General features: G+C 46.1%; 2 protein-coding genes across 2 annotated transcripts; one reads left to right on the forward strand and one right to left on the reverse strand.

Moving 5' to 3' along the window:
- Positions 1–9,457: 9,457 nt before the first annotated feature.
- Positions 9,458–11,437, forward strand: LOC149340286 (uncharacterized). Its single transcript, XM_089551097.1, has one exon. It carries the CDS (start codon positions 9,458–9,460, stop codon positions 11,435–11,437), a length of 1,980 nt encoding a protein of 659 aa, XP_089407223.1.
- A 4,299-nt stretch (positions 11,438–15,736) lies between these two features.
- LOC149340287 (nose resistant to fluoxetine protein 6-like) lies at positions 15,737–47,499 on the reverse strand. The gene is made up of 15 exons (XM_089549033.1): positions 46,515–47,499; positions 38,513–38,724; positions 28,319–28,430; positions 27,635–27,719; positions 26,057–26,139; positions 25,508–25,687; positions 24,894–24,987; positions 24,509–24,595; positions 23,655–23,820; positions 22,992–23,074; positions 21,935–22,057; positions 21,367–21,487; positions 20,363–20,552; positions 19,336–19,478; positions 15,737–18,554 (listed from the first exon to the last, which is right to left on the reverse strand). The coding sequence occupies exons 1-15, from the start codon at positions 46,915–46,917 to the stop codon at positions 18,243–18,245; spliced, it is 2,394 nt and encodes a 797-aa protein (XP_089405159.1). The 5' UTR covers positions 46,918–47,499; the 3' UTR covers positions 15,737–18,242.
- Positions 47,500–72,089: the final 24,590 nt, after the last annotated feature.

The following is a 72,089-nucleotide window of genomic DNA, read 5'->3' on the forward strand; positions in this document are numbered from 1 at the left end:
TCTAACCGCGCTGCGGTTGCCCCCGTTCCTCGCCGCTTCGCTACCTTAGCACGGGCGGGGCAGAGATTGTCGCGTCGTACTTTCTGCGGCTTGAGGGAGTGTGTTCTCGTTCGCACTGCCCCTAACTTTAAGAATCCGCAAAAATCGTGGGTGCATACATGCCCTCACAAATGACAACTGGCAATCTCAAAAGTGAATATTTCACTGCACTCGCACTCACAAACATGAATGGCAACTGATGCCAAATTAAGCGCCTGTGTAGAATCGTAGTCGCAAACTTGACACATGACGGCGTCAGGGTACACTCAAGAACATTCTGCAACACGGCGACACATTAACATGTAGGGCGTAAGCTGCTCGCCAGATGCGGGGGCGCGCGGGGTGCGGTCTGGTTCCTTTGAAGGGACACCGCAGACTTCGACCGCAACGGTGTTCACCTCACGTTGCCGGAGGCGTAGAAAAGAAGCACGCTTAAGTTGTGCCGGCGAGTGCTGACGCCATGGCTGGCGCACTACAAACACGTTTGGAAGCGAGAATCCAATGAATACAAGACGCATTTTCCCCTATAGTCCCGTGTTCGCCTCACGCAACTTGTGTCTGAACGCACGCTTCGCGCCTGTGTAATTCCGATCTCCCAATGGTACAGTACCCAACTTCCGGTTTCACCTCTCAGCACCTGTTGCAGCATTTTGAACGGCGATTTCGGCCCTTTTGCATCTGAAATGCAACCAAAACGGTAACAGACATCCAAGGGCAGATAGTATATTATTTACGAGCTTTTAATTTTATGTAATTTCATTGTGTAAACGGTTAAGTATCCTACGGCTTCCGGCTCATCTCACAGGTTTGTAAACCGCGAATTCCACTACAAAGCATCAAGGAATGTAACCTGAAAGGTAACACAGAGCCACGACAGATGGTAAATCGTTTTCGTGTTCCTAATTTAAAAGAAAAATTCCAGAATAATTTTGAATAAGTGATTCGAACAGAGTCTTGCGCATTCCAAAATGCAGCTGAAATCCGTTGCGTCACAGAACGGATGAGAAAGCGCTTTTAAATGAACTCTTCTCTCTTCTCATCATATCTCTTCTGTTTGCCCCTAGCTGGCGCTGCTTATCCGAAAGATGTGGGTCTTCATCGTTCAGAGAACAGAAGCATGCTTCGCACCAACCGGGTTTTCCGTTACCGTCAAGGTTTTCTTGCTTACGCGACTGTTCTCTTTTGATTCGGACTTCTGCCACTCCCTTTTGGGATATTCTGGAACAATATTCCCACTCACACAAAAATTGTGCACTTAGGCTCACGCGTACAGACGTGACTGCTGACGGATACCGAGGTACATGCGTCAGATGACACAGATGCACAACAAATACCAGTGCGAAAACACTCATTTCAACATACCGTAATCCTGTGGTATGACAGCCAAATGTCTCGGGTAATACGGACTCCAGCGTGAGGGACATTTTCACAAACTGCGCTTACGGGGCACAGTAGACATTCTTGACACGTTGTCCTCTTGTGTTCTTCCCTTTTCTGTACTACTTTCAATCCATCTGTTTCATTATGATGAGAGCATGGTCTTTGATTTGGCTTCTCAAGGCTCTCTGCCTAAGGATCGCGCCTTTTTGAAACAAACGTCTTAACTTCGGCGGAGCGTTCATCCGCAGGAACTTCCCGTCCTCCCATCGTAGTCCTCTCCTCAGTTGTTTCTTTCCCTGGAGCTATCAAACTCGCACTCCCGGTCGGTCTCTTTCACGATATACAATGAATGATTCTTCGGCGTACAGAGATATCTGAGATATATGGGAAGTACAAGTCGCCCACATTTTAGGCTGTTGTTAGGACCAGGGTAATATGATGTCATCGAGAAACCAGATATGCGCTGTTGCATGGAAAGGAGAGGTGTAATGGGAAAAGTTAACAGGTTGCTCATTTAGGACGAGAGAGAAAGAGAGCAGAACAGGGGCACCCTGTGTGAACAAGTGTTCCGCCGGTCCCCGCATTGTCCTTAGGCTCGTCACGTGATATAGCCGCGAAACGGAGCGAAGACATCTAGGCGCGAGGTTTGTTTGCGTTATCCGTGTGTAAGAGAGAGCCAAAAATCTTCATTTGTAACGGCGCTCCTCGGAAATGGCATTTGAGCCCCTTGATGCAGGACGCAGCGCAACACGCATTCCTTTCTCGAGTAGCCAGGAATAGGACGCCGGAGTCTAGGCTGCGGATTTAGCGGGGAAAAAACAGAAGAGGTGTTTTCTAGTCGACGCTCAGTACGTGGTTCACTGCCTGCAGTACACTAACCCTATTGCACAAGAGGCTTTCTCCTTGGCAAAAGGTAGTGTTGCAACCGCTATCCATCGCCCAAGTGAGAGTCTTGCTAGTTGTTTGAATTCAGCGCATTAACTTTATTCCATATTTGGTAGAAAATTAACAAAAAAAACTGCTGCACACTTCAGAACATTCGAGCTGACGGTCAACTGTGTTGGATGTCGTTGGCCGCCCTGAGTGCAACCGAACGTGTGTAAAAGGCCAAACGCAACCGTACCACCTACGGCAACTCCAGGGCTCAGATCCCGAGCTCTGAAAACAACTCGGTCCCTCGGCTCCTCTCGGCACACAACCCTGCGCTTGCAATGCACCTCAATCGCCAAAGTGCGAGCCCCTGATGACCCCTTTTCCGGTGTTATACCCTCGGTCAGGTTCATTTCGCAGGCCGCTTGGACCGATGAAATGCACAGAGTTCCCAAGAGGCACCATGCGCCAGTCAGAACACACAAATGGGGAGCGCTTGCGCTCGCCAGCTGCGCCGCGATGTCCCAACAGGAAACTAAGTGGGCTAGACTTTCTGTCGAAATCGCCGCCCAGGAACAACACTGATGATGATGATGATGTCCTCAGGCTGAATGGCACATACCCACGGCGGGGGATTGTCCAGGGTGCATAGAGTGATCACCTCTTTCTTGCTTTCATTTTCAGATAGCACTCTTTTTTGGTAGTTTGTTGCAACCCAATCTGTGGCGTTTCTGCATATTTTAAAGCACCCTTCTCTTGGTTTACCTGTATTTTCACCCAAGAAGCAGTATCAAGGTCAGTTCAACCATTTCTGCAGCTTTAGCTAACTTAGCCCCGTTGGCTTGGTTGATGATGATGATGATGTCATCAGGCTTAGTGGCACATACCCACCGCGGGGGATTGGCCATAGTGCATAGCGGATACAAAGGCACTCATGTACAAGGAGTGGAGTTTTTCTATAATTTTGTGTCTTTACCCGCCGCGGTGGCTCAGTGGTTATGACTCTCGGCTGATGACCTGAAAGTCGTGGGTTCGATCCCGGCTGCGGTGGTTGAATTTCTATGGAGGCGAAATTCTAGAGGCCCGTGTACTGTGCGATGTCAGTGTACGTTAAAGAACCCCAGGTGGTCGAAATTTCCGGAGCCCTTCACTATGGCGTCCCTCATAGCCTGAGTTGCTTTGGGACGTTAAAGCCCATAAACCATAAACCAGTTTTGTGTCTTAGACCAGAATTTGTAGAAAAAATGAAAAAAAAAAATATGCAGAGAAACGGGAAAAAAAGCAGTGAATTCTCATTCTAGCGGAATAACCTACGTGATGTGGTTATATAGTCGAGAACGTAATCGCACACTGGTACATCTCTTGGCGCTTGCCCCGAAGGAGACTGGTTTCACTAAGTCATCGTCATCGTCGTCGTCTTATCCACATGCCCTCCTCTCTTCTTTCTCTGTCCAGGAAGGGGAGGAGGAGAGGCGGCCGTACCCACAAACATGCAGCAGGTCGAGCAAAGGACGAACGATCTCGGGACGCTGCCCGAAAACCTGCTGAACGACAAAATCATCCAATCCAGGGTCAAATATTTCTGACACCATACTGCACTTATTACGACCCTCCCATAAGAAAACCCAGTAGCTGTAGCGTTGTGCGTGGAGTCTTGATTGGATTAATGACATCACGCACCAGTTATCGCTGGTGCGTCGTCTACCTTTCGAGTAGTTTCTGCGCTTTTGTTTTTGTTGCTTTGTATTTCCTCTCTTTCCGTCCCCCACAAAGAGTAGAGATAACCCGCGCTGGGCTACACTGCTGGCATGCGCGTGCAAGGAACATGGGAAGAAGCAGAAGAAGAAAATGGATCACACGTCCCAGACCTACGGCTCCGATCCGCAAGGCCAGAATATCAATGAAAACATTTCCGAAGGTCAAGAGCGCTCAAAGAGCCGGTTGAAGTCGGCGTCGAAGTCCAAGGGAAAGTCCAAGCGTCGCACCGGCTCCAAGAGTCGCGGGTCGCGCAGACGCCTTTCCAACGTCTCCGGGGAAGAGAATGCCCGGCCGTTGGAGCTCATGGCGGCGCCGGCAGAGGGCCGATCTTCCACGCAGACCCAGTCGTCGACGCAGACCCATTCATCTACGCAGTCCGGCGAAGAGCAGGCGCAACTCACGCAGACTACCGGCGAACAACACGCATCCACTAAGCTGCCCGGCGTTGCTTCAGTTGACAGCGTTGACAGCATTGCAGGTATACTTACGCTCGAGGAGCTCTAAATCGAAGCATATCATCGCTGTATTGGTCTTTTCTATCGCGGCCAATATGCACGACCTTTGCCGTCGCAAATACTCGGCACCTTAACATAGATAGATCGTATTGGCATTGCCTTTAAATCCGATTGGTGGCAAGCGCCACTTTGCGAGTGAAGTAAAGTGAGTGTTTTATTTATTTCTCATTTGTTATCAAATTGAAAATTGGTTTTTGACGAAAGGGAATGGCGCAGTAACTGTCTCATGTATCTCGGTGGACACCCACACCGCGTCTTAAGGGACGCATAAAGGAAGAAGGGAAAAAGAAAGGGAGGAAGAGGTGCTGTAGTGGAGGCTCCGGAATAATTTCGATCAACTGGGGATCTTTAATGTGCACTTACGTCACACAGCGCATTAAAGATCCCCAGGTGGTCAAAATTATTCCGGAGACCTCCACGTCTCCATAAAAACGCGGCTGCCGCAGTCGGGTTCGAATCCGGGTACTCCGGCTCAGTAGCCGGGTGCCTTAACCACTGAGCCACCACGGTGGGTCCATTTCTTTTCGTACTTCTTTTCTATTCTAACATTTTTTTTTATGTTCCGAGCTATATCCCTTTGACTACTCTGTTAATTCCTGCAGTCTTTGCATTCTGGTTTTGCGCCACCAGTAATATATTCGTTTGTAGCTCGTCTCTGTTGCTCATGTGATGGGAGTCACAAATCCGACTCTCTCCTGCTTAAAAATGATTTGGGTTCCACGATACTGCTTGGAAGTGCCTTTGAAAGGGGCGCCATTTTCACTCCGTCATCACACCCAGAGGTCCACAATTGGGCGATATTTCAAGGCAGTGCTGCCATTTCTGTAAATATTTGCCCGCTTGGTGAATCGGTGCTTTTAATGGGCTCTGTTAGAGGGCTAACTAGAACTGGCGCGCGGAATGCGCAAGCCATGAGATTGTTCCAGCTAGCAATAAAGCCCCTAGAAAGCTTGACGATTCAGCGCTCCTGTGGCATTAGGGAAAGCATCGAATCATCGGGCGACAGTCAAGATTCAAGGCATGTCGTCGTTGGAAACGAATCCTCGTGCCTGCCGTTCGTGGCTGGCTGCTCGGATGGTACCGAAAGCTATGTCCAAGCTGATAGTATTTAACCAATTTCATACCGACTCAAGCCCTGTAAATTTGGACAAACGCTTCTAGTTGGCACGGCTCCCACCACGTGACACGAGGCGCTGAACATGAAAATCAACGCGGGAATTTCGAATGTTCGGTACATCCCGTTGATTTTTCTTTGACCGTCGGAAATAAATGGTGCGAGGGCAGGAAACATATGTCAGACTTCGTAGCGAGGACTCGTCCGCGATTATAATAAACATGTTCAAGCAGAATCGCTCGGGACACTCTAGTTTTCTAAAATTAGAAGCTCAAAATATCCCCTTTCACTTACGCGGAATTCGCTATTGGCGTCCAACAGATCGCGGTAGTTGTTGAATTTTAAGGAAACCTAGATACAGTTGTCGTACCTGTCGATATGGCTCAGTGGTTATGGCGTGCCGCTGCTGACCAATAGTTTGCATGTTCGATCTCAGTTACTGCGGCTACATTTGGATAAAGGTGTATACTGATAAAATTGCACTGTGTTGAGATTTTTGCGAACTGAATATGGTCAAAATTATACTTCCTTCCCATAGCCCATAGAGTGATGCCACGATCGCATTTATTTGCATTCAGGCATGATGCACGGCCCCTTTTCCCTACAACAATAGGCCCTCGTCCAACATGGATGGTGATTCCGGCCTTAAACATCACTCTGAACAAAATTTATCACGGGCGAACCGCAATCTTATTCGCACACACACAAAAAAAAATCTTCCTGAACGATTACGATCCTACGTACTGCGTTATTAGTGCGCAGCAATTACGGCTGATTACCACATATTAATCATCTACTTCAATCTTATTGAATACTTCAAGAAGCTTTATTCAGATACTGCACAAAACTTCCGCTAATATTTTCGATATCTTTTCAAAACTTTTACAGAAATAGAATCGACATCTGAGCTAGTTGGCATAGCATCATGGAAAAATATATAGCGCACTCAGGACAACGAACAAGGAAGACCAAACAACACAAGTTACGAAGGCTGCCGTGTGGTCTCTGAAATGAACGCTTATGCACCCTATGTAACCATAACTTTAGTTTTCAACCGGAAGTCTATGCAGCTCGAGATGTTTCGTCGTAGGGATTGCATTTTAAGGCAGGTACCTTCTGTAAGCCTTTAGAGGCAATGGCGAAGGCCGTCTTGTTTACCGTTGGTGACGGCGTCAAGAATTCCGGTACACAATCAGAATCTTCAGAGGGGTCACAAGAGTGATGATGTCATGATTCTCAGAGCCTGTGAGCAACTTAGTGTAAAACACATGACCTGTGCACATGGTTTGCTGGAGATGACGTCAAGAATTCTGAGACCCAGTCATATTCGGAGTGGCCTCGGGGTGATGTCATGATTCTTAAAACCAGTGAGGAGCGTAGTAAGAGTAACATGACAGATCCGTGCTCGTGTGATCTGCTACACCTCGCAAACCACTGTGCTGTAAAAAGAAATTAAGATAGCAAAAAAAAAATTCATAACTGTGGCGAGATTGTAACCCGAATGATCTAGCAATAGTTCGCCTAAAATCGCGAGAAATGGAGACATAGTACAGTTGACAGAAAATCGCTCTTGTTTTAGGGAGGACGGGGATCGTATGTCAGAGGTGCATTTTTAAGCGTCGATGCCCGCGTGAAGAAAGAGCTAAGAAAAGCCAACGCCGTAAAATAAGCTCGCTTCCTTTGTTTCCGCCAGGTGCCTTGGTACAGCAGACCATTACTTCAGCGCCCGACCTTGAGCCCCCAAAGATGCCTACTTTGTTGCCGGAAACAGCACTGCCTGGGAAAGACGTTGCCCATGAGCTCGAGCAGACCTCGACGCCTTTAACACCTCCGCACGTGCATGAGTGTCGAGCTCTGTTTTCCCAACACAAAGACAGAACCGACTCCGTTCAGCTACCGGAGTCAGCCGCAACATTTCCCGAATGCATAGTTTCCGTGTCACTCGGCACCATCACCGAAGCCCAAGTCCTGGACCACATACAAGTTCATCCCAGCACTGCCGAAGTAAGCACGCCGTTCTCGTCCGAATTTTCTCCACTATTGTCGCGAAAATGATATCATGCAGAAGAACTCTCAGATTCCTCGCTCCCGTTCATAGCGTAAAATCATAAGAATAAGAAAATAATTCTGGCCTCTAGAGAGAGAGACACACACACATACAGAACGGAAGGCAAGTGCCTTCTAACCTGCACACATGGTTCCTTTGGCTGGCGCAAGGCCTTTGCTGACGCAGAATACGATTAATATTAGGCGGAAAGAACAGAATTGCCTTGAGGAGTAGAGCTAACGCAGAATGGTCGACCCTATACATATTAAATATACCTCACAAGGATTAGCTTCTTGGAAAAGAGAACAGGAGTGTGCGTCGTCTTTCCCACAAGAAATTGATTGATTGATTGATTGATTGATTGATTGATTGATTGATTGATTGATTGATTGATTGATTGATTGATTGATTGATTGATTGATTGATTGATTGATTGATTGATTGATTGATTGATTGATTGATTGATTGATTGATTGATTGATTGATTGATTGATTGATTGATTGATTGATTGATTGATTGATTGATTGATTGAATTTTTCTAGGCATGATCCAACCTTCCCGGCTGCAATTAAATCCTTGACAGAGGTTACTGCCATAGCTTTAGCACCCACCTGTAAAGGCGACGTCCACTCCAAGGTCAAAAAGACCCAAGTTAAATTAGATCATGCAGCCACACAAGATCGAGAGCACCCGCTGCCAAGTTCGCCTGGACAGCGTCACTGTCCACAAAGTAAATGCGAGATCACTCAGTTACACCAGCCACAGTAACAACAAATAGGCACCGAGGCGTTGCTTTGAAGTGTGGACATTTAAGGCTACGTCGAAGACTCAAAGAGGCCGTAGACCACTTTGTTTTTCTTTTCCGCCCGTATAGCCCTGAGCTTCGCATATTTTCCATCTATGGCTTCATGGTGCACGTTCTCTTTATTAAACAGTATTGGTTCCGCCATTGGCGTGGTAAAAGCTAGGGCAGTATAGCAGGTGTAATGCTTTCCTCCTACCCATGTGCAGATCGCTTCTGTGCAGATCGCTTTTTATTCACGACGTACCTTAGCGCAGGAATAGAGAGCTCTAAGAGATATGCAGTCTGTGCACTCGTAATCCGAATAGGTCTGGAAGTGGGAGCGCTTTTTTTTTCGGGGGAGGGGGGGGGGGGGGAGTGAGAGATTGCTTGACAGGTGCCACTACCACCCCTCATTGTCAGCGACAGACACTCGAAAGGCTTCTTTTTTTTCTTCATCTTATAGTGCGCGCGTATATGCCGACGGCTTACTGCGTATGGTTGTATACCTTCTGAGAAATCTACTTCCATAGTGTACCCGCACCTGAATATTATACGTCATGTCTCTCTATACGCATAGAATCATTATTCTTAGCATCGTCGTCGAAACCATATCTAGAAAGGTCCTTTCTCTTCCTCGGCTCCCACAGCCAACCGCTAACATTTCGAGTAGCCGAAATACCAGTTTTTGTAGTGACACTGAAACAACATAGATGATTCCCCCAACCATTGGAGGCACTTCTTCAATCTTAATGTTAAAACAGAGTGATCAGTCCGCTTCTGTTAAACCTGCCGACAGCATTTGTCTTCCATCGCTGTAAAACTTCACATAAAAAGTTGATTGTGATGGTGCTTTATGTGGTTTCTGCACATTTCCATAGCATATGATGCCCACAAAAAAAAAAAAGAGGTGACGGTGCACTGAGGATCTTCTCCAATGCAGGTCACCGACATGAAGACTGGATTATTAAGACCTCTGGCCATGGCATTCATCGCAACTGTCCCCATCGCTATCGTCCTTCTATCCCTTATTCTGGCTAAGGTAGCGTTGCCAGACCCCAGTGGTGTTCCATGCCAGACGCACGAGTGTCGTGAGTACGGCCGCCGCCTGGCGTCCTCACTGAACACGTCCGTGAATCCGTGCCACAGCTTCACCCACTTTGTCTGCGATGGCTGGCAGCGAGACAATGTGCTCTCGGTGCAACACGACCTTATATGGCAGACACTGGACCGAGTCGGGCGCCTAGTACGTCATATCGATATTCCCAGGACCGAGCAGAACGACGTTCAAAGAGCCGCTGCCGTTTACAAGAGTTGCGACGACGTCCTCCAGGGCAGACGGGACGAACTTCCCGCAGTGAAAAGAGCCTTGGCAGAAGCTGGCGTCATGTGGCCGCACCGTCCCGTAAACATCGACGTATTGCACGTGCTATTGTACTCAAGCCTTAGACTAGGCTGGGACGTCTTCTTGCGCGTAGTTTTGTCACGGGCTGAAGGTCGCGATATGGTTATTGTCGATGAAGGCGCATCGTTCCCGCAGCTATCAGCGCGGTACATGATGCAGAAATCTGCTCGAGAGAAAGAAGACTACTTCAACGTGTTCAAAAAGGCCTTCGCAAATGCAGACAACGAGAACGCAGGTGAAGGAGTCAGCTTCAAGCAAACTAAGTCCCTGGAGGCACACGGTATAAGTAGCTTGTTAAAGAGCTATGGTTTTGAGAAGACACCCGCGGACCAATCTCTGAGTTGGCTCGATAAACTTAGGATTCCTAGTCTTGCTGAAAGCTCCTGGCTTCGCGTTTTCGACGAACTTGGATTCAACGTAACCGGCAACTTTTCCTTGCGTGTGCTAACGTCGGAATACCTGAAAGCCTTCGTCGAACTTTGGCACTTGCTCGGCGAGGTGAACCTCTACTGGCTGGTCTCCTGGGGCATGGTGCAGGTGGCAGCACTGTACTCGAACCGAGATCTGATCCTCAAGCTATACGGAGGACCTCCAGTTCAGGTATCTGTTCGCCACGGTGCTTTCTGTTTGAGCAGGGCCTACAAGTTCTCAAGGCACGCACTCTTCACCAAGTACGCGAGTGATCTACTGCCCGAATACACTATACACGGTGCTGAGCAGCTCACTCTGAAGATCCGCGAGAGCGTGCGCCAACTTCTATCGTCGTGGATTCATTACAGCAACAGTATCGCCGTCGTCGCGAATTGGAGCTCGCTTGAGAGAAACTTTGGCGCGTTTCGTGGCAGCAATGAACACAGCAGGAGCCACAATGCCAACGCTTCAGAGCCGTTTACTTCCCTTCACATGACCGAATCGTTAGTGGAGAATTGGCGCAAGTCGGTCCTGGTATCCGAATGGGACGACTGGGATGCGGACATCATAAGCGCCATGGTGTCGCTACAGTTCGCTGCGCTTCGGCTGAGGGAGGACTTCCAAGTGGTTCCTTACTCGATGTCCTTCCTGCACTACGACGCTGACCTCGCCAACATGCTCAACTTCGGTGGCCTCGGTTTCCTTGTTGCACTGGCTCTGGGTCGGCTTTTCCTCGGAGCCTACCAGCAGGACGAGTCCAAGAGCAAGTACGTTAAGGCCCTGCTCGACTGCGTCAAGGCAGGAGCCTTCTCACGTGGCCCTAATCACGATAATTCCATGGCTGAAATAATCACCGGAAGAGCTGTGATTAGCAGTTACGTGAAAGGAGCAAAACAGGTTTACGACCGGCTCGAGGAACTGAAAGGATATGAAGGCACACAGCTCCTCTTTATCGCGTCCTGCTACTTGAAATGCGAAGGCAGCTACGTTGGAAACTCAGATGGACTGTGCGACATGAGCTTCCAGTACTTACCCGAGTTCGCAGAAGCCTTTGAGTGTTCTCCGGGAACACCGATGAACCCCATGAAGCTCTGTTCTTTACCGGAATTCAAGTGATGCCGGCTTTCTTTGAAACTGTAATTTTCTTTTTACTTTCTTTAAAATTTTTTACGTATTTTTTTGGTAACTTAATCACGTCGTAGTTACATGGTCTAACTCTTAAGGATAGCACGGAGATAGTGTTCATATTGTGTTTAGAAGATTGCCTAGCATGTCAAAATAAGAAATGATTCAGCTATAGACTAGATCGTGTAGTTTCACAAATTTCATTTGGTTAAGTAACGGATGAGAATTGGCCGAACAGCCCCCCTGGCCAGAGGCTTTAACCTTGAAGTTGAGAGGCTGACACTTACGCGCGTCTTACGCTTTATAAGTATGCCTTAAGCTTTGCTAGTTGACAGTCGCTCTCGCCAGTTGAACGTTGTACCCTAGTTTAATTCTTTCTCGGCGCGGATCGCGCCTACATGTATATTTCAACGTTGCCGACTGACTTTCACAACGCAGCCGTTCCCGTCATCCTGTAATGTCTAACGCTTTGAAAGTTGTCAGCTAAGTCTTTACTGCGATTGTTTTCACCTTTATTCAGTGAACGCTCATCGCACATGTGTATGTTGAGTGCACAGCCAATTTCCTCACGAAATGTTTGTGGACCGAACTTTTAGATACGCAACGCAAGTTGTATATAAAATCTGCCTAGTTTTAATTCCTTTTCTCTGCAGGGAACTGTAACCCTTTTCGTCTCTCAACAGTGCGGCTAATTCTCATACTGCGAAAATATCTTTACCGTTTTCAAGTTCTAAAGGCTGTGAGAAACGTAGAGCATATTTCAGGATGTTACTGGCGAAGCTGGTTGCTGTGTGTCTGAAAGGAAAGGAAATCAGTGAAGTAGAGTGCAATAATGTCGTCACTAGGTTAGTGCAGGGGTGCGGTCCGCACTGGGTGCTGAGCTCAAGGGGGTGCTGCTGCCTCAGAGTAGAGGGGAGGAGGGTGGGAGGCGCAGTGACCGTCATGCGGACTCCGCGCTTGGTTAAGAGTCTTACGAATGAGCTCAATGTTTCGGTGGCGAAGCTCACAGCCTCATATGACTCTCTCAGAGCGCACTTTCAGTACGTCGACATTGCACATCGTCACATTTATCACTCAGTAGGCGTTCATTTTCACGCATAACCTTTTCACCCAACCTGCGAATATTTCTGAGGACGCCTCGGTCTGTGGCGTCTTGAAAAGGGTGGGAGCTACTTTGAAACCTGTCAAGAACTGCTTAGTATCTAGAATTGGATTGGGACGTCTACGTTATCAGACCTTGCAGAGTTATCTTTGAAAACGAACTGACAAAACTCATCGACATAAAATAAATGATCTTTTAACATAGATATAAAAGAAACGATCAGACTCGGAAAATCAAAAAAATATGATTTCCTTTTTTTTTCTTGCTCAGTGCACACTCCGATTCAGTTAATGCGTTCACCAAATGCCTCCACCGCTTGTACATCTGGTAGTTGCTAATTTGGTTGAAATGAGAGCTGTTCAGTTGTCGACCTCAGTACCAAAAAAAAATTTTAGCAGCAAATTGAACTTGCTGCATATCAGTGACATCGATACACTAATTCCGCTATGCTTCCTGTGGTTTCCTTCGCAACTGACGGAGACTTCTTGCTACTGCAGGACGCTTGTTGCCGCCGCTTTAATGAAGTTTCATCGGTAAATTTTTTCGCGTGCAAAAATGTTGTTCAGGTTATGAAAAAAAGTCATCCTCGGGACCCAGGTCTGAACTGCAGGTTGAATAGTTAAGCTCCATGGAGTTGCATTCTCAAACTGCAGATCGTGATTTGCGAGAGTGATGAGTTTGCTCGTTTTCCTGCAGCAACAACACGCTTGTCAACTATTTTCTACGGCATTTCGCTTTGATTGCTCACGTAATGACTCTGTTATTGATCTCCTGTCATCTCCTAGTGTGGCGTGAATTCTTGTATTGAAACGCCGTCTGTGTCCTAAAGACTTGTTCCCATAATCTATCCAGCTGACATTTGCACACGAAGTTCAGTTCAGTTCAGTTAATGGTCTTTCTGTTTACATTTATGGACTTTTGTTTAGACTGCGGATCGTGGTAGTGGACTCATTTTTGTCACTCATAAAATTTCGGGAACAGAAGTCTCCTGGATTTTTTATAAGCATGTCTAAATTATCCTGGCTATATTGCAGGCGACATGATGCTTTCTAATCAGGCATTAACATTCGTGGCAGACCCCGGGTGCAGACCTTTGATATCAACACATGATGAATGATTCTGGAAGCCGCACCTGCTGAAATACCTAATTCATGAGCTGTAGCACAAACGATCTTCCAAAATCATGGCTTCCACATGACGACGATCGTCATCAATTAACTGCCACATTAAACTTGTTGACCGAAAACTTTACCTGGTGGTAGGAAAGTGTATTACGACCATGTACAGCATTTATCCTTTCTTGTATCTATCTGTATCTATTTAGGTTTCAGAATTTCTTTGAAGGAGAAATTCTAGAGGTCCGTGTACTGTGCGATGTCAGTGCACGTTAAAGAACCCCAGGTGGTCGAAATTTCCGGAGCCCTCCACTACGGCGTCTCTCATAGCCTTAGTCGCTTTGGGACGTTAAACCCCATAAACCAAACCTATTTAGGTTTCTTTTTTTCCTTTTTGGGAAATTTAATAACGGAGCAATTTTCCAAACCTCTCGTTTTTTTCTAGCCCACACTATACTGCACTTGCATACCGTAACTTCCAATCTTTTCATCGAACTGGCCTCCTTGCTTGCTTCTGGAACTGTCCGGACTTGCCTCAATCTGATAAACAAGCTCAGCTTCCGATCTGGCGGAACGTTCGGGGGTGAACAACTTACCCAATGCCCCCTCATTTATCTATAAAGTTACGTTCCCAAAGTGTTTTTTTTTTTGCATTATTAAATATTTGTACCTTGTCATTCTTTCAAATTTAGTTTAGCTGTTTTGCGATAACTGTGCAATCTGTTCTCATCGGGTGCTTATTTCTTCTTGGTTCAGTTGTTTTAGGTATGTTTGAGTGGGGCTTGCGCCCGATCAATACACGCGCTTTCGCATGCTGGGACACTGTATCTACTGATTACTGGTATGTTTCTAGTCATATCTACAGACATCTTATAAGTTATATATATTTTCATTTCAAATAGTTCTTTGCTGGGCTGGTCGCAGTTTTAACGGTTCCTAATTATCCCTTGTGGTACAAACTTCTTAAATGCCGAAATAATATTTACTCATCTTGAATATTCATTTACTTATTCTCGGCTCTTCTAATTGTCACGGTCACTTGCTGCATCCATCTTTGTCAAAAAAGTACTTTGCATTTATCTCTTCATTAGTCCTCTTTTGTTCACAAAGCAAATTTCATGTGTTTGTTTTTCTGCTTATTTTCATAGGAGCATGTAAACAAGTCCACTCAGCAGATTTTTATGTGGCTGCTTAGTGATTTATCGGCGTTGTGGCATGTAGAGAGCTCCATAGTCATGTGGAGTACGAAGGTTGGGCAATGCACTGGAAGGGTAAGAGCAAGAGGGAGGAGGGGTGACGTGCTAGTCCCCGCAAAGGGTACAGATGGAATGTCGGCGTAGAAGAGCTACTGAATGAAAGGTTTTATGGGCGGTGAAATAATAGCGCTGCACGTGCGGCTGCTTAGCGGCGCCTGAAGATAATATCGAGGATGCAGCGCTTGCATGCATCCCCAATATCACGTTCAGCCTTCGCTGAGTAGAAGTAGCGTGTGTCGTCTCGAGGAGTTTAACCGCTTGCTAGCATAGGCACCTAATATCAGTCGATGCCGAAAGTGATCTTCGGTTGATAAGGCGGTTTTACTAACATGCTATGGTCCCTTCATGCAATGTTGTGCTTCTCAGACTACCTTTAGGTGATTTCAAAATGTAAAGGTAAAGAGGCAGTTGTTAATGTTTGAATGAATACATAACTGATTCGCAAGCTTTATTCTGCTTGAAAAAAACTGTCTTCCGAGCTGGCTGATCGTAGGGATTATTATGCGACGGTGAAAGCAATGTCAGTGATTGTATGGAGCATCCAAGGTGCTCTGACCATGTACAGCCGGCCAAATCTTTAGCTGGCGTGCGTGATGACCGTGTTTTCTGTACTTCTGCAGCTTACGATGGCGCATACTTGTTAAGATATCAAATTTAAGCACAGGCTCACTAAACCCCTACTTAATATTGAGCTTTTCCCAAGTTTGCTTCGTCACAAAGCGCAGGAGCGCCGAAAAAGCGACCGTCGCGCACGCCAGCTAAAGATTTGGTGGGCTGTACTTGCACTTTGTCCAGGGTGGTAGTGACAAAAATAAAGATCAGTAATATATACAAGTTTATTTCACTGAGAAGTTGGAGCAAAAGCTATGTACAAAGCTGAAGAAAAAAACTCATGTGCAGCATGTTGGCGTAGATGTTGGAAACCAAAAATTTGTTTCTAATTTTGCATCCTAAAAAAAGGTGACCGCGACAAGCACAACACCTCTTATAAAAGCGACGATGTATCGCTTCGCACTTGAAATAATACATACGTTTTCAACAAACGATATGGAATGAAATTCCACGAAGTGGGGTGTTTCGATATGCATTGTTTTCATTCTGGGACTAGTAAATATTCGGAACACATTCAGAACTTGAGTGTCAGTCACCACCCATATGCAAAGTTATTATCAGAAGTACGCTCACTGAGGGTGATAGATGTTAACTGCAAATGGTAACTAAGCTTGCTGTGAATACCCTGTACGCATTTCGCATTTGACTTACATTCCGTCTCCCTCCTTTCTATATACTTTAAAAAAATGTGTTCATTTTACATCACTTTCGCCTCTGAACAAGTCAAATGCCAGCATTTTAATTGATTTTTTTTCTGATTTAAGTACATCAAAATCCGACAAGCAAACGAAGAGCAGCCTGATACACAGAAGAAGGAGAGTGACACGCGAGGAGCGATCCAAGTGTTCTCTTGCTTATGAAGGCTTCTTGGATATGGCCGCTTTGTCACTTACATGACATCTTAGATGTAATTCAGCGGTAAAAGTTATTGTGCAAGACAAGTAACGACAAACGACAGAACAGTAACAAGGTTGCTGTATTCGTCCTCAACAACACGCTTCGAAGCCATACGATGTTACGTGTGGACGTTATATCAGCTGCAAAATTTCATACAAATTACTGGAAATACTTCAATCTTAAATTAGATTCTGGCCACTATGCCTGGTCACAATCGATTAAAGTATCTAGTCTTGGTTCCTACTGTTTCAAGATTGCTGACAGTCAACAGATATCACCAAGCGAATGAGTCCGACGTGTAAAAAGCTTTCTAATATCCTTTTCCGGTTTACTACTAGGGTAAGCACAGAAAATAGACAAAATTACAGCATACCAGTCCTTTGTAATGACGTATTTTATCATTCACAGGTCTGTTTTCCAAGCTTACGTAGACAAATTTGTATTCTCTGTAGTCCTGAACGTATCACCATTTTGCAGGTGGTCGCGATTTACGCTTCCAGCTTAACACGCACCTTCCATACTGAAAGTGTAATCGTTACGAACTGCAGTTATAAAACAAACAGCCACTACTTGCCAGCTGCGTAGGATTTAAGTTTAAGAAATTTTTGCAGTTTGTTACACCAGTAAATTTAGCGGCAACTATATATTTCATATAATGAAAACATCTTACATGCACATGAAGAGCACTCAGTTACATGAACTGGTGTCCATAAAAACAAAAATCTGTGAACATAATTGCAGGAATTGCACGCATGTGTCTGCTCTTAATTGCTTTAGAATGCAAGCTAGTATGTGAAGTTCTTTCTTAAATTATATAAAAGTATAAAAATTCATTTCCAGCGGCTGTTGCTTCGTATTACTTTCATTAGTTGAAACATCATTTAGCAAGAATAGCTTCACACGCTATACTAGTAATGAATAGTCTGAATAAGAAAAATGCGGATCGGCTCGAAGTTAACAATATTGAAGACAAGCATCACATGGCACCCGAATGCACTTTCGCTCCGGGGGTATTATTACCCGCTTTCGTACCGACTGGTAAAGACCGACATAAATACCTTAAATATTATACACACCAAACAACTCTGCATTGTCTTCTGCGTCCCGATGGCAAAACCCATCCTCGCGCAACAAACCGAGGCATAAATGTGCCACTACATGAATCGGCATCGCATGCATTCTTCCTCACGTTCTTGAAATCCGTTCTCCATTCACACAAAAATTTCACAGACACGCACAATACATAGCCGGCCGCGAAAAACGCATTTTCCGCAGTACGTCGACCACAATGGGCTTTCAATTACGCGCACAACCTCCACTAGGCTATTCTCGCTGCCTCAACTCATAAAGAAACATCGCTTCAGTTTTCTCGAAATATGGAGGCATGGTGGCACCTGTTTTCATCGGAGCATTCAACTGAGAGGGCTTGCTTTGCATGTTAATACCGCACAGCAGTGCATCACTGAACGCGGTGCACTAAGCTGCGACTTCTCATACATTCAGCAGAGGCCAGTGTAATCTCACTTTCCATGTGAGCCACTTCAGGGCCAATCACCGGCCATTCTTTGGCTTTGAGTTCCACACATCCGCGCTCACGTACGCAATGCACTCACACCACAACGCACCGCACTGCAATGTAAAGCGCCGCCATGAAACTGACGGACTGCATGAAGTTCACGGATGCCGTAAACGTGCTCACGCAGGAAGGAACGGCCGCGAACAGCAGTCGACTCCTCACATTCCTCGACCACCAATATGAATGGAAACAGTTAGTGTCGGTGAAGGGTGATGAGGTGCGATTAAGTCCTAGTGGCTCACAACCGGCACGATTGTTGATTGACCTCTTGAGGAACACAACCGTTGACTGGCTGCGGCGAAGAGGGCGGTTCTTGTCCCACGACGACCGTCGGCACGACTGGGTACGGCTTCCTTCCGTTGGTGTAGGGCCAGCCGACGCCGCCAGCAGCGGCACCGTCCTTTGACAGACGGCGCCCATGAACGGTCTTCTCCAGTCCGTCGAAGGCCAGGAAGGTTTTCTCGATGACTCCCGTCGGGCACTCGCACATGATGAACAAGACGAAGCTCATCAAGCAGCTCCACACGAAGATGGAGAATGTCGTCGATACCTGCGAGGGGAAAGATCGGATTTATCGCGCAAGTTTTCTCATCGCGAGGGAACGGTAGTAGCAACGTTCTGTTTTTGTTCAGCCCTCCAAGACAAGGTATATCTGACAGCACATTGACCAGACTTGTATCTATAGACACGCCTTCTTGTGCACTATTCTTGAGCGCCTGTTATTCTTCATGAGCTTTTAATTTAATTTCATTTATTGTTTCCTTAAAGGCCTGAAGGCATTACTTAAGGGGAGGCATTGGTTTGCAACGGTGAAAGTGATGTAAACATGCTTAAAAAAACCATGAGCGTAAACTTTGCTGTGCACGAACAGTCGCAAGAAGGATAAAATCACTGCCATCAACTGAAATCAGCTTTCTCACTGTCCCAGCACCTTGTTTAGTTCAATGCCTATCTCTGCTGGCAAATGACTGCACTTATGTTCAATACGGCAGACGACATGGCATACAGCGTAACAAAGAACGAGGGGCAATTTTTTCTTCTTGATTGTGGACACCTCTTTAAAGCCGTCAGCCAGAACACCCAACCACGAAGCTTTTCAGGCAAAGCCCCGGGTTTCGTTTTTTCTTTACGTCTTATGCTGCACGTCTGTCGTGCCGAACATTTATATTGGAAGCACACAATGATATTGGGCGCGTGGATGCCACACAAAGAACATGCGAGGGAAGTTTAAATGTGTACTTGTGGTAAAGCAAGGCTGTTCTACAGATGACTGCGCGTAGAGAATATAAATGGGCCCTTGCAGGCCGAGGAATGCTCTCATTGCAACTCACCACTCCGAGCATAGAGTAGTAGATCCTCTCCCTGGAGACGAAGCACATGACGACGAAGTAGGGAAGGTGCACCAAGTATACGCCGAACGACAGCCGGCTGAGTGGCACGAACGCACCCCATGAGAGGAATTTTCCGATGAAGCCTGTGGCATTTGAAAGAAGAACTCGCTTTAAGAGTTGCGTGCTTCAGGCAAACACATCTCTGCGAAATATTTTTAACTCGAGTTATCATCTTTGACAGTCTTGCGCTTTTAGTATGGTAGCACTGAAGTCCCCTGAGGCGAATATGGAGCGTGCGGATAACCACGTACAGGACTTGTGAAGCGGAAGCAGTGACATGAAATTGATTTCAAGCAGTACAGTGGCGAAATCAGCGCTCACAATAATAATCATCTGGAGGGGTGGAAGTATGTATTGCAAATAACAAAAGTTTACGGTATGAAAATGTGCAGGAAAAAATATTTCCACGCAGTCACATACGGCGATTGCGTGAAATTTCAGGTATATTGGGTGAATGCGAATAATAAATTGCTCCCTTATTATAATATTTCATCGACTGTCAACAGCACCAGGCGAATAGGTTGTCTATTGAGCCAAGGCTACAATTTTTTTTTTCCTCGAAAACATGTGTTCTGTAGGCTTCTTCAGCCGATACTGCATGAAAATCGCCGCATCAAGTGGCTTTGCAGTAGCGGAGTCACAGGTGCTTAGCCCTACACGGCTTTCCCTCATAAGAATGGTCTGCAGAAGTCTGCAAACTTCTTATAGACTCTATTGCCTTCCCATAGATATTCCTTTTTGTCTATTCTTGGTCTATAGACTGTCTATAGACAAAAGCCTATTAAAAGTGTATGGCCATAAATTTATAGATTGTTTACAGATTGTCTATAGCATTTGTATTGCTTATACACTATTCTCTAGGATTTGACTATAAAGAGCCTATAGACTTTATAGACAGAAATCTGTGGGCAGTCTATAGACTGTCTAAAAAAAATTTGTAAGGGTTGAGGGGAATAGGGTAACTCACCTCCTCGACCTCTAGCACAGGCGATGACGAGCCAGCAAAGGAATCCCGACCAGAGCAGCCGGTCGAAGAAGGCGAATGCCACGTCCTCCCATGCGCCCGGGTTTACCATGCCCGCGTTCCAGCGCCGACGGGCCAGAATGCAGGTGAGGGCGCAGGCAGCGCTGGCGCACCATAGCACAATCTCCGTCGCCTGTTGACAGAATTCGAGCTCATGATGTAACTGTTTCATTCAAGCAAGGCGTTGCGCTCTTGAGCTATCAGACCGACTACTCAGAAGCACAGAAAAATGCCCAATTCTCAATTCATGTTAAATTTCTAGATTTATATCCCATAGCTAAACATTTGGTGTAGTCAGTGACAAGTAGTGTTCGTGTGTACTGCCACTGAACAGTAGTTCATACCGCAAAGAACTTCTGCAAATGAGCATTGTTCGCTAGAATTTTGTTACTGCAAGCCAACACGGTCATACAGGTCAAATACGTAAGTGAGCATAAATTCGCGTGGAGATGTAAGCTTGCTTGTCTATTTCAAGTCTTCCAGTGTTTTTTCTGATTTTACTTCTGTACTTGTCTCGGCGCTGTGTTTATATTGGCTAATCTCATGACTGCGAAAGTAAGTTAAGCTTTCACGGCAAATCTCACTCAAAACTAAGAACAAAAACTTATTTTTGCCTGACATCGCATGCGTATAGAAATATTTTCAGGCTCTAGACGAAGTATGGACACATTTGTAGCATGTGGTGGCTAACTCCGAGCCTGAACATTTCATGAAAGGATAGGGTGTCTATTATATTGCAATAAAGAAATCGGTGAAAGGAATCAGTGCGTTATATCATTGTTTCTTGCGGCAAATTATGGCTTGCTTCAGTGCAGGCGGCAAAGAATTTAAGCTTTTTTAAGTATACTCCCTAACAAACACTTTAAATTGATTTATGTTCGACCCGTCAGCGTGCTACGCTGATTAGTGAGCGGTTATAATCACACTGTTACGTGCTTAGTACTTACCCGCGATATTTCGGCCTTCTTGTACTTTTGGAGAAGGAGCACAGTGACGCATCCGAGAAAGTAGCTGGCACCATGGAACGTTGGCGTCATGTACACTTCGTTAAACGTGTCTGCCATAGTCCTGCGCACGTTACCGAGAGACAAAGGTTAATGAACACTTGCTTGGAAGACCATTAATCAAACTCGGAAGCGAAGGCTTAGATCGTTGATAATCCACAGCTGTGTGTTGACAGTTACACATTGCGCACTAACGTTACCTCGTCAAAGAAATTTCCTGCTCATTGTTACCGCTTCGTTGCGAAGCCCAAAATCCGCTTAAAGCAACCTAGTTCTAGAGGCACACAAGTCTGTGAAAGTATAGGCAATGGAAGGTCGGCCTGAAGTGTACTAAGTGGCTTAAAGGTGCATGTAATTGACCTAAGATGACATGCTTCTGAATGGATTAAAGCGCGGGCTTTCCTCATCACCTAATGCAAATTGGCCCAACGTTAATACATTGCTCTCACGGGGACAACATGCTGCCATGTCCATTTCTGCGTGCTCAGTGTTGGATAGTTTTAACACTCACGTGAGATCACCGACGACCGACGGGATGACCGGCAGGTACTTTCCTGTCTGCATCTGCCAGGCAGAGAAGGCGCAGCAAAACAACGACAGGGCCAGGAATGTCCACATCATCCAAGTCTGCCGCCTGCAAGAACAGTGTAGGATTCACTAGTGTGAAACTTCGTGGCCCATATTTATTTCATATGTTGTTTTTCTAATGAACTTGCGCCACATAGAGAAACTGAGGCTGTTAGTGCTTTGTTCACCAACGGAAAATGGTTTGGTTTATTATGGTTTAACGTCCCAAAGCGACTCAGGCTGTGAGGGACGCCGCAGTGAAGGGCTCCGGAAATTTCGACCACCTGGAGTTCTTTAACGTGCACTGACATCGCACAGTACACGGACCTCTAGAATTTCGCTTCCACCGAAATTTGGCCCCCGCGGCCGGGATCGAACCCACGTCTTTCGGGTCAGCAGCCGAGCGTCGTTACCACGGAACCACCGCGGCGGGGCGACCAAAGGAAAATGTGATACAGCTAAAAAGAAAAGCAATTAGGAAGGGAACTTTACTGCTGCCGTTACACTTCAATTAAACCTTTCATCTTTCTGCTGACCTTGTCTACTATTTAAACGGTATTACTTTTCAGTTTCGAAGTATAGCATGCTGCCTGACTACTCTTCTTTTCGGAACTGTCAACATTTTCCTTATACAAGCAGCGAGTCCTGCACGAGGCGTACAAAACTGCACCACACCTGTTTGCATTAAATGTTACATCGTGGCTGTGCACTGTGACCGTTGATTTGCCCTTTTTTCTGTTTTTCCTCTGAGAGCTACTCTGCAGTGATGTAGTGCCAAAGCTTGCTAACGTATGAGAGTGTGTGCAATCGATGTAACCATTCAAAGTAATTATAATTCATGTGGACTTCCCAAATTCGGCTACAACTGTCAGCAATTCCGGAAAAAGCATAAAACAAGCGGAAAGGTTCTTCAACATAAGCTGTGCCCTGCCCTGCACTGCGTTCAAATTGCGACTAAAACCGGTTTTATGGCTACAAATTTGAATCAAACTGTAAATTACTTTCTCAGAAGAGCCAGGACGAAAACGCAGACCAGAAACAGCTGGAAATCTGTAGACAGGTACCAGAGATGGGCGAAGCATTCCTGTAAAAAATTTAAAAAATAAAGATAAGTGTCATGACTATGAGAAACTCCTTGAAATTGATCTTGTAGTAAATTCTTTCCGGTTGCAAACAGTATTGTGAGTGATATGTCACTACTTTTCAGTGAGAAATCATAGAATAATGACTTGAAAACTTTACTCCGAATTAAATCTGCTTCCAAAAATGTTAAAACTTGAGCACAAGTTTTTCCAGTCATTGATTTCCATGACTATTTTTCAGATGCAAACGAAAGTTTCCAATCAATGCGAAAATATCGTCCTTGCCAAGGTCCTTGCTTGCTTGCTTCTTTTTAAAAACGTACACCAACCAATGCCCGCTTGGCGACTCGAATTTTGTTTTACGGCAATAAAAAATAGTTCTTTTTAGGCGTTTTTAGGCAATCGTTCACTCCCAATTCTTCAATCGATGGATGGAAAGACGGATAAATTAGTTCAGTAATTCACCTATCGGTTGTTAACGTGATCAACTATACATCTATCTATTCAATTAATTGTAACCAGTAAGCTGCTAGACATAATAGCACTCAAGAATGAGTCAAAGGAAAACTAAAATATACAAACCATGTCGCTGGAACTGTAAAAGTTGCGCACTTGAAGAAGTAGCTGCCACCAGCGTTGGTGCACCTCTTCGTAGTAGCTGTCGAAGAGCATCTTCGAGTTCGGGCCGTAGAAGAACAGTGGCGCCAGAAAGAAGGCGAGCATGACGTAAGCCACCGGAATCATTACCCTGCGAGTCGCGAAATAGAAGAACGCAGAGTTTCACAGAAACGCCAACGCACTATCGAAGGTTATATTTTGTTTATAGCCTTAGTACACTAAATTCGCTTCCCGTCAGGGAATACAAATATCTCGGTGTTTACTTGACCAGTGAATCGTCACGGCATAGGCATGTCAAATGTATTACTGCTAAGAAGGGTTGTGCTAAGCAGAAATACTGTTTCCCTCTAGAAACTAAAGAGTTCTTATTTTATTCGTGTGCGAGGCCTTTACTAGAGTACGAACATACACTATGCGACCGTAAATATATATTTGATACAGCTAAACTGTAAAAAATCCAGAACTGACCTATTCATTCTTTTTTTTTTCAGTTGTTATCACAGAAATTTCAGCGTGTCATCAGCGAATTCATTATTATGGGACACAATCCATAGGCTCAGGTACAGGGTTGGTGCAATAACCAAGAGTGGTAAGTAAAATAAATAAGATTAAATGCAAAATAGCGAATGCCAGGTATAAAAATGGCACAAAAAATGATACAAGACCGTCCCGCTTAGCAAATCTCTAGTTAAGATCTACTAGAACGAGTGTTCCTTTTATTGAAATTAAGTTTTCCCGGGCATTTTTACGCTATGAAAGAAGCACCAGCATATGTGCCATACATAAGAATCTGAGAGACGATAGTTCGACCCACATACCTGATGATTCGCCTCGTCAAGGCAACTGCAATAATTATCCAGGCGCTCAAGTCGACCTTGATCACGTTGAAAGCCAAGAGGAATCCGCTGAAAAGTACGGAAAAGCCTGCTCAGTCGATTCAGTTGTCTATTCCAAGCACAACATAAGAACATTGATCTATACTGTATACGCTGCATCAGCAGTCGTCGACCGATCAGTGCCATTCAGCAAAAAGGTCGCTGAATGGCAGCATACACTTTCTCGAAGGTCTCTCTTGCCTTTTTTGCAGATGAAACTACTCAAGCGAATGCTTAGCTTACTTTCAACCTCGAACTCATTTGTGTTGACACTGATCTTACTGTTTGTGTAGAAAATTCACTTTTAATTTGCAGTACTTTGACATACCTGAGGAAGAAAAAGGTATCAACGCTGAGGAAGGCGGTAGAAAAGGTGCAGAAGAACCAGCTTCCTGTGGCTTCCAGAACGTTGGCGAATCTCGCTGTAACAAACAGACAAACATTCATAAAGCGTATAAACTTAACAATGAATAAAAAAAAGCATTCTGGTTACGTCTATATAAGCAAACGGAACACTTGCTTCGTTAATTGAAATATACCGTCTTCGCTGTACTAATATTTCTCTTTCGGAAAAACAATTTGTCATGTATTGTTGAAAACATGGTTGCTCCAAAACTGTCACATATTTAGAACTGCCTGACATTTCTTGGCCAACCAATCTGTTTCGTCGTCTAAAATGAATATAAAACAGCGTTGTTCTGTCACTGTCAAGCGAACAGCAGGAACAAGAAAAGCAACAGCCAGATTAACTGCGCTTCATAGTTAAAGAACTGCAACTTGGGCAAGATGCTTGTACTTCCTATCCCATAACAAAACCAGATTCGCGTACAGCGCACGTTCACAAAAACCACATGGCTCAAAGGAATTGCGCATTTGTGTTTTCTAAGGTTAACTGCTAGCTGGTACAACAGAAAGGAAAGAGTAGTAAATTGTGCTGCTCACAGATGATGGGATCGAAGGCCATTGACGTATGCCCAAGGACAATCCAGAACAAGCTGAAAAACCGGAGGCCGTGCAGGAAACGATAGGTGTAAGCTTCGGACTGGGTGTTTCTCGACACGTAGAGCAGGATGTTCGTATTCCGAGGCACCGAAAAGGCGCTCAGAATTTTCACCACGATAGCTGTGCGGGAGGCAAGGTTTCGGGAGGTAAAGAACAGAAAAAAGACGCTTGGTAAGTGACCGTCTTGGGAATACATGTGTAGACTAGTAAACCAGGGAATGCTTTGGCTAACGCTTCGGCTGCCTAATTTAGTAGGTGAGCGTGGTTGATTCAAATATTTCGGAGCAATGTAGCTAAGCAAAAAGACGGAATTGGTTGAAAATTAATAAAAGTAATTATACAGAGCTTATTCTATGCTCTTTGCAAGAGAGGCGGGAGCTGCATATGGACGAGACAGACAACTTGTAACAGGAAAATTACCGCTTTGAAGCCTGTCGCTAGTGGGCTGATAGTCGTCGCCGTAACGAATGTTAACGATGTGGTACTTACTTCTCTTAATGTTCTTCTTCTTGGCGTAATGGTCGAACGTAGTGCTGAGGATCACTAGGAGAACATTTACTCCTACCAGAGCTCTGAGGAAGAAACAAAAGAAACAGTACTCATAAGCACTGCGGAAGACGTGATTTCATGGCGAGCAACGCGCACTAACGATTTCGGCGTGTGTTGCTAAATGCTTCACCTATTACAGAACCATTTCACCGATTGAATGCTGCTATGATCGTCACGCGTTGGTGGAGCAACTTGGTAGATTACACCTAAACGATTCGGGGGCGCTGCTTCACGCTACTGATCGCTTAACATTGCGTTCGTTACCTTAGGTACAGAAGAGGCAGAAGTGCATGCGGGAGGACTGAAAGGAAAAGACAAAAGCCATTGTGGAAAGGGTAGGGAGATTACTGGCGGTTAGAAGGAAAGGCAATTGTAGCCAACACACAGCGATCCTCTGCATGATTGATCAGTCGACGTAAGCATACCAAACTTTAAAAGATTACTATATAGCATTGCACTGCAAGGTATATTCATCTCGGCTCATGATGCAAGACCGCAAAATGGTGGGGGGAGGGGGGGGGGGGGGGGGGGGTTGTCGCGCGTTTGAAATGGGCGCACGTGCCTTTCAGGCATGGAGGCTGATGAAAGCGTGTTAGATAACGCTGGTGCTGAAAACAGTGCCGCGAACGATGTGGGCCAATGATGAGAACGCTGGGTGGATGTATACATGAATCAAGTAACAGCCACCAAATCAAGATGTGAGGGCAAGAGCATTCTAAATACCGAAATATGCGATATAATAAAATAGTAGATGTCTTCCCTGCCACCACCCAAGAAGTACCCCCTACTTGCTGAAAATGAACATTCTGGAGCGGCGTCGCCAAGACGCGACAAACCTTTTTATGCGTTGTAGTCGGATGTTAAGACGAAAGTAAACATGGTGCTGCTGCCTACGCACTCGCACTCGTAGCTGTATAGCCTCAGAAAAAATTGAGTCGGCCATAATTGCGCATTCAAGGTAAGGTAGAGGCTGTTTTCTTTTATAAACAGAGAAGTGCTTAGCGGTGTAACCAAAACATTCGTTGAACCATCATGTGGTCGTTATGTAATACCTTTAATGTATGTTATGTAATGCCTACAACCAAGCGGATTTCATATGAAACAAATCTAGAAACTACATCTATGAAAGGACAGTGGGAGAATTGAATAAAAAGTATGGGGCTTTGCTTTATTCCGCAAGCTTTATTCATCTGCCTTGAATATCAACGCTGATCTCGACTACACCCTGACCATTAGGGCATGAAAGCCGGAAGAACGCCCAGAACCGGTTCCCGTTAACATTTTTTTTTTCTTCTTTAAACACCGCCACCTGAGCACCGTGCCACAAATACTTGCCGGGGTGCTTTGGAATCGTAGAAGGAAATATTTTCTGTGGAGCTCGACACAGGCCGCGAAAGCAAAAAACCTCGTGCGCATGACATTGCAATGTTTTTTTTGCGTGTGTGTGAGCGAGCAGGGGTGAGGGCAGCGCTGTAAAAATGCTTATTAGCCAGAATTGAATGATGGGCGCATACTTACATGAGTACAATTTGGAAGGTCGTGATTTGCTGAGCCTCCCCGGTAACGCAGTCGGTCACCGTGATCTTGGCAATTCCTTCTCCGACTGCACCAGTGAAAGAGATGTTTGTGCGTTAGCATAGTTAGTAGTGGTTGCTATCTGGTATTTCATAAAAAATTCATCGAGAACGCTAGTAAGTGGTAAATAAGGGAGTCAAGTACGCGGCATGAAGCAGAGGGAGTCATACTTTTTTCTGAATTAGATATCTTTCAACACACATCCTATTTCCTTGTGATTTCTCACTCGAAGCATCTTTCTTGCTACATGATCGATTTTCATCGTTAGATTCAGTTTCCGCCTTTGCACAGTACAAACGCAACATTCGCTCGTACGGGCGGCATTCACAGGCATGAGCTTTAGGTAACTTCCGGAGCGACCTGCAAATTCGACCGAACTAATCATGACCTCTTAAGAAGTGCTAACGTTTCCGTACCGGCACTTTCTCACAATGTGAGTCAAGCCTTGTGTGAAGCGTCCATGACAAACGTTTCTATCCAGATATATTTACTGCAGTTTCGTTCGGCTGTCTCGATCTATCACAAGCTCGTATTTTCTATGCGCAATGAATGCCGGACAAATTTGTTTCGGCACGCCAAAAAGTTTTCCACCGCTCTACTTTTGCGGTAACCATAAACAAGTCTCACTTGTGCTTGCGATGGCCTGGATGTCGTCTCTGGAGCAGTCAGACATGGTGCAGATGCCTACCCGCAGGCCCCTCACTCGTTCATCGTCTAGAAGCTGGAACAGCTCGGAGGTCTGCGTGCAAACAAAGCGACACATTAGAGAACAGCCAAAAAGTGAAAACGGCATGTCAGTATGAGATCTGTGATGTTTCTGTATACAGTGGCCACACGAAATGATGTTAGAACACCATACCATAATTTGCGTCCATTGAGGTTATTATTGCTACATATCAGTTCCTTCCATGCAGAGTGTATTCATACATACGAAAACAAATATTATTATACTTGTGTATTTCTGCAAGGATAAACATTTCTGGGTGTCTCCGTAAAGAAACACCGCTCTTTGCTGCCCACTTCACTACAAATTCACGTATATTCTTTAGTTTCTTTTCTTTCACATCGTTTAGGATCTTTCACCTCGTAAAATGGCATTGAAAGGGCCTGTACAAACGTCTCCTTTAAGCTGAAGACCCAACAATTTGCAGCGGCTTTGTTGTTTCACACCTTAATGCTGTCTTTTACGGTAATAATATCGATAGTGCAGTGATTCCCCAAGAACACGCACTACAGAAGCAACCGAAAATCTTCTCTGTGGGTGTACCAACAGTTCTTATCAGTTTCAGTGTCGTAAGGCGCTCAGAACCATCGCATATATAGAACTACTAAGCCGTGGAGCCTTGGTGGCCTACCAAATTATTATTAGCAGATTTACACATCATGATAGATTCGTTGCAACGGTCTATTTTCCGCATCACGTGTAGCTTTTGTCAAACATGTGATACACTCCGCGTAGGTCGTGTCTTTTGTTTCAATATCGCGCATTAGTTTTGGTAAGCCCCTTTGTACAATTATGTCGCGTATTACCCCCAGTTTTATCTTCCCTGAGGTCGAGGATGGAAGGATGACAATGATGCGCTTAACTAAGGGTCATAATAGTTAACATCGCAAGTAATCGCCTAATAGGATGTTTCATCAGAGCAATTTCTTACAATTTGCTTCAGTGTTTCGCCAGTATTTCGCCTTCATGCGCAATCCGCTTTTATCGCGCTGGACTCCGTGTTTCCTTGTAACAGACGCCCACATCCAGGAGAAGTGACGCACAAAAGAGATGGGAAAGTCCCGGTCGCTATGCCGCACTCCGGAAACTGTTGTGTGTTAAGTTCTGACGAACGTTATTACGTAAGTGCCCATAATGAGCGCAGCTGTATTTCATTTTCCTGATGTCCCCATTGTTGCTTTCACGTCGACATGAAAGCAAGCCATCGAAATGGCCAATGCAGGAACACTGATGCGCAGCGTCGCTAACTTGTTGTTGAAGTCATGTTTCAATAGCATAAAAAGTGATAAAGCTTTTGTGAACATGATTCCGGCAGTAAACAGAAGGGGATGCTTCTGGAATAATAAGCTCCCTGTACTAGACCGTGCGCGAGCTCTAACACTGTAGCTGTGTCATAGGTCGTTGAGGAAATTTTTTTTCTTCTCTTTACAGCAGTGCTAGACGCGGTGTAGTACTGATGTAACGAGCAGTTTGTAGTGAAATCTTGTGTGCGAGTGAATGACTCCTTCAGTCGGCTCACTTTAGCCTTTGATCTCTTTATTTTATACAACAATTTTGTTATAGTCGACTCTCGAAATTCATACTGAAGACCGAAAACTTGTTCCAATTATGCGAGTCTTGCACTAAGGGGAGTCTTTTCAAACACATATCATGCTGATGCGGCGAAAGCACCAGTTCAAATAAACCGGTATTTCGGATGAAGCGAGTTCTAATTACATCTATTCCACTCTATTTTGGCTTTATTTGTACGAGTGCGGCGCCCCCATACCTTTTAAGAAAACCACATCATTCTTCTACCTCCTCAGTTCGTAGCTTCTACGTCGTCCTTTAACAACTGCGGCAAATTTGGCAACCCGGTACTTTTCCTTAGCGAACTTTTTCACGCGGAGGTAGCTTAAATGACGCTTATGACTAATTCTATTGCGTAAGTGAAATTCATGAGCCCTTTAACCCCTTCGTCAATGCCCTTACCAGAGTGAAAATACCGCACTATTAGCTGCTTCGTTTCTCCATGCTGAACGCTACATGCGAAACAGGAAACGGGTCTGATCGCGCAGGCGAATGCTTGCCGAGCGCAGGCGCCAGTCACGCGCCCACTCGTAGGCGTGACGATGAGCTGATCGCGCTCGTCACGATGCTCCTTCCTGACTCTCCGAGAGCTAGCTGCCACGCGCCTTGCCCGCGACGCGCGTTCACGGTGTTACGAAATCGCGCGGCGTCCCGGCGGTCTGCGGTGTGTAATGACTAGTTGAGATTTCTCGCTTGCCTTCCCTGCGTCACCGGATGGGTACATCCGATCAGCGACGAAGAGAAGCACTGGCTTACCCCACTTCACGACATTTTATACTGAATGGCCTACTCGCTCCAGTTCAAACCGATCGATACCGGTTTGGTTAGAATGGCATTGTAGAAATACCCAGTGGATCGTGCCAAGATGCAATGCGTCAGCGACGCTGGGATTGTGAAGGCCGCCTCAAAGGGCGTCATAGCCTTTATCAAAGCGGTTTCCTGTGTAGTGCTTCGGTAGTACGCTTTTCCGCGCAGGGCTTCAATCTTGTTGTTCATACTTCTTTCATTCAAGGTTTTCGCTTGATGCTTCAATTTGTTATTTAATTCCATAAAAAAGGGTGAATGTTGCTTAAAACTGCCCTTGCGGCACACTCTTGATTCCATGTAGCTTTCTCCTAGGCCTTCGTCAAGCTGCTCGGTTACATTTTAGTACAATATTTTGTTGAAACAAAATTTAATCGCATTGTTTAAAGGCGCCATAAAGCCGAAAAACGGACAGTAGCGCGCCTTCTGTGAAAGCGAATTTGAAACGCACTCTTTCACGACCTCTAGGATATAATAAAAAGCTTTGAATATACATTTCTGTAGTAAAAGATGCCAGGAAAAGTACCTGAAGCACTAAAGACTAGAGTACGGCAGCGATATACGAATAACCAACTGGCCGAGCAAAGTATCAGCCAAGGACAAAACAAGAATAGCTCATGTCTATATACAGTGTTGTGTTGTTCTGCCTTTTTGAGACCATCAGTATTACATTGTTCAAGATGTCATTACATAATTTAAAATAATCACATAAGCAATATTTTTTTTTCTGACAGCGTCTTAGAATTAATCTGTAACATCAGTAATAGTACAGTGCAGCAGAGATAATCTTACAATGGTTATTACCGCGCTAAAATTCTTGAGGAAAAAAAAAGAGCCCTAGGTTATTTTAAATCTCCGCTTCGGCCTCGACAAAATTGGAGAAGTGTCTCTTGTATCAGCACCTAATTCAATTAGTGCCGGAAAAAAAGATGCTGGCGACGATGGAGGAACTTTATACTTTTGTTCTCCGCTAGAATAACAGATGTGCATCAGAGAAACCGAGCCAAGCTTCGCTCCTAAAACTACTTCGTCACTCGGCACAGAACATAGAATGGGCAAGTGCGGGTGCTTGCCGTCACGAAAGTACCGCGTTCTTCCCTTGGGCGCACTTCTGCGACAATTAAGTAGCTGCAAGGTTACATCCTCCTACACTAATGAAGCACAAAGACACGTGCAGGCGCACTGCACTTGTTTCGGTTTGATTCTTTGATTTGCTCTTCTCGCTTTTTCTTAGCTTTCGATCGCGTGTTCAGCATCCTTGCTTCGCGAATATCGCCCATCATTAAGCAGCACAATTTACGGGACACTATATGGACTCAGGGCTGCACACGCCTTACAATCAAGGAACTCGATATAGCAGGCACATTCGATGCCTTAGTGGGAAGAAGGTATACCGTCACGTAATCCTGGTCGTTGGCAGCGCGAACTCATAAGGAAACGAGTGCGATTGCTACAAATCACCGACCTGCTTGCAACGAAAAGCAACCTTCAGGGGACCGTGGTTTGTACCGGCTGCGCTTTCATTGGTTGACGTGAATTGCTTGACAGCTGGACATCCCTGCTGCTGCAATTGTGAAGCGTCAATGTCTACTCGTGACTAGCGCGGTGTCGCCGCAAGGCATAGATTCCCTATATGGTCTTCCTCAGCTCAGCTCACTTAAAAAAACTTATGGCCCATTGATTATTTAGTGTCTAGCGGAAGGATGCTTAGAGTTTAAACGATGCAGCAGAGCAACTTGAAACCGCAATGCTCATGGGTTTCGTTCCTTGTAGTTTTGATTCATTCGTCAAACCGGTAACGTGCCATTCAGAGAGAATGAGAGTATGAAAAAGAAAAGCCAGCGCAACTTTGATTTAGTTTTACCACATCTTTTCATATGAAATGATGATATATAATGAATGACCTGGTTAGAGATAGGCATGCAGCCTCGAAGCCCTGTAGAAGCCGGAGAAAGCGGCGAAACATTTTGAAATCGCAACGTGCGTACGAAATACAGGAAAACGTTTCCGCTAACGTATGCGGCGGGACTGAGTTCGGTGGCGCAGTAATTCTTCCGCGTACTCTGCGCAGCGTGTTATCGAAGAATCAACTTCCTCGTGTCGACTACTGTAGGTAGTTCTTGAAAGCCCCAAAGCTACTCCCTAGCAGACCAAAGTCTGATCATGATTATGCATTTCACACGTAAAAATTAGCATCGGGAGGTGTCAGTCTGAGTTTAATTTAATGTTATTTGTCGTTGATGGTGCCTTTCCATAGTACGCTGTGCTATATCTTTGTCTTGCAGAGTGAATGAAACCTGGGTAAGGATGATTATTATTGATGCATTTGGAGCCACCAAAAATTTCGTGCATCATGGGAATCCAGGACATCCAGCTGCGTTAAAACAAGCCCTTATTTTAGGTTACATGAACTTTTAGCCTGTTGGCGGCCGAAATGTGTATGGATTTGTTTGGATTTGTATGGATTTGCGCTAAAAGCCTTTACATTACCTAGATGAACCAACTCGCCCAGCAGAACGTGTTACCGGATTTGTTTCACAGTTCTTTTCAACAAACTTGTTTCAAAGTTTGATGTCGCTGACATTACCTTTATCTTTTACATTGAAGCCAAAACTGATATGGCTTCAGCACACCCCTACATCGATGGAGACAGAACAGACATCTAAAAAAAATTTAAGCTACCGCTATGTCTACGGAACGGCTTGTGTCGAACATTTTCTAGCCTCCTCTATAACCGAATTGTACTCGCTTTATAACAAGCGGCAGTGCAATGTCCTATTGTATTTTTCTACCGTTCCCCAGTTTCGTATATCTTCTTGCCGTAAAGTACAGTAGAGAGATTCCGGGTGATGCTTAGTCGGCGACGGAGCGGACAACGTCATTTCCTAGCGGTAGCGACCTCATTGGATCCCCACCTGCATTTTAGATCTACTACTCACGCGCCAAGACCACTTTAAAAGAGCTGTTCACCTGATAAAGGTCCACTCGCTAAAGTCCGCAAGGTTAATTATAAAGTCTATATACATCGGCCTGCACCCACTTCGTCGCGGTATCTAACTTACTCCGTGTATGAGGCAACGTCCCTTGAGGGAGCGGCTAAAAGAAAAAAAAAATGAAAAGCCTGCGACCCTACCACGAGATGTATACGTGTCCGGTAAACCGTAGACTCGAAGTTACCTACGGTGGGCGCAATGCAAAATGCTTTTCTCTGTGTGCAACTTCTTGCGAACGCCACGTGGCGACGCAGGAAACGTGTTCCACCTGAACCCACTTCGAAAACACCGCATCAACCGAAGTCGAGATCCGACCGATCTCTGAGCAGGTTGTCGCCACAGTTGCGTGCACTTTCATTGAATCCTTTACTGCTTTTAGGAAGTTTTTGCTCTTACAGAGTCCTCTAAGGTGCTTATGCAAAGAATTCTTATGCTATGCTCATGGGATAATGCAGCGAACTTTCATTTACCAACCCCCGTGACCGCTTATTTTGAAACCCTGCCTCTGAGGGCTTGTTGCCGCAATTAATTTAGCAGGCCGATAAAGGAGGCTTTGTCGAGATATAGGAGATACAAGAGGAAGAGTATGAGGAAATTTAGATATGTACCGCGTTTTTTTTTCAGTGACGAGAACGTTACATACGAGAACCAAATGCCGGCTGGCGAATAGTTGTCAAGGAAGAGCGCGGTAGACGTAGGTAATCGACATCATTGGGTTGTAGAATGCTGCACACAATTTTAAAGAAGGAAGCCGAAGTAAATGCCTTTCCCCTCTTCTCATCACATCGCATAACTTTTTCTCTTTACCGTATGCCTGGCGTTTCCTTCGTTGTGCGATAAGTCCCCCAACTTCACTGCGACGGTCGTCGTGAACTCAAGAGGGACACTCAATTCGCAGTCCCTCCGTGTACACCTGCAGAAGACGATAGCGAATCCAATCGCTTATATGGCTGACACGCGTCACTGTTTCCTTCCCGCAGCGTATATACGGTGAGCTGTCTCTCTCTCTCTCTGTCTCTGCACCAATCGCAAACCTTTGGGTGCGTACCTGACCGTTGGCCTTGCCTCCCTCACTCGGTCACCCACCCGGCGAGAGAGCGCGGATGTCCCAGTGCGGCGGCTCGGAAGAACAGGCCATCTTCTCATAGCCCCTCGACTCACCCCGAACGCCTTCTATCTCTCGAGGCACGTGTTGACTAAACGTGCCTTCTGGGGCGCTCGGCATTCCACAGAGTTCATTCGGAACTTCCTACACACGCCGGCATCTTTGCACGGGCAGGTCGAAGACGCCAGGGCGAGGGAGACGTTTCGCAGTTGCTTAAAATGGTGTAATTCTAATGAAGTTCCCTTCGCGCATTGTGTAGGCGCTATACATTTGATACATAAGCACGCATAAGAGAATTAAGAAAGCACAATGGGCTCCAGATCATTTAGATTCATACAGCGCAGCTGGCAGATATCTCAAAAAGTTACCACGTTCCAGTTGCGCAATTCGCAGGAAACTTGCTTGCAGCGTAGTAGCCGCAGGAGGAAGGGTAATAATCCAACTATCTAAAGTATGCGCACAATTTGGAATCAGACGCGCGGCATTTTCTTTTTGTTTTATTTTTGCTTGGCTACTTAAACGCCGTTTCAACCACGCAACAAGCCATTAAGAGCTTTCTGCGCCCCCTTGATATAAATGGCGACAAATGTACAACTTCAAGCCGTTATCTTTAAAATTGGCTTGCTTCCAGCCAAGAACCGGGAAAAAGCCCGTGAGAAAATTTTCACCACTCTCTCTTTGTTTTGTTGTTTTTCTTCTAATTCATGCATACTCAAGATAGGGTGCAAATTTTTTCTCGCTGTTTTCTTTTCATTTTCTATCGATAATCACATCACTTCATTAGCCTAAAGACCCCCAAATTTGGGAGCGTTACATAAGTGCTGGGCACAGGAATAAGCATACATTGATGTACAAAATACTATCGGTTAGACGTTGTACAGTTAGAAAACGAGGATGAACATGTGGTTGCAGTGACGTCAAACCGAACGTCGTTACAATCTATGGCTGAGCGAAAAAAAAAAAATAATGATGCAGCGAACGTTGTGATGAGATTCACTGGTCACTGACCATGGTCAAACAAAAACAAAAATGACGTTTCGGGAGCGCTACGGCTCCCTTGCGGGAGCCATGATTCCTGACCAGACGGTATGCCGTCGAACCCTTGACTACAGCGAACGTAGTAGTATGAGTGTGTGGATCGGCAACTATAATATAGGGGAGGACCGATGCGGATTAAAATGCGTGCCGTATGGCTGACGTAGGGCGCAGTACGAAGTGAGAAGTAAGAAAAATCGCTAAATAAGTACACAATGCTTGCGATTTGACGCGTCAAACAACATTTTGTTAGACCAGACATTGCCTTTAAAGATGACGTGGTAATATTTCCCGAAAAGCATAGATGAATGAATCAAATTGCTCAATTCTGTAGTGATTCTAGCGAATTTATCAGATAGGTTCGGTTAGGGCTTCAGATAAGGTATAGTATATGAAGTTCTATCGATAGTAAGCGTTGTTTTCTACTATTAATGCTTTTTCATACGTAGCCTAGTCCCTCTCGACGCAGAACTGCGCCGATTGGATTCCTCTTCCCTCGCGGAGACTATGACCCTGGGACCGTATGGCTTCAACTCTCAAAGGCAAAGAAGCCCACCGTAGAACTATCGTAATATTCGAAAGTGACTCACTCAGTCAGCCGAAAATTTTGTTACCCACGATGGAGCCATCACCACAACCACTGAGGATGTACACAAAGAGCTCAAGATTGCTTCTCTCGCTCTTTATTTCACTCCTTTTCTTGTCATTATTTGTACGTCTCTCTCTTCTCTCTTCTTTTAGGGTGATTGCTAAGAAAGCAGCTTTCATAACCTGGCAACGTTCAATAGGATTTCGATACTAAGAACACTCGTCCAACCAAGTTCGGCAGAAGAAAGCAATCGAAGACTTTTTTTGCCCTCCGTGCAAAGCATACATGGTTGCTTCTGAGCCCTTTAGTCCAATAGGTTCCTCTTATATTGCGAATGTATGCATAAATCTATATGTCTTGTCGGTGCTGATCTTTATGAATGCATGGAAGAAAGAAGCAAGCTGTTTTCGTGTTTTGAGTAGAGGATATTGTGTTAGAAAGGGGCGCCGGCGTTTGTATGGGGCCTTAAAGACATATTAATGGTTTCAGACTGTCCAGCCAGCCATAATCCAGTGCCCTCACCAGCAATTGCGCTCGCTCCTAAGCGGGCCTTCAATGGACGTTATTCATACGGCAAGCTCCTGCACAACCTACGTCGTCCTACGTCGTAAAGTACCGTCCTTTATAGCATTTAGGCGTCTGATACTAACCGCGCAAACTATTATTTTTTCCCGCCCCTCTGGGAAGCGCGTAGTTGCGGAAAAGGCACAGCTTAACGAATTGAGTTTCGCGCTTCCTTGGACGTCAGAAAGGCTGTGACATCGAAATAAGGTTGCTTGACCCTGCGTGTGCAGAATAAACGCCCAGTGCATTTTAACTCGGAGTCCTTAGCGGCTCGCAATTCCCTTTCAAGGCGCAACTATGATCTAGCCCTGGTGGAAAATCCAAACGCTCCTTTTCTAGCTCACCTCCATTTACTACATGTTTCATCGCTTTTTTAAGGTCAAAATTGTTTCCCTGAGCTCGGGTGCCCTTAACTTCCGGCTCTCTTTTATATCACGTGGTGCGGGTCTTACAGGTACCAGCCCACAGCCGCCAAGTCGAAGCATCCTCCCGCGACCTTTCAAGTTTTTTTTCTTCTCATTTTTTTTTTTCTGAAGGAGGTCGAGTTGAATAAACTGCAGCCTACGCAAAAGGTACACTTTCGCATTAATTTATTTCACCAATGAAGAAGCCACTGAGAATACCCTTGAAACTTCGAGAAAGTATGCGTTAACAAGGCAAACGCCAGGCGAGACAGCAGCAAGGGCACTCGCACATAAGTGAACGCGAGCCCCAAGCGGGAAACATATATACTGGCCGCTCTTCAAAGGTCAGCGAGAGTGTTTATTTACCATGCAGCTGGCAAGGTCAACACCCGCGGAGCACGCTCTTTCCTCTTTCCCCATCCTCTACAAGGAAGTTTTTGAGATCGTATCGCAGTCTGCATCGCCGGCCATTGCGCAGGCTAGACAGAGCGCTGATAGTGTTTCGAAATGAAGCAATACACCGCCTTGTCTGCGCCTGGATTCAGTGCCGCATGTCGTCACCGCAGAACGTCACGTGAGATTTATAAACGCGGAATTCTACAAGTGATTAGGTTTATTTTTTACTCTTGCGAATATATAACATTTTCAATATGCAATAAATCTATCTATGAATGATGTTCTATGTATGATGTTCAGCGGTACATCATACGACAGGCTGAGTAAATTCACGTGGTGCCTGCAGCGCAATCAAACCAATAATCAAAACATTAAGTTGTATGGCTTTGGTTTTATGAGGTTTAACTTCTCAAAGCGGGTAGGCTATGAGGGACGCCGCAGTGGAAGGCTCCAGATAATTTCGACCACCTGTGGTTCTTTAATGTGCACTGACATCGCACAGTACACCGGCCTATAGCATTTCACCCCCATAGAAATGCGGCCTCCGCGGCCGGTATTGAACCCGCGTCTTTCGGGTCAGCAACCGAGCACTTTAACCACTAGGCCACCACGGCGGCAAATCACCAAGCTTGACTCACCCTTTTGTTGGTCATGAGGAATGCTGGCAGCATGTGGTCGAACAAGGAGGTGTCGTTGACCATCTTGACGTACATGTTGCAGTATTGACCGCTCACTTGCACGTGTCCAAACTGATCGTGCACCACAGTCTCGACGCACTCGTCGTACGCACCGATGTCCGAGATAGTGCCCTGGAACAGGCCCGTCGGGTACTTGCCGCTTGCGTCAATCACTGCACACCAACGGGAGTGGGGAAGCGTAAGGAACGATCAGTCACTGGGAAACTGCTATCTTCCGCTCGCGGCGAGAGAAAATGTTTTAGATAAAAAACACCAGAGCCCAAAGACGATTGTGCTAAAAAAGTGTTATAGCGTGCTTAAGGAAGGCACTGTCGCGAACAATTAGTTGTATGACCTTGTACTGCATTTTATAACTGCCATATTCTGTGATTTCACCTCAATATTTTTTCAGTTAATATAAATTGGCAATTGTGTAAAGGCATCCCTCAACTGCAAGAGGCTTTGCTATTCAAAAAATTAACTCGAATGCTACCAAGGGAGCGGCACAGTAAATGCAGAAGGAAGGATGCAGATTATAGTTCTTATGGCCAATCAGCGCCTATGGCCAATCAACGCCTGTGTTGTCGTGTCACGTCCTTGTCTTTCGCGCTGTTTCCTCCACTTGACTCCAATCTATAGAGCAAGCGCTTTGGAGTCTTACGTGCGGCATAGTGTCCACCTAATGCATATAGCACGCATGAAAGTATATTTATTATCAACACGTTTGGTACAGGCATTAGAGAGTTTTAGTATAGCGTACGTAGACATACGCAAAGGCATAGCGTACGCAATAAAATAGCGTCAGTCGCACTGCGCATGCGCCAAACGCTATTTCAAACCGATGTCTTACGTACGTTCGCGTTACGTACGCTATTTTTCGAATTTAGCGTGCGTGCTCTTGCGTACGCCAGGAAAAATAGCGTTGTCAACATGGCGGAGCCCATGCCGCCCGCTTCGGAGAGAAAATGTCATGTTATTGGGTTTTTGGGCGTATTCATTGCCCTTAAATGGAACGTATGATATTCGCTTTGCCTCCTCTCGCCAACAGCAGAACGAATGAGTGATAAACTTGCCCTATTTTGGATTGTGTGTAACGATTCCGCCGTTCCTAACCCTAACAAAACACCGCCGACTGTGGATTAGATTGATTTGGATTTTTATGCCAAGGTAGTCATAGCCTTGCCAAAAATAGCCGTTTCGGCTGTAGGGCAGTAGGGGTCCGAAAGAATGTTAGTATGTACCATGACGTTCTTAAAAAACCTTGCTCGGTTCGGTTACCTAAAAAAAATTAAAAGAAAGCTAGGCCCTGCCTCGACTGCGCAGTGCGCGACTCATCGGGGACGCCATGCAACCGGCTATCTACGTCATACGACTTGGATCAGCTTGGCCAATGCCTTGGCTAAGCGTGAATAAATACGACACAAAATGTTTTTACATTATAACACCAGATGGCGCCACTGCGGTCTTAGCTATCTTTGCGTTCGAGTTGTTGTACGGTAAACTAAAAGTGCTCCTGCGACTTCCACAGTACCCTCCCGCTAAATGCTTGCGTATAGCGTACGTAAGCGCTCATACGCTATACTAAAACTCTCTATTATGTCCGAAAAATTATGACGAAAAATGACAGCTTATCAAAAAATACCAGAAATAGACTACCAAAAATAGTGCCCTGGCATATTTTTTTTTTTCACTGTCATAGCTGCAGAAACACTCCATACAACCAGGGGCAATTACGCATGCTTCCCCGTTACTTGATATCGCAGATCTTGAGGTTTCCGGCATTCGCCACTATAGTTATTTGCCCGCGGGACGGTTCCACAAGCACTCGAAAGCAAGGTTAAGCGGAAGAGCCCAGAGCATCCGGTCACCATTATTCATGCATGACAACCAACTAAACGGAATGTAATAGCGAAACATAGCGTCTGGCCTTCGTATCCAGGAAGTCTGTGCCACACACGGCGAGCCCTGGAGATTCGTAGATATAGAGTAAGGTAGCCAGGGTTCCCAGTAATAGATTTATCTGCGTTTCTTGTCAGCAGCCAAATCTGGCTTTGCAACGCTTCCTCAATACGACACGGTATAGTAGCGTTAACCCACCTCAATTCTGTGCTGGCAATTTCCGGCCTTCGTCGCTAAAAATGGCCAAGCCGCAACAGTTTTCCATTGACCTTTCGCGTTGCAGCAAATAGTTTCGGTTCCGGTTGCTCTCCCTCGCGATCGCATATAACTCAGGATTAACCATCTTGAAGAAGTAAAAACCAGATTATGTTTCCAACACCCACGCATGTCAACATGACCGGTTGTCACGTCTGCTGCAGAACCGATGCCCTTCGCTTCCTGGCAGCTGTTACGCGACCGATTTCAATCAAGGAGCTTCCGTCACTCGGTACGACCGCTAATACTCCACAGATACGGCAGTTGAGCGGCCTTCGCTGCTCAACGACTATCGTACGCGGAAACGGCGGCAACAAAGACGCCCCTTCTGGGATGGCTGGGCATTTCGCGTTTTTCCGTTTACTGTCACATCGCACGGGCCGTCTGGCCCCACAACAGAGAGGCACGGCGCGTGCGTGACTTTGGGTGCGCACTCGAGGAAACGCAAATTACGATGTTCACGCACCGTAGAACTGCTCGTCCCAGACGGCGGAGACGCGGCTATGGAAAGTTTCCGATGCGCTCATGTCTCTGATGGAGTCGTTTAGGGCGCACATTCGCAGAGACGATTGTCCACATTTGGCACCGCGTATGCGCCAGTAGCCTTCCGTTCTTAGTCGATTTTTTTTATGTTTATTTTTTTCTTTGTCTTTAGCTCAGTCTCCAGACGCTTCGAAAGCCCTCTTCCTTCTCTAAAGCGCCAGTGGAAAACAAAAAAAAAGGCGAGATTCAACGTGCTGGAGCACTGCTTCATACAGTACTACCGTCACACCGTGCAACGTTCCAGACATAAGTGCACGCGCCCATAACGAATAAACATTCGCACTAAAACGTCCCAGCCTTTTCTGGACGTAACGACTCGCGCCAGCACTATCCTCAATGGCCGAATATTCAAAACTGTTTGGGGGTTGGAACTACCTTAATTTCACTGGCGCCTTTACCATCCTGAACTTGGCTATTGTGATTGCTAGGAACACACGGGTGACCCAGCAGTGAACCGCTCTTCAGTACAACGAAAATAGCGAACTTCCAATGCTTCGTAACCAGGGAAAGCGAGCTTTTTTTTTCAAACCAACAAAAAACCCCTGGACATAACGCCGACATCAGAAAAAAAAAATGAAAACGTTTCATAATACATCGCACCCGTGTAAGATATCAGAGCGAAGGGTGTAGTGAGCTCGCATAATGAAATCTCAATCCACTGTGGTTATCCAATGCCTCAGTGAAAGTGCCCAGGGCAAACTGCTCCAGACTCTGATGCTTCAGATACTAGTGACGGCAGTGGTTACCTAGCAACAAATAAAGCGAGGTAAGATCACGCCTCTTGTTTCCTGCAGGTAAGGCGTGTTTATAAAAGGTTCAGAAAAATATACTGAGAAACCTCTTTATCTGGCAACACAGGCGATGAAAACATTATACGTAAGAAAGACGGAACAAAGGCACCTTTTTCGGAACTTGATTGGCTTTGAGGAAAGGATTTTGCCTCGCCTGCTTGCCATGCTTGATTGTACAACGGAAACGAATACAAGCAGCAGCGGTGGCTCAGTAGTGGTGGCACTCGGCTGCTGACCAGAAAGACGCCGATTCGATCCCGGCCGGTCGGGAAGCGAAATGCTAGAGGCTCGTGCACTGCGCGATATCAGTGCACCTGAAAGAACCCCAGGTGGTCGAAATTTTCGGAGCTCTTCACTACGGCGTCTCTCATAGCCTGAGTCGTTTTGGGACGTTAAACCTCCATAAACCATGAACAGACAGAAGCAACACTTTAGCAGTATTCTCGTTGACACTATCAGCGGCCAGCTACCAGTGATCTCATTCTGCGTAATGATGATATAAGATGAAAGTGATGCATATTTAGGGACACTCGCTGAGCCTACCACGACTTTTAAATTTTTGGAGGTAACGGCCCCGTTCTAATCAGGTACCCACTGGTAATTTTCGGGAGTTTGCAGCTGCAGTTTGACGTTCTCCGTATGAGAGGCGGCAGAAACTGATTTCATTGTGTGTTTATTTTTGTTGTTGATGATGCTGTTGGTTTTTTTTTTGTGCTGGTATGGGCCAATCTTTGGGGAAAATTTCCGTCTTTAACTTTATACCTGACTAGGTGCTCCCATCCATGCTACTTTTTCCTTTTTTCCGGAAACAAACCACACCTATCGCACGCTGTCCACCTTGTGGCCTTTAGAAGAGCCACTGTCCCAAATAGCTTATTTCATTTATGTGCTCTCTTGGTTCATTTTGCTTTCAGAAGGTGGGCTGTTGCTGTACGCAACCGGCATTTAGATAAAAAAAAAGAAAAGCGACTTTTGACCGCGGGCCTCTGTTTCAAGTACGCTTAATGAGCCGCCACTCTCTGTGAAAATTTCCTAAGCCACTTAGCGACCAACAAACGCGCCCACCGGACTACCCACCTGCCTCTCTTAGCAACCTCTACCCCAACCATTGCTTCGAGAGAACAGACTATGTAGCGTTGTGACATCACCGACGCAAGGCAGTACAGGTTTTGTCCCTTCGTCGAAGACTCCAGTTGTATGCATCTTGGTGTTTTTGTTTTTAAGGTGGTGTAGTTGAAAACTGAAAATATGCTCACAACTGTTCGCACTGAACACTGCATAACAGTTTCCCAACGAAAAAAATATATATATCCCCCGCCGCGGTGGCACAGTGGTTACGGCACTCGGCTGCTGGCCCGAAAGACGCGGGTTCGATCCCGGCTGCGGCGGCTGAATTTCGATGGAGGCGAAATACTAGAGGCCCGTGTACTGTGCGATGTCAGTGCACGTTAAAGAACCCTAGGTGGTCGAAATTTCCGGAGCCCTTCACTACGGCGTCCCTCATAGCCTCAGTCGCTTTGGGACGTTAAACCCCAAAAACGAAACCAAACCAAAAAAATCGAATTTATTCTAATTTGACAAAGACATTCGACGCACAGACATGACCTCATGAGGAATGTTTCTTTTTGGGCCTTTTGTAATATGGCTCACATTTTGACCGCATAACTTGCACTGACGCTTTGCTTTCTTACCGCTACAGCATTTCGAACCTCGAACAAAATCACGGAGCGCAACGTAACAGTCTTGCTCGTATGACGCAACACTAATTTCGAGCGTTTTTGCCATGCGTTACGGAAACAAGGTCGCTGCGTCCGCGTCACGAAGGCAGCGTCGTTATCGGTGCGTTAGAAATGGAAAGGCTATATTTAAATGCACACCTCTTCGAGGAGGTGAACGGGTATTAAGGCTCACCTTACCACTGGCTTAGCCAGAAGCAATATGACAGGAAGAAAACTGCGGGCACGTAAGTAAACATAGAAACGCGCGTGAAAGGGAAAAAAAAAGAAAGAATGAACAGCTTGAACGATTGATATCTCGATCTCCTTGAGTACGAAAACGAGGGCGTGTGGAGCTGCGAATGTTTCTACCGGGCTGGCCGAGCAGGTAAACGCCGCTTCCTATCTGCTCCACGTTATCTTGCCGAATGCCAGCGCTTTTTTATATCTGGCGATACATCTCGCAGCACTTTCTACGGCGTCCGCTAGTCGCGGCTCTGGTGTCGACGCATGTGCGATGCGATCACGCGTTCATGCTCGACGAGCACGAGATGGCGTACCCGCAAAAGACCGCCGTCCCTGTCGGCGTAGCAAAAGCCTCTACACGGAGCAACGTCGGTTCAGTTAACAACTGCCAGCATGCTTGAGCTTCCTTTTAGCCCGTCAAGCCTACAATCATAGCTCTTTCTCTATGCTACAACGCTGCTGAATCTTCAGCTGCATATTTGCCCTGTTTGCAGAAACCGGAGATCACTCGAGACGCTCGAAACAGTGGACGGACGCCATAGTTGCAGATAGCCGTGTTTGGAAGCAAGTAACCTTCAATCAGTGGCGCCTTGGTCGAAAGGCACGGCAACGCCAGGTACGCAAAGACGGCATGCGAGTTGTTCTAATCACGCGGCAAGCGTGGTTTTCCTGATTTTTGAAGTCCTGACTACGGAAAAGAAAAAATAAAAGTCGCATCCGCGTCGAATGCCTTGTGGTACACTTTTTCTTGCTGGCGCTGACGAGCGTCGCTTATGTATAGCAGCTGTGGGCCAGCATTCGTTTCGCGTGAGTGCCGCTGTGTGCTGCCACTTTTCGGAGTGGCCGACTCTGAGCTAGCATTCGCTCATGCAGGTCCTGTTTTGTCGAAGAAAGCGGGGAAAAAAAAACAGCTCCGCATCTGTCTCGGTTAGCGGCAATGAAAACACTCGATGTGGTATGCTCGCTATGGTAGGTAACCCTTTCCGTTCCTAGCATTTGAAAAGCTGCTGCCGTTCCAGTTGGTAGGCAGCGGAGCTTGGGCGAGACGAATGGGCAGAGTATGTATGCGGTATGTGGCAAAAAGCGCATGCGCGCGAAATGGCTTCCGTGGTTCTACGCAGTTGCCCTTGCGCTTGTGAACAGAAGAGATGTAGCAGGTTAATACTACGTGGAGCAGCTTGCTAAAAGGGGCAGTTTGTCAGCAAGCTGGCGGGGGTGTGGCATGTCCTTCAACCATCCCCATCCCCCCTCCTGTATCAGGACAGGTACTACATGCCGAAACACGAAATGCCAGAAGGACGAACGCTAATTTAAGCCGGATGGCTTACATAATGAATGTCCCGCTTAGTTTGAAATATAGGTTTACTTGCAACACTAAGGAAGAGGGATGCTCCTATTTCACGATTCGGCATTTGAATGCAAGCAATGAATAGAACAGCAACCGATCGGCCACTCTATTCTGTATGGCACATCGTTCACGAAGATGCAAATACTCTCGCACTCACGGCTTTCGTTGGAGTTCCCTACGCGGCATAGCAAGCATCTAAATTGCTAAGCGACACATTACGATGGAGCTAGTTGCAAGGTCTGAGGAGCTGCTTTAAAGCATGACACCAGTTCCACAGGTGTTTCTCATTATTTTTCTGCATCGAAAGTCCTGCGTGAAGATGAAAACAAGCTTGTTAAGAATAACAGACACGCAATTTGTAGAACGGTGCGTCATGAGTGCTGGTATGTTCGTACCTTATGTGGAGATCATAGCAACTTTTACTCGAGTAGGGGAGCTCGCGTTAGTCGAGGACGCAGCTAGACCCTGACTTTTGCTTCCCGCTGCTACACATTTTACGGTAGCGTCTAGCGGCTACAGTGATCATTTGGCAAGCGCCAAAGCATCGCGGAAGAGTGCAGCCTAGCATTCAAAAACCTGAATCACGCGTGCTGCTATTTTCTGTAGATAATGCCCAAAGAATGGGAAGATTGCGTGCTCTTCGGTTCACATTCTTTCACTTTCTTTCAAAGGAAGCATGACAATTCACCATAGTGTGGCATTTTGTCAACCGCTGAAACACAACGAAATTTCTAAAACTTATGGCGTTGGTGAAACTGTGACAACAAAATAGCAGGAAAGGAGTGACAATTAGCAAACTCGGCAGCACGGAGCTTCCGCTAACAGGGCAATAATTATGTCTGTGCGTTCGTTCTTTAGCATGAATCATCGCTAATTCTCTGAAGAGTAGATGCAAAAAGCAAACATTCCGAATAAAAAAACGCTTATGTTCAAAAGCACATGTTATTCATAGCGTGCTTGCTCTCAAGAGAATTAGTGCTCAGCTGGGTTGCTGTGTTTTAAACTGCTCTCATAAAGGTGTATGTTTCAGTGACAGCAACACATATCGTACTGCAAGTTTTTGGACACGCCTTAGCGGATTAGCACGGACCTACGTGTTGGCGCGGATCCGATCGTTCATTGCACATGCGCCCTGAAACAAGCATACCATGCTATAAAGTACTCACGTCTCACGGCCCATGGCTCCAGGTTTCGCACGTCACGCATGAACCGCAGCATGCCAATGGTGCAATCTGGCGATATCTCTGTCCGCATGAGTCGCCGCATCAGCGGTGAGCCTTCCGCGGACCGCATTGCTTCCGCGATCAGTTTCCGGGCACGATCCATCATATTGGGCGCACGGGTCGTCGTGGTCGTCGACGTCGTCGTTGTGCTTGGTGTCGTCGAGCCCCAGACTCCCGTACCTGAACCGACATTGGCTCCCGGTGTTACCGCGTGACCGATTTCTTCAGCTGCTGGCACATCTGTGTCGATGTTGGCAGCCCGTACCATGTGTCCGCACAAGGCCAGCGTCGCAGTGATCACGATGACCGAGAAACGATAACCGCAGCCCTGACGTGATACACCCATCTTAGCAGACTCTGTTTGCGCTCTCGGCGAAGTACACACTATGCTCCAATGCCGCCGTGCGGCTAGACTTCTTGCCCTTCTCCGTGAGTATCTTCAAAATCTTCTTGATCTTTGTCCGAGGCCCGCAACGCTGACAGAAAATCCAGCGGCTTTCGGACGGTGCGGGGTGAAATGCGCACCGCTTCGATACTCCGACTGTCCGCGAGCGTTTGCGGAGAAGAGAGCACACTCGTGATGTGGGGGAGCGGTAGCACGTGTCCGCTTACTCTTCAGCAGTCTGGCGACGATTGAGGTCTCGGCCTCGCTACGAGCAAGGTGAATAGGCCGCTAAACAAGCGCGGCGCTCACCGCTCACAAACTGTTTCAAATTCCGAAAGCTCGAGGCCGGAGAATATCCGCAGGGGCACAAGTTGTGCGAAGCGCCTCCTTCTTGAGTCTCACTTCCTGCGTTTCGTCTTTCTTCCTTGGTATCTTCTTCTTGCGTCTGCAGGCTCACCTGGCCACCGCCACTGTCTCTCTTGACATTCACTTCCCACTAGAAAAACGGACCGACGTCTCCACTCGCCAAAAAGCGACCACTGAATACTCTTGTGAAACGCGCGTGCGTTTTAAGCCAATTCCCTCTTCCCTGCAAACTTTTACTCGCCATCTAAAAGCGAAGGGACACGACCTCCCTTACACGCACAGTCTGACTCGTTCTCTCTCTCTCTCTCTCTTCAGTTTGGTTTTGTTGTACATGTTTTCTTTCATAATAATAGGGGCCCAAGCTCCTTGTCTATGCGCTCTTCTTTCTCACCTCCGCCTCCTCCCTCATGTAACCTTCTAGCCTTCCCCAAACCCTCAACTCTAATTTTGTACAACGCGTCCCGTCCTCCGCTTCGCTCCGTTATGCTCCGGATTACCCATCTACTTGCGTCATAGCTGCGAGAGAATCTTCAAAAAAGCGTACGCCTCTCCATCTACCAAGGCGACCAAGGCAGTCGCGGTGCGAGGGTTGCAGAGCGATGACGGAAAGAGATAGGAGAGGAGGAGCGGTGATAAAGAAGGAGGAGGGTATTCGTGCGGACGCTACTGGCGCGGTGACGAACGCTCGGTCTGTAGGCGGCGCCCGCTTAGCGATCGACGCCGGCCAGTCTTGGCCTTGGCGCGATTTCAGCTGCCTCCCATGATTCCGCGCGTGCTACCGGAACAGCACTTGAAAACCAAAGAGAAACAGAACGGGAGAACAAGAAGCAGAGTGAGAAAAGTAATTGAAAAGAGAAAGCTATATCTGAGGAAAATTTTACAGCGCAGTGCCCTTCATGGCAAGTGTGATGTTCCGAAGAAAGTACAGAAGCCATAGTGGTGGCAGAGGAGAGGGAGGAATGAAAAGAATAACACGCCCCGAAAGAGTTGGTCTTTGATCACGGAGCTAAACGGCGAAAGCTGCACATAGGACGCAGAAAGACAGTGCCAGTGTCTCCTCTTCCCTTTCTGCGTCCTTTGTGAAGTTTGTGCTGTTTTGCTTCGGAATGAGAACACTCCAAAAGAAAGAACTACAATGAAGAATCAGCGCACTACTGGAAGGAAGGAAGGTTCTTCCACATAAATATGTATATTATTTATGTGCATGTTCGTTTTGTTTATTTGTAGTATCATCCAATGACCTACCACCAGACCCGCACAGTGAACTGTGTGCAATAATGGAAAGAAAGAAAGAAAGAAAGAGAGAAGGAAAGAAGGAAAAAAGAAAGAAAGAAAGAAAGAAAGAAAGAAAGAAAAGAAAGAAAGAAAGAAAGAAAGAAAGAAAGAAAGAAAGAAAGAAAGAAAGAAAGAAAGAAAGAAAGAAAGAAAGAAAGAAAGAAAGAAAGAAAGAAAGAAAGAAAGAAAGAAAGAAGGAAGGAAGGAAGGAAGGAAGGAAGGAAGGAAGGAAGGAAGGAAGGAAGGAAGGAAGGAAGGAAGGAAGGAAGGAAGGAAGGAAGGAACCGTTTTTCCGCATAAGCATGTAACATATTATTATGGGCATGTTCATTTCGTTTATTTTTTACTATCATCGCATGGGCTACCACCAGCCCTGCACATCACACTGCGAGTAACAATGGAGAGGAGGAAAGAAAGAACGTCATGCGACGGCTGTGCACTGGCGCCAACATACGCGGAACCGATTGCACCGGCTGGAACGTCCGACGCGGGCGCTCCCTCCGAAGCGGCACCTGCGTCATAAGCCCCTCAGCTCTGCTACCACGCCCTCCCTCTCTCCCTGGAATCTGGCGGCTGACCTCGGTAGTTTTCGTCCGGCCGTTTACCGGTGCCCGCCCGACCGCACGTGCCCTTCCCTTCCGCCCGGAGGGCGAGTGTTTACCTCATGGGCAATGCCGCTCACGGATGAGGCAGCCGGTCTAGACCGCTATGATGTTGCGACGTGGCCCATCTCAGGCTCCGTTCACCGGCTACACATCACTCAAAGTTGTTTTCATGTGAACTCTTAAAGGAGTGTAGTGAACCTGACAGCAACCGAGTGGGCCGATTACCGATCTCAAGTAACGCGGAGACGGAGAATTATGATGTATCTGCAGCCCTACGAACCGTAGGAACCGTTAACTGCGTAAGCGAAGCAGCATTCGTATTGTTGATCCGGCTGGATCGAGATAACAGCAGTGAGCCCAATACCAGTCTTGGGAAATTTCTGTCCTTCTATATTAGGCTAGATGCGCGAGATAACTGCAAGCGGTATCGTGACAATCTAGATCAAGAAAACGCGCGTCAGCAGTCTTTTAATAGGACTGGTCTTGACACGAGATGCTTTCTTTTCGTAATCACGTCCACTGCGGCTATCATTAATATAGTAAACAATACGAATCTTTGAGGGTGTGCTTTGTGCAGTATGAGCGTAGGTGAGGAAATTATATATATTTAGGACATATTTTCTCGGAAAATCACGCCCGTCGCTAATGCAATAAAGGCTTCTTTCGCAGACGGTTACACATAGAGCATCAATGGCTGCATTGTCATTCTCGAAGCGTTATGCCGTTCTCTAAATGAGCCAACTCACTGACGACACTAATTGAATAAGTACATAAGCTCCGTTACGAGTCTTCGCGTGCTATCTGATGTGCATAATGCATTTGAACTCCACATTAGAAATTGCGCACTGACAGTGACTATTGTGGTTGTTTTTCGTTTTTTTATTATTGCGACATCAATCCCAGTGTAAAGAAAGAAACTAAAAATGTAAGTGAACTTATGGTTTCGGAGGGAAACCAAGTAACGCCTACGGTGTGCTTCCCAGACCCGGCCTTTTTGATCCCGGGGTCGACTGGGAGGCGATACGCATCAAAGGCAATTTGCCTGGAAGGTGCGCCGAAGCGGGGAAATCCAGAGTTTATGGTCCTTGTCCACTCTCACAGCCAAAAGTGCCGCGAAATCGGCGGGAGTCGCTAAAGACCCTTGCAAGTATGCCAGCCACGACCAGGGACTAGGGTGCCCGCCGTATTTTGCGCATAGCTTCGGTTGTTTCGAACGAGTTGAACGGACGTTTCTGAGCTCACACAGCGACGCCTTACTTCTGAGGGACACAGCAGTGACAGGCTTCAATTTGATTTCGCGCACCACTGATTCTTTGACGTTTCCGCTGCTCTCCAGCGGAGCACTCTAACCAACGATTCGCAGGGGTCTCATCTCGCTCCCCAAAAAAAGCCGAGACCCATAGAACGATGCGCTGGGTTTCTGCGAACAAGTGCGTCATTGGCTTAGTCAGAAATTTTCACGACAGAGGGCGCAAGGTAAGGGAGAGCGCTCGTGTTTACCTGGCGATTGAGGCGGGACCTTGCGGCTAAAACTATGTTATTAGATGGAGCGTAAAAGCGCTTCTGGAAGTTTTGCAGCGCAGTTCGACGCTCGCCTCATTATAACCGTGAGGGCAGTGGGCTCAGTGACCTGGGTTTCCCGGGTCACAGCATATTTCGCGAGCTTGCGCAGGGGTCTACGATACCTAAACCATGTTCACTGGAACTTGCGCCTGTATAATGAAGGAGGTCAATACAACGTACCATTACACCGGAATACGCTTACGCTCCATACAGACGATTATGGCCGGGAGAACTTCGGTCATCTGAAACTAAGGAATAAGGTATGGTATCGGGTTATGGTGCAGCTTTTATCGAGTATATAATTTGTGTCACTGCTCTCGAGGCAGGCGATACCAGAAAGAAATGAAAAGAAGAAAAATGACAAGGATATGTTGAACAGACAGGGGGAGCAGGTAACAGACGGTTTACGTCTTGTATCAGAAAGCTATGCCTACCTATTGGTCTCTTCGCAGCGGATTACCCGCCGCTGAGGTTTTAAGGGAGTATCTGGAAATCCTGGAGGCGGTTTTGCACTCGAAGACTTGTTGCTGTTGTACACTGTGCAGTTTCCAGGAGGAGAGAATCTTTCCAGGAACATTATCTCTGGGAGAGAATGGCTGTCAGGCTGCACCTCGGGATTTTATTTTATTCGGATGGTATTTAAAAATGCGCATAACGTCGAATGCAGCGTGCGCTAAGTCGGGAAAGCATGTCGCTATTCAAATTATCATTGTTTGTTCACGACCAGACTGAGAGTGTGTATTATATATATGTGATTATTTCATATGTTTTTTGTTCTCGGCACAAGCAGTCTGTATATCGGCCATAGCTAACTGTTAGCACAAGATGTAATTAAACCTTCGCCTTGACTCCCATTTTTGCTCTTTGAAGACATCCAATGGTTTTCCTTATACTGTATACTGTACTATAGGATGCGCTTCAAGGCTGTGATAATGTATGTCTTTCCTTTTCTGTCGTCCTTGTCCTTTTGAGCGCTTTCACTGTCAAGGTGATAATGTCCAACTAATCAACATTGACAGACAACCCCCACATAATTTTTCCACATGATTTAGCTCCTATAGATGATCTCCTGCATATATCAAAGGCAGCGACGGGACAATGCCTTGCCTGAAGTGTTTTGAAAACGTTTGAAGTTTAAACAAGGGGCGTCTATGGTAACGACGGGAATTCAGAGCCATTTGGGGTGACAAAAATGCGATTGATAAAGAATCTGCCGCAGCAACCGCTTTTTTCTAGCGTTTTCAAATGGAACAGAGACCGGGTTCTTCGTTTTTCAATGTCGTTTTGATAAACAGAAAAACAGAAAAATTGTGGAAATCGTTATTTTCACAGCGTGTTTACCCAATCTCACTCTGAAGAGCTCTAAGTAGGGGTCGGATTTTTCGGCAGAAAAAAAAAGGATAAAATTTTGCCGATTTGAATTTTCGAAATTTGATTTAAACCGAAAAAGGCAAGTATCCTTGACGTGCCCGTCGGAGGAAGCTTGCTTTTGAGTAGCAGTTACACTCAAAGAAGAAGATAAACAAATTACGAGAGACGCGTGTTATGACGGTGGCCCCTTATAAAAATGGTCTATAGACCGTCTATAGACTTCTTATAGACTCTGTTGCCTTCCTATAGATATTTCCTTTTGTATTTTTATAGTCCATAGACCATCTAGATAAAAGTCTGCTAAAATTGTATGACCATAAATCTACACACTGCCTACAGCGTTTGCTTTGCCTATATACTAGCCTAAAGGATTTATCTACAGACAGTCTATCGACATTACAGACAAAAGTCTATGGATGCATAAAGAAATTTTTATAAGGGGCGTCGTCTAATTAGCGCAGTTTTGCGTTTTCTGACATTGCTCCGCTACCTTACACGCCTCCCCAGACCGAGAGGCTCCATCTCTTGGCCGTCTTCTAGCGAACACTGTTACTTGGAAGTTATTTGGTTCGGTGGGTTTCTCCACTCCTTGTAAGGACGCCGACGGAAACCAAGCAGAAGTGTCACGGAAGCGTTATATGGTTTGGCTATCGCGTCGGTTCAGCGGCAGTTCCGGCGCTGCCATCAACACGCCTACCACGTGCTTCTTCGCTTTCTAAACCAATCCAGCGCAGCAACCAAACGATAACATCACAACACAGTGTATAGAAGTAAACCTAAACCAATGTTTTAGCCTGACGGTTCCATCATTTAAGCTCGATTCTTTTTTTAGGAGCGAAAGCACTTTCTTCTGCAAGCCCAGATCTAAGTACCATTACTTATGCGTTAACTGCTGGCAAATTTATCAATGAAATCGACAGCTCGGGCTAACAAAAAGGACAATATGAACTGTAACTTACTTTTGACAGCACAGGAGTGCAACTTTATATCACCAAAAAAAATGAAGTAATAATAGCCGAAAAAAATATAACGAAAACGAAGAAAGGACTAGCGATTGAAAAAAAAACAAATAAGAACCGAGAAGTGCAACCTCTATAGCTATAAGGCAATGTGTACTCGCGCACGTATACAATGCGCCGTATTGTTGCTTTATGTTGCCTCGGGTAAGTCCTGATGCTGTTTTCGTTTCCTTTCGGGACATATTCAGCGGTCTTTCCGAAACAACACTGAGATCATGCCCAGCACTATAAGATTTCTGCCTGTAATGCACGACTTAAGGATGTTGTTTGTGCTCATGGGGCTGTTTAACCCGTAGAAGAGCCTCATGATAAATAGACATAAGCTAGGCGGTGCCTAAAAAGAAATAAAAATGCCCAGCCCGCACCGCATAAGGCACAATGGGCTGATGAATAGACACACAGAACAACCGCGTTAAACTGTCTTTCTTGAGGTAGCAGTGCGATTCGGTGCGGGCGGTATATGCTGCGCAATGCCTCCCGCATGCGTGCGTCTTGATGCATACGTGCGTCCCCCGGAATTTTGATGTGCGGGTGGAGTGACAGCGTGATTGTGGACTGAGGATGTATGGCGGTTCGCAGAATGTGAACCGGGTAAATAAGACTTGCGGGGAGTCAGTGTCGTTGTTGTCGTTTCGTGCAATCAAGATAAAGAAAGTCGCACCGTAGACGAGTGGTCTGACGTTACACAGCACCGATAAAGAGGTTTTCAGATTGAACCTTGGATACCACCGCGGATTATTTTTTCTTTAGAACGAAAAAATACAGCCGTTAGCTTCTTGACGTATACGCTACGCCTTGCGCTACGTGGTGTGCAAGACAATGGAGGAAGACAGCTATTCCTATCGGTAACGTGCAATTTCCTGTTTCATCGTTTCACCTGAACAGCTTAACTGTCAGCCTAATTGTATTTCAAATACGCCTGAAACCATGCTTGTCACCACAACTACCGTGTTTTACGTAGCCTTTTGCTGGGAACTTTCGTCAACCACTGGTAAATAAAAAGAAAAGAAATAAACGGCTGTCCAGAACTGCATGTTCTACACGACACAGACGCCCTACATTGCTAGCTATCGTAGCAAGAGCTGGAACAGGTGGTGTTGCGAGAAGATTCTGCAGAAAACCTCAAGTCCAGGGGATGGTCTTCTGACGAGTCCAAACAGATTACATTTTTTTTTTTTTGCTTGCAGCTTCTTATTTGAAATTCGGTGTATTACAGACATAGTTTGTCCTTCCGTGGTGGTGCTGCGGTGACCAGCACAGAGTACAAAAGAACAACTACAAAATAAGCGACGTAACCAGCAGATCTAGTGAAGCAGCGCTACGGCACAGGGCCAAAGGGAAGAAGTGGACGAACACAACCTTCTTCCCTTTGGCCCTGTGCCGTTGCGCTGCTTCACTAGATATGTCAGACCAACTCGCCCACCAGTTCATGTTGTAACAAGCAGCGTCGTTGTTTCAGCGTTTACCCGAATGCCAACATCCGGATATGGGCTCTAAATACACGGCTGAGATAGCTATAGCTCAATACATTCTATAGACGAATGTGTTTAAGTCTGATGGTAACTGTGATATCGACTGGCGTCCTGCACTTCCCATTCGCAAACATGGCTGCTCGGTTTCCATATCAACAAGCCGTCTCGTGATTTTTATTCTTCCTTTTCTAAAAATTGCGGGATATTTACCCGTCAGTCCAATATGCTTAAACATTTCCAATTGTTTAGTTATCTTTTTTTAAACGGGCGTGGAGAGGGTTACGTTCAGAGCACCGAACAGCACCTGTGTCGCAGCAATCTGCGCAGGCTGCCGCATGGCATAACCTGTTCTGCTCGTTAAATGCGCAAGCGTCTCTGTTTCCGCCGCCCCACTCGCTCGGCATGCCACGGCACCTCCGAGTACGCACTGACCGGCGCGCACGCTCACAAACTTGGCGTGTGTCCATGACAGAGAGGTGTTCACGTGTCATGTTGACGTCACTGGACACCAACCACGTCAGTAAATTAAGCATTGGCGCGGTTGGTAGACAATGCCTTAAACAGGCAGGTTTTCGGCACAAGCGTCAGAATGTTAGAGTAATTAGTGGCGACCAGTTTGAGAGGCGGCCAGTGATTGGCGTCCAACTTCCGAATGGATGGTTTGAATAAAACAGCTGAGACACGGAGAACCGAGGCATGACGCAGGAATAGGTATGAAAAAGCATTAACACAAGCTGATGGTTATTCACTAACGCAATATAAAACAAAACAGTAGCTGAAAAATTATGAAGTAAAGCGTATATTTCAAACAATTTTAGCTGATCTAGAAATCGAATTGTACATCTCCTGCATTATCAAGGTCAGTTGCTATCAGGTGCCGGTTCCTAAATGGCCTGGAATCTCCTTTCTTGCTCTTCTTTTTTGGGTGAAAGCTGGGGGAGGGGGGGGGGGGGGGAGCAGTTAAGCGCGCTTCGTTTGTTTCATACTTTTCTGCACCAGGTTCAACGTTTACTTCGAAGCATTATCACTACTGCTAAGAACTTAGAGTCGAAAAACCAGACTTCTGCATGCAAAATTCCGGTTCGTATCTCTGCTCTCAAGTCTCAAGCGCACCTAACTGCAGGCCCAACCACCGGGCAATGGCGGTTTGGTCGGTAACTGAGGCCATCCGAAATCACCCCTACATCATTGTGAGACGGTGCAGGCCTACACTTAGGCGACATTACGGCATTCATTGTGAGGTTCCCCTCCGTTTCGCAATTTTTGGCATGAACTGCATGATGCTACCCGACACAGTGCGCGATACTGCATCAATATAGCTATATCGAGATGCGACCACGAGCCGTGATTGCTGGTAGCTGTGCAATCTTGGCGTGAGTGTTGCTGTAACAGCATAAACAGACCACAGAAAATTGAGCTGTTGTACCGCTGCCGGACATACCCAAAACCGAAAACAGCCGCAAATGGTATGGCCTTGAACTAATGCAAGTAACAAGGGGATATTGTTGGCTTGCAAAAGCAGTGTTAGAGGAAAGAAAAAATACGAGTTTTTACATAAATCGATAAAGAAAATATATTGGTGCACACACTAGACATCAGTTTTTCATCGCTGGTCATTGCTTTACTCAAGCACGCCATTAAACGGACACTGAGGAAAACTGCGTAAATGTCTTTCTTACGTAAAAATTGATTTTATGCCTCTTCCTCGGTACGGTAATTTTCTTTTCGGCAGCAAAAGACACATTTATTGCTGACAAAATTGCACTAAGTAAGTTTGCCACCACTTCGTTTCAAAGTTGTGCAAAAGTGAATGGTGGTGCAGCTTATATAGGCTCTGAGATCGGTGAGCCACACATAATCACCGGGCTCATATCGGACGTGTCGGCGTCGGAGGTTGTAGCGACCGGCGTCGAGGTGTTGCTAATGTTGAATTCGGCACCTTTGCGAGCTGGTTGGCTTCTTCAGCCCTCTGGGTGAATGTGTCAACGTCAGCACTGGCGTCGGTGTTATCTGTAGACCTGTAGACCGGTTGGAAAGGGTTAAGAAGGATCGTCACCTCCTCGGCTGTATTGTAGACAAAGATTGCATGCGGGAGAACTTCGTCCCACGTGCGATGTTTAACAGCGACATACATTGAGAGCATGTCTGCGAGCGTCCGGTTGAGGCGTTCAGTCAGTTCGTTTCTTAGCGGATGATAAGCCGGGGTCTGCCTGTGACTGGTGCGAGTAAGATCGAAGAGAGACCGCATTAAGACAGCCGTAAATGCTGTGCCGCGGTCCGTGATCTCTACCAATGGGACATCATGACGCAAGACAAAAAGCTGTTACAAAAGGTGTTACAAAAAGCTGAAGCACGTCGGCAGCAGTGGCGCGGGGAAGCGGCTGTGTATCGGCGTACTTAAGTAGTCTGTCGCAACGACAATCCATCTGCTCCCCGAGGACGACACGGGGAATGGGTCCAGCAGGTACTATCGCGCTCAATATGAGTTGCAACGCGCGGTCATCGACCGGGGCTCGTTCCGTGGTGTGCCTCCCACAAACAGTTGCTCGGAATTTTGGGAGAAACTGCTGTTCCAGGAAACAACAGCACCCCCGCTCAGGAAAAAGTTTCTCCCAGAATTCCGAGCGACTGTTTGGAGGAGGCACACCACGGAACGAGCCCCGGTCGATGACCGCGCGTTGCAACTCATATTGAGCGCGATAGTACATGCCCATCCGTTGGAAAGACGCTATAGGCGGTGGTATGGGCTGGGGAAGCTGTGTAGGCTTCATGGGTGGCGTCTTTCGCCGCTGCCAGTCGCGGCATGTCTTCATGTAGTGCTGGACCTAAGGGAGCAACCTGGGCCAATAGTACTCCTCAGAAAAGTGGGCGGTGGCAGCTAATTGGCCAGCCGAGGGCGCATCGTGGCAGGTGTGCAAAATTTCTTGACAAGTTGTGCTACCAGAAGAAAGGCACCCGCCGCGGTGGCTCAGTGGTTACGACGCTCGGCTGCTAACCCGAAAGACACGGTTTCGATCCCGGCCGCGGCAGCCGAATTTCGATAGAGGAGAGGGCCGTGTACTGTGCGATGTCAATGCACATTAAAGAACCCCAGGTGTTCTAAATTTCCGGAGCCCTTCACTACGGCGCCCCTCATAGCCTTAGTCACTTTGGGACGTTACGCCCTAATAAACCAAACCAAACCAAACCCTAATAAAACCAAGAAGAAAGGCTTTAATATTGAAGTATATTGGTAAACTGCGACCCACCACCGGAGAGTGTCTGCCAAATGCGCTTCGCCTTATTCTTATTCTCCTAGTTAAAGCCTTCTTGTGGTCAGGATCTGCGGTGACTGCCTGCCGTAAGTAGATGTATTTCCTTCCCACTTAAAAGCCTGCGTTGAATATCGTGGACGGCTGTTCCCTTTCGAAACTGTTGAACATTATTTTTGTTTTCTGCCTACTAAGCTAATCGCTAAGCCACCGCGGTGGTTCTATGGTTATGATGCTCGGCTGCTGACCTGAAAGACGCGGGTTCGATCCCGGCCGCGGTGGTCGAATTTCGATGTAGGCTAAATTCTAGAGGCCCGTGTACTGTGCGATGTCAGTGCACGTTAAAGAACCCCAGGTGGTCGAAATTTCCGGAGCCCTTCACTATGGCGTCCCTTATAGTCTGAGTCGCTTTGGGACGTTAAACCCCATAAACAATAAACCAGAGTTTGCATGATGAGCAAAACTGGTGCCCGGTTTCACGAAATTCGCTAATTGGTCGAGAGGTCTCGTCACCATGTGTTGTCATCACAACCCACCCGCCGTAGCAGCTGGCAACCTGGCCACTGGTTTGTCAGTAACCTGCCCACAGTGGCAGATGGCAGTTTAATTAATTATTGGTAGAGAGACGTAACATGATCTCATGACATCATCACAACCTGCCCACCGGCGTGTGAGCAACGTAGTTTCTTAACAGCTACCTAGATGGCATTAGAGTTCACGTCAGGTTTATCCGGCCGTTTATGGTCACGGCACAGCGGATACCTGCTAGTACAGCTAGCAAGCCGAATGTGGCGGTTGATGGGCCAAAATTTTCAAAAACACTGACGCAAACACGACTGAAGTTGTAACTGGAGCTGCGACGAAGAGTGAAATATAATGCTCTCGCTTCCACTCTTAAGCAAACTTAAGCGTCCTAATAGTTTTTCAATGGAGAAATGCGCGACACGGGAATACGAGCCATGAGGCGGATGCTCTTCCTCTAAGCCATCGCTGGAGCTATCGTAGTTCTAGTCTGGTATCGTAGTTACGAAGAAGTTTACAAGAAAGAGTTACCAAGAAGTTAACAAAAGGAAATGGGCGAAGACAGGGCATATTATGCGAAGGCAAGGTAACCGATGTTCGTTAAGTGTGGCGGCTAGATTGCAAGGGACCAGGCGTACCGCTGGGCCCTAGAGGACCAGGCGGACTGATGAGATTACGAAATTTTCAGGGATAAAGTGGCCGCAGCTGGTGCACGACCGGGTTAATTGGAGGGATATGGGAGAGGCCTTTTTCCTGCCGTGGACGTAGTTAGGCTGCGGCTGATGATCATGATGAGGAGGAGGCTTTTTTTTTTTTATTCCAGCCTCCACAACTTACGAGACACATCTCTGTAATCAGCAAAGCCCCATACATCCAAACATTTCTATTTCCATGTCTCGTAATGGCGCTGCGATAACCCCCTCGGAAAGGAAGAGTGCTCCCCTCATATAAAACTGCAACAGCGTTGCGTACGGTACTGTTGTAACACTGAGCATGGACATCCATCCTATTTCCTATATCACTTGCAAGGTAATCACTCGCAGAGAATGAGAGCGAAAAGATGTCGATACTCATCATTGCACCACACGGCAGGCGCGTGGCACAAGCGCATGACTCATCTTGTTGTCCTTGACTCCTGCGGTGTAATTTGTTTATCTTCCTGTAAGCATGCTCTTGCCGCTGTTAATGATGCGGTCAGCGAATGCTTAAGCATGCCCAAAGATGCAACCGTGCGTATCAAAAGCATGCCAATGACCATCTGTCGCCCTCATTTGTACAGTAACGGCCCCAAACTCGCTGACGACTGAAAAGGCTAGCGCGAAATTACACACAGTGTCAGGCAGGATAATGTACGTGGCACGGATTCTGAGTTGCTGAGAGGTTCGTATGTTCGGCATCAGATATTAGTTTCACCTGCTGATCGGAAGAGAGCGCCGTCCGGCGCAAGATAAAAAAAAACGCCTGCGCAGACTACTGCATAATACGCCGCACATATGATGTTAAAAAAAAATGGTAGCTGAAGGTGCCTTCGTCGCTCTGTTATTGCACTCATGTTAGTTCACGTTGGACCTTGAAAAGCGAACCTCTCGCTATTTCGCCGTCAGATTGGAGAGAAATGTAACTAATTGCTAATACACTAAGGGTCGTCCCTGCAATTCCAGGTGCATTATCTGTCATAAGTGTACAGTCTAAGGGGTCTGCTTCTGAGCCCTTCAGTGCGGCTCCTCTTGCATACTCAGGGACCCTAACCTCACGAAGGTGGGAGGAATTTCAATCCTCAACCCTCATAAGCTTAGGACAGTCAAATGTGCTAAACAGCCACGCTACACGGCTTGGAAGCGATCCCCTTGGGCTGTGCATTTTAGACAAAGACCGTACCTCTTCTCTCTGAAGGCTGCACCTTCGCAAGAAAAAAAAATAAGAACTTCTAGAACAACATGAAGGTTCTTAAACGAATTTCAGGCCTGACAACCGCGCTTTCTGTGCCCTACGCGTCTCCTCGTGAACACGTGGTAGTGACACTGTTTGTTTTCTGAATACCTTATCCGGCTGCTGATAATGCCACGCTTTCATTCTTTCCGTTGACGCGGAACACACTCGCGCCATCACCACAACCTTTGCAGCGCTCTGAAACCCAGCCACGCGTGCGTAACGATTCCCCAGCGCCGCCCACCCCGCGCGTGCAGACCTTCTTGCATCACCTGTGCAGCGATAACTGACAGATTTCCCTGTACATGCGCACAGATGCCTTCCAACTCTCTATAATTTGCTCTTTCAGACGAAGGTCGCTAAGTGCTCTCTAGAACGTATGTTTATTTTCTGGAGATCCGTTCTCTACAGCAATCTCTGCAATATTCCTCCATGACACCTCGCATTCTCTGCCAATCCCTTCCAGCGCTTGCGCCGAAAAGTCATTACGTAACGCAGGAGATTACTCATTTTCTTTACGTACATCCCACTCGACCGCTCAACGGTAGATACGTTGAACCGAGTCACGTACACCCGTTTGAAATGCCGTTTCCTTCTCATCTTCGCTTGAGGCTTTGTCGTGATGCACAAGCCTTCCAGCGACAACAAACAAGGTTACGAGAAGTGCGCACAGATTGGAAACCGAGGGAAAGCGTGCATGCACTACGTCAACGCAGAACACGTTGTCAGGACAATTTTTGGATAAAGGCAAGAAAACAAAAAACCAGCAGGTCTTGAGGGCCATCCAAGAAGAATACAAATCATTGCAGATGCTCGTAACGAGAGGCTGCGCGTACAATGAAGTGAATGCGACGAGCGGTGGACAACTGCGCTTACAACTTTGCCTCCCCACACAACGCCGCTGTAATCTCCGGAAAAATGAAGGTCAGCGCAATGGGCGGCATGAAGAGACATGGCGAAGGCCTCATCGGACACGTGATGAGACAAAGCAACAAACACTTGAAGACAGAAGCATCTGACGTCAACACTGACGACCTCAAGCAGGAAGCACCAGAATAGCACAAAGGTCTTAGTAAACAAAGGTTTATTTTAGACTTACAACGTCTAACCCAATGCCTTCCCTATTCGAGTATTATCTAGTAACTGACTTCGCTTCATGTCAACAGTAAGAGTGGCAGGTGCAACGCCGATTGAGTAATCAAAACAAGTCCAGCATTCTCGGACGTCACTTTTAATTGTGAGTCAAGTGTTCAATAATCGATGATAATGTTATAAACATACTGATGGGAATGTCCTAACCTTCCGATTCGTAGCAAAGTCTTGCTTTTAAAGTTTGTACAGCGCTCGCACAGAGATTTCATTAAGGCTCCCATGCAAAACCAATGGGGTGCGTTTTTGACAATATTTGTGAGGCAACTGTGGAATAGTGTAAGATATTGTTATAAACGTATTCATGGGAATGTTCTAATCTTCTGATGTGTAGGAGAATCTTGCTTTTAAAGCTTGTTCTCCGTTCGCACTGAGTAGTTAACGCTGCCATTGACAACCAATGTGGTGCGCTTTTGACAATAGCAGAAACCTACAAGCTTTCCAAGGTGGAATCTGCGGATATATTGATTTTTATTGTGTATCCTTACGATATGAAATAAGTTTCTTTCATAAAGAACTTCCCGCTGAGAAAAAGCGCCTGTCTAGAATTCCTTGGTATGGTTATAACTGTAGTCAATGTGTTGATACCACGTAGAGGATCATGCCAAACAAAAAGTGCGTTCAATTTTTCAATTCAATTCTTTTTATTATCATTTCTTCAGCACAGTACATAACATCACTGTCTGGATCCTTAGCCAAAGGCTAGTTATGGATCCATGCAATAAAAGCAAATATATTAGTGAGGACAAATGCTCTCTATATGCATGCCAAAATAATACACATAAGAATGGTGGAAAAATGCAAAGCGTACAAGCAAGAGCGTTCAAATTACAGAAATACAAGAGGGCTCACTACAAAAAAAATAGAAGAGTGTGCAAAAAAACATGAAGGCAGGAACACCATTCTTTATACAAAATAAACGCAGTTGCGTTCGAAGTGATTATTCAATGACATATAAATGGCAAACCCAACATAGACACTACAGAGAATAATAAGAAACCTCTTGATGCCTGTTGTACCGGTTTTTGCGCATGCCTTAAATTTTCTATATATTTGCAGGATTTGCAGTAAATAAACTCAGATGAAGCTAGCGCATGTCCTGTGTCACTCTTTCTTGTGTACGTCTTGCTGTAGCACTATTACTCTTTCTGTCTCAAATCTTTATGTGTTCAGTTCTCTCTACGCAAGGGCGTCAATCGACTTTCTCCCCTTCTTCGTCTCTTCTTTCTTCCGTCTCCTTCCTCTCTGCTTCTATTTTTCTTTTATTATACTTCGCTCTTCTCTCTCTTAGCCTGGTTTTTCTCAGCTTGATGCCCGTCTACTATACTAGGGCGCCTAGCCAAGTCAAGTCAAACCAAGACAAGCCAAAGTAAAACACTACAGCGGGCTTCAGTTACACGACGACTCAATCCGGCCCCGGCTAACCGTTCTCGCGGAAAAAAATGTAGATAATAAATTGGAAAGAGAGGCAAAGCCAAACTGGATAAGTATTCAGCTTCGCACCAGGTTCGTCAGGAGCATACATGCTAAGGGAGCATTTGCTTAAAACCACATAATGGCAAAGGCGGCGACAATAGTCTATTATGTAGTTCATAAGCCAAGCACTCTAGAACATGTACATGTATTTATAGTTGTTTAGAACACGACTCAGCTTTCTGGAAGGAAAAAAAAAGAGTAACTTTTAACGGGATAGCGTTAAATGTCCCGATCAGCGGAAGGCGCGTCATCGTAGGCGGCGGCGTGAGCGAAAAACTTCAAAGAGGCAATCAAGGCGGGCACCTAGATCACATGACTTTGTGACGTCATCACAACCTGCCCACTAAATTGTGAGCATACTGACGACCGTGGAAGGTGCCAGTTAAATTAATTACTGGTAGCGAGAGGTTGTTTGGGGGAGCAACCCGGGTTTCCCTAGCCCCACCGGTAGCATCACCTGCCACTCCTGCACCACTGCGCCAGGAGTGGTATGAGGACTGCCAGCCATCTATGAATGCAGAGAATGGCCAATTCGACATCACCATCAGCCTGACTACGCCCTCTGCGGGGCAAAGGCCTCTCCTATACCTCTCCAATTAACCCTGCCCTGTGCCAGCTGCGGCCACGCTATCCCCGCAAACTTCTTAATCTCATCTGCCCATCTAACTTTCTGCCGCCCCCGCTACACTTGCCTTCTCTTGGAATCCACTCTACCCTAAAGGGCCATCGGTTATCTTGCCTTCCAGTCGCCCTGCCGAAGTCCATTTCTTCCTCTTGATTTCGACAAAAATGTCATTAACCCGCATTTGTGCCAAGTCTCACTTCCTGTTTCTTAACATTATCCCTATTATTTGCCTTTCCATAGCTCACTGCGTTGTCCCTGACTTAAGCTTCACCTATTTTGTTAGCATCCACGTTTCTGCCCTATGGTTATAGTACCGGTAAGATACAGCTGTTACATACTTTCTCTTGAGAGATATTGATAAACTGTCTTTCACCACCTTAGAGCACCTGCCAAATGCGCTTCACCCCATTGTTTCACTCTCGTGGCCCGGATGTGCGGTCACTACCTGTCCTAAGTACACGTATTCTCTCACCACTTCCAGCATATTGCTGCCAAATGTAAACTGCTGTTCCATTCAGGGACTGTTGAATATTACTTTGGTTTTCTGCATATTAATTTTCTTGCCAACCGTTCTACTCTGTTTAAGTATTGATCATACTTTGCAATTCATCCCCTGAGTGACTTACCAAACCAATGTCATCAGCGAATCGCAACTTACTAAGCTATTCTCTGTTAACTCTTATCTCCAACTGTTGCCAGTCCAGACTTTTTAATACCTCCTGTAAACAGGCAGTGAATAGAGTTGGCGAGATCGTGTCTCCCTGTCTGAAACCCTTTCTTATTGGAGTGTTATTGCGGGTGTTTATGGAGGACTTCAGTGGCTGCGCAGCCGTTATAGATATCTTCCAGTATTCTTACATAAGGCTCTTCTACACCCTGATTCCGCAATTCCTGCATGACTGCTGAGTTTTCTGCTGAGTCAAATGCTTTCTCGTAATCAATGAAAGCTATATATAGGGGTTGGTTATATTCTGCGCATTTCCCTATCATGTGATTGATAGTGTGAATATAGTCTATTGTCGAGTATCCTTTACGAAAGCCTGCCTGATCATTTGGCCGATTGAAGTCAAGGGTTTTCCTGACGCGATTAGCAATTACCTTAGTAACTACCTTACAGGGAAGGGTTAGTAAGCTTACTGGAATTCCGCATATATGGGCATTAATCCATTAAAGCTATTTCGCCATACCGTCAATGGGGAGCTTAGGAACGTGTTCCTTCTGCGCTATCTTTTCATCATGAACGTTATCTAACTCGCCCAACTTTCGGCTTCGCTTTTCTTGTGTATTGGTTTTGATGTTTGTAGTGCCGGTTTCGTACTTGATGTTTCCTATTGCCTGTGCCCTTTGTATGCAAACCTGGATATGTTTACAGAATCCGCGTTTTCTTACAACTTTGGATCGTTTGATACTGATGTACAGGATGGTAAAATTTTGCCGTTTAAAGAATTGTTTACATTTTTTCCCTGCTACTGGCCGAAGTATTATGCCTGAGTTCTGTTCGTTGCTGCAAAAATTTGTACAAGGGGCCAAGGCCTCGTCAGGCTATTAGCCTTTAGCCTTGGCCTCCTCTTAGACACTGTCTGAGGAACAAATAAAGAAAAGAAAAAAAAAGTGTCCCTTTCAGTTTTTTTATAGTACGGAGGGATTCCCCCCGTCTGCACGGTACGATCGCACTCATTGGTGCCTAATGAAAGCCACGTGCAGTTGCGGCATTATGACGTCCCGTGCATGTACCATCGATGTCGATAATGTTTCGGCGAGTCTCCTCTTTCGGATTGCATTTGTTTACTGATGCGCCCTTACGCATTCAAGGTCAATTACCACAACGCTGAATTCATATTGGCTGCAGGCCCTACCAACAAAGGCTACTTATGGATTTCGGGAATCATTTATTCGGGAAGTCATCCAATATCCATTATCACCGAATTCACGACAACACCCGGGTGTTTCGCCTGCTGCTAGCCGGAATTCACTTAAGCTCGGCCTCCAAGAAGGCAAAAGAAAAGTACCTTGCAAGCATGTTGCAGTTTATTTACGTGGAAGGCAAGAGGAAATTTCTGATACTTTTTACCAGTAATACGGTGACAAATTCTAAATAAGCACGGGATTTACTGACTGTTTTATGACGCAGCGCCCGTCCTGTGTGTCTCCCTGTGTCCGTGTCTGCTTAGTGCTATGTGGCAAGTGAACCGTCATCAACTCGCCCAAGCTTCCACTCTGTTTTATGAACTCAATATGGGGGCATAAATGGAAAAACAACCCTTGTGAACGTAAACTGCAGGTAGAATTTTGCCTCTTCTGCTTAATTTGCCAGTCATGCTTCTGTATGTTTTAGGTGAGGATTGCCGACATAACCAAGGCTTTTTTCCGCAGGTAGCGTTTGGGGTTACTGGCTCCTCAATTATTTAGAAGCTCTCCGGTGATGATAATGTGCACAGCCGGTGCCAAGGGTATTTCCGCTTGCAGTCCAGTTCCCCAATTGCAAGGTAAAAATACGAGTGTGCGGAAATTGCTAAATGTAAAGCAAAACAAAGAGCTAATTGAATTGCGCTTTGAATCTGTCGTGCCTGGTAGGTCAGTATTAAAAGTATTCGTGCCCAGAACTTGCGAAGGGGGTGAGGCATTGAGATTAGGCGAAAGATGCGCAAACAAATTTACGGCCCGGTTTTAAAATTATAGCATCAAATTATCTTTCTTTCCCTTAACATTTTGCTGTCAGAGCACTTTAAGAGAGAACTGTTTATCTTGAATGTTGGTTCGGCCTATTCTGCTTTTTTTAAACTTTTCCTTTTTACTTGGAGTACATCCGAAGCAGTCGGGCTTTAAAAAACTATTTACTCCTAATTCAAATGAGAGAGCAATTAAAACTGATATCCTGAGCGTAGCCGTGCGGTAGCAAACAAAAGGTCCAACAATTTTCCCAAATACCAATATAGCTTTTCTTTGTGGTTATAGAGCCATAATTATTTGGATATTGAGCGTAATAACTTATTCGTCTGAGTTTCACTCCCGCTTTAAAGAAGGCTCTGAGTTGCTAATCGATTAATATCTCCATGAATTGGCTACTTGAGCGTAACAGGTTGTGCCCTCTCGAGTCAGCTAAAAGTAAGGAAGGCAGTGGCCGCTGCTAGAGAGCGCACTTGGTTGCCGAGCATAACCTAAATGCGAGTGTATCTTTGTCATCTAGCTTGCCAGTACATTGAAAGTTTTTGTATGAGCGTAATTTTTTTCGCGTATCACAAGATTGCACCATAATTATCAATATATACGCACGTCCATCCTCGGAACGCTTGTAGTTTTTGCTATGTTTGTTAAAAAAGCACTCCATTGGTTTTATGTGCATGTATTAATTACTCAGTTGATTGCCCGAGCCCAGCTAATAGCTCTGGCCACATGTAGGGGTAGTGAACGAAGGTTCCCTTCTTGACAACCCCAGTACCAATCTCTTACCAAAGCTATAAAGTTCCCTCTCTCTCTCGATGCGAGCGTAAGACAGACTTCAAACGCGAAATTTTGTTACGAATCGGAAGATAATACCGTTCACATAAAAATGTTGAGAACAATATCTGAGAATGTACCATAGTTTCCTCGCAATTATTGTCAGAACCCCCTCATTCATTTGCTATGTCAGTCTAAACTGCTCTGTGCGAGCGCAGGGCAAACTTGAAAAGCAAGATTTTTTATTGCATTGGAAAGGTAAACCATTCCGATCAATATGTTCATAACAGTATCTTACAATAAGTACTCCTAAGTTGCCTCACAATTAAAAGTGACGTCCAAGAAAGCTGGAATTGAATCTTGCAAAGACTACAAGCCTGTATACGGTTATACAACACACGGCCTGGTCCATTCGTACAAACAACCACTGTACAAATTTCGCTCTGGCGTACCAAACAAAGGTTATTTGTTACCTCTCCCCTTCTGCCGCTTGGAGATGGCGCATCCTCACGTGGTCGCAATCTTTCTGTCATCAGGCCCACGTGGAAATGAAAAACAAACCCGTGCCACACTGGAACAGATGGCCAAGAAAAAATGACGTAAATAAGTGTTTGTTCACCTAAATCGCTTTTCCTTTGCGTGCGTCTTTTGGGCGGTTCCGACAAGGCAAATTGCAAGACCTCGTGGACTTGCCGCTGTTGTTACGCGGCGGCGATAAAGAGAAAGAAACGTCACCGCGCCACAACTCTTACGCGTATGCAAGCATTTCATTTCATTGCTAGTTGGGGCGAAGGAGAGTCATTTATTTTTGAAGAACTGGCGAAGGGAACAGCATATCTGGCAAGACTACTTGGTTGTAATGACAGATTATCTGGTAATACTTCACTTTGAGCTACTTCGTTGTAACGACAGATTATCTGGTAATACTTTAGTTTGAGCTACTTGGTTGTGACGACAGATTATCTGGAATTACTTTAGTTTGAGCTACTTGGTTGTAACGACAGATTATCTGGTAATACTGAAGTTTGAGCTACTTGGTTGTAACGACAGATTATCTGGCAATACTTTAGTTTGAGCTACTTTGTTGTAAACTCAGATTATCTGGTAATACTTTAGTTTCAGCTACTTCGTTGTAACGCAGATTATCTGGCAATACTTTAGTTTGAGCTACTTGGTTGTAACGACAGATTATCTGGCAATACTTTAGTTTGAGCTACTTTGTTGTAAACTCAGATTATCTGGTAATACTTTAGTTTCAGCTACTTCGTTGTAACGCAGATTATCTGGCAATACTTTAGTTTGAGCTACTTGGTTGTAACGACAGATTATCCGGTAATACTTCAGTTTGAGCTACTTCGTTGTAACGGTAGATTATCTGGCATTACTTTAGTTTGAGCTAGTTGGTTATGACGCGAGAGACGCTACCAGTGACGAAGGGCAAATGAAAGTCGCTGATGTGATTTCGATAACCTGCGCCATGTTCAAAGTCACCCTCTTCCTTTCCGTGCTTTTCCTTACACCTTCCATTCGAATATGATCAGCGGGCGTTCGTTCTTTTATCAAAAGTTCTCTTACCTTCACACCTACCACTTTCTTTTCCGTCGTTCGCTGTGGCGTCTTCAGTCAGCTTTGAAGCTTTTTGACAGCCTCAAAGATTCTGCTTGTGATCAGATCAGTGCACTGGTTATGTTCGCCTAATATTACAATAATTGTTTCGGCATATTAGTTACATTGGCTAAAAAACTGCTTTTTCCTATCTTCACGAACATGATATCCAAGCATTTAACGATTGAAAACCGTTCGCCTAATGCAACCCGACCTCTTCTAACTCTGCTGGTAATTTTTTTTCTCTCTCGTGAATTAATTTGGCCTGAGGGCATTGTCAGAATATATGTCCGTTGGCTACTGCAGCAGTTCGCATCTATCATGAACTGTTCTTCTCTTTGTCAGGGTGTTTTTGTATTAATTTTGAAGCCGCCCGTTGTATTTTGCTTCTTCGCATTCCCACTCGTTCGCAATAATTCATTCCTTGACTCATTGAGTACGACAGTGCGATTAGTAAATCGGAAGTTTCTGAAGTATTCTGTGTTAATGTTGAACTCACATAATTCTTTCTTCTTTAACGGGGATCATCTGCTTAGCCCAGATTCTCGTCGCTTCTCTATGAAGAGAACACTTTAGTTCCATCAGCAGCGCGAGACACGTAATTTCGTAGATATTTCATGTTGTACAATACCCTGAGAACATAAAAGAGTAAATAAAACGTACCAGTAGTTCACTTTATATTTAAAGCATCTGGGTGCGTTCTGCGCCTATATTAGATTTTTAAAATGCGCTGAGGGGTAACATCCGAAGCTACGAGTTGCTACTGGGCACGGAAGCAAAGGGCAGAGTTGGTTTGCAAGAAAAGAATGATGATTTCAGATTCACGCTTTATTGTGAAAGATGAAACCTTATCTCCTCTTCTTTCCCACTCGTCAACAATGGATTCAGTCACTGCCCTGAAAAATCAATGGATTCGATGCCCTGATAAACGAAGCGGAACTAACGGAATAAGTGGCATTAAGTAAATTGCTGCTACTCAATCACCCACGCTACAGTTCATCTAGCAGTGCCGATGCCATCATCGAGATGCAATACACATTCCTGACCCCCGTACTGTGCGTTGAAAGTCGTTCTCCCTCCTTCTTTCTCTTTCTTTTTCCATTCACCTTGTGCCCTAACCTTTCATTAATCACTAAGTTTTCTCTCTCTGATCCTTCCTTTTATCGCTTATCGCAACTGTACTTTTTGTGCGAGCCTGCCGTCCTTTTCCTTCGAAACCTTTTATTGATCCTTGAAACTGACTCAAACAAGAAAGGCATCGGTGTTGAGAACAAAATTAGCCGCTAAAGGTAACTTCGCCCAGCAGTTATCTTTGCGCACTCTTATCGGCTTCTTGCCGAAGGCAACGAACTGCTCTTCCAGGAATAGAGGGGAGGATTTATTCTGTCCGTTCTTGAGGGACGACAACCATCGCAGCTAACTTGAGCGCAGCGTGTTGACGCGAATAACATCAAGAAAGCGTGGCACGCACTACAAAGTGAACGTCCAAGGTCTCAGAAGCGTCGCATCCGCTAGAGTACCGTTCGACTCCGCGGTAATACTGGATCGAAGCGGCCAGGTGACCGTGAACTGCCTAACACAGCTCAGAAAACAAGCACACAGTTCATACGGTCAAGTCGCCGCAATAAGAGGTTGTACGTCATAGCATAGAGGGACTGACAGCGCCGTGTTGTGCCTTTTCCTTTCGCACCTCGTCTTCTTGCGCTGTTCTAACTATATTAAAACTCTAATCTGGGCGAGTTGGTTCATAGCTTGAAAGGAGTACGTACTTGCTCGAAAGACGGGACGAAAACAAGGAAACACAAACGACATGTACAATGCGCAATGCGCTTTGTACATGTACGTACTCCTTTCAAAATTCATGTTGTAACTATGCCAAGTGCCAAACAATTGGCATAACTTTTCCGTTCTTCCAGAGTGAGTGAGTGAGTGAGTGAGTGAGTGAGTGAGTGAGGGAGGGAGGGAGGGAGGGAGGGAGGGAGTGAGTGAGTGAGTGAGTGAGTGAGTGAGTGAGTGAGTGAGGGAGGGAGGGAGTGAGTGAGTGAGTGAGTGAGTGAGTGAGTGAGGGAGGGAGGGAGGGAGGGAGGGTGGGAGGGAGGGAGTGAGTGAGTGAGTGAGTGAGGGAGGGAGGGAGGGAGGGAGGGAGGGTGGGAGTGAGGGAGGGAGGGAGTGAGTGAGTGAGTGAGTGAGTGAGTGAGTGAGTGAGTGAGTGAGTGAGGGAGGGAGGGAGGGAGGGAGTGAGTGAGTGAGTGAGTGAGTGAGTGAGTGAGTGAGTGAGTGAGTGAGTGAGTGAGTGAGTGAGTGAGGGAGGGAGGGAGGGAGGGAGGGAGGGAGGGTGGGAGTGAGTGAGTGAGTGAGTGAGTGAGTGAGTGAGTGAGTGAGTGAGTGAGGGAGGGAGGGAGGGAGGGAGGGAGGGAGTGAGTGAGTGAGTGAGTGAGTGAGTGAGGGAGGGAGTGAGTGAGTGAGTGAGTGAGTGAGTGAGTGAGTGAGTGAGTGAGTGAGTGAGTGAGTGAGTGAGTGAGTGAGTGAGTGAGGGAGGGAGGGAGGGAGGGAGGGAGGGAGGGTGGGAGTGAGGGAGGGAGGGAGGGAGGGAGTGAGTGAGTGAGTGAGTGAGTGAGTGAGTGAGTGAGTGAGTGAGTGAGTGAGTGAGTGAGTGAGTGAGTGAGTGAGTGAGTGAGTGAGTGAGGGAGGGAGGGAGTGAGTGAGTGAGTGAGTGAGTGAGTGAGTGAGTGAGTGAGTGAGGGAGGGAGGGAGGGAGGGAGGGAGGGAGGGAGGGTGGGAGTGAGTGAGGGAGGGAGGGAGGGAGGGAGGGAGGGAGGGAGGGAGGGAGGGAGGGAGGGAGGGAGGGAGGGAGGGAGGTAGGTAGGTAGGTAGGTTTGATTTATTGGGTTTAATGTCCTGAAGCAACTCAGCTATGAGGGACGCCGTAGGGAAGGGCTCCGGAAATTTCGACCACCTGGGGCTCTTTAACGTGGGCTGACATCGCACAGCACACGGGCCCCTAGAATTTCGCCTCCATCGAAATTCGGCCGCCGCGGCCGGGATCGAACCCGCGTCTTCAGGCCAGCAGCCGAGCGCCGCAACCACTGAGCCACCGAGGCATCAAAAGACAAGGTAAACGTAGGCTTAAACGACGGGATCCCAGTAATAAAGTACGGTTTCGCAAGCCATTGCATGTTCACATTAAAATTCTTTCTGACGTACTTGGCATGAGAGGACCTTTTTCACAAAACAGGATTTTGCGTGGCGTGTGTGTTCAAACTGCGCGGACAGGTAGACCGTGTCGCATGTTTACCTTAAAAAAATTACAATACTTCATAACTGCTTTCCAACGCAGCCATATGGTAGTTTGGTGCGCAATGTTAAGAATAGCATGTCGTCAAATTCAAGTTTATTCAAAAATTTGCATATCCAATTCTCATCTGCCTAAGCGTATTTTGTTTGTTGGCACGCAGGACAAGCATCCT

Source organism: Amblyomma mixtum, chromosome 6 (genome assembly GCF_055824585.1).
Source record: "Amblyomma mixtum isolate Tamu chromosome 6, ASM5582458v1, whole genome shotgun sequence".
NCBI classification, from domain to species: Eukaryota; Metazoa; Arthropoda; class Arachnida; order Ixodida; family Ixodidae; genus Amblyomma; species Amblyomma mixtum.

Excerpts from the sequence above, each read along its gene's own strand:
- LOC149340286 (XM_089551097.1), top strand. The coding sequence starts at position 9,458 with ATGAAGACTGGATTATTAAGACCTCTGGCCATGGCATTCATCGCAACT.
- LOC149340287 (XM_089549033.1), bottom strand. The coding sequence starts at position 46,917 with ATGGGTGTATCACGTCAGGGCTGCGGTTATCGTTTCTCGGTCATCGTG. Across the intron at positions 24,596-24,893 it reads GATACCTTTTTCTTCCTCAG|CGGATTCCTCTTGGCTTTCA; the intron begins GTATGTCAAAGT and ends CGTACTTTTCAG. Across the intron at positions 23,821-24,508 it reads TTGACGAGGCGAATCATCAG|GGTAATGATTCCGGTGGCTT; the intron begins GTATGTGGGTCG and ends CGCGACTCGCAG.